General features: G+C 35.7%; 5 protein-coding genes and 1 non-coding gene across 7 annotated transcripts in view; 2 read left to right on the forward strand and 4 right to left on the reverse strand.

The window, feature by feature from the left end:
- Positions 1-17,024: 17,024 nt before the first annotated feature.
- Positions 17,025-20,322, reverse strand: LOC107878517. 2 transcript variants are annotated; one of them, XM_016725537.2, is made up of 2 exons: positions 20,040-20,322; positions 17,025-17,693 (listed from the first exon to the last, which is right to left on the reverse strand). In XM_016725537.2, exons 1-2 carry the CDS (start codon positions 20,199-20,201, stop codon positions 17,328-17,330), a joined length of 528 nt encoding a protein of 175 aa, XP_016581023.2. In that variant the 5' UTR covers positions 20,202-20,322; the 3' UTR covers positions 17,025-17,327. The 2 variants fall into 2 exon arrangements, with proteins under 2 accessions (XP_016581023.2, XP_016581024.2); XM_016725538.2 differs by having other exon boundaries at positions 20,061-20,208.
- Positions 20,323-29,505: 9,183 nt separating this feature from the next.
- LOC107878518 lies at positions 29,506-41,134 on the reverse strand. Its single transcript, XM_047415499.1, has 22 exons — positions 40,892-41,134; positions 39,234-39,761; positions 38,245-38,555; positions 38,051-38,140; positions 37,277-37,408; positions 37,045-37,163; positions 36,568-36,732; positions 35,706-35,811; positions 35,227-35,332; positions 35,013-35,123; positions 33,932-34,095; positions 33,706-33,823; positions 32,464-32,688; positions 31,807-31,997; positions 31,475-31,642; positions 31,270-31,375; positions 31,054-31,191; positions 30,760-30,918; positions 30,440-30,652; positions 30,073-30,267; positions 29,918-29,989; positions 29,506-29,841 (listed from the first exon to the last, which is right to left on the reverse strand). Exons 1-22 carry the CDS (start codon positions 40,937-40,939, stop codon positions 29,683-29,685), a joined length of 3,624 nt encoding a protein of 1,207 aa, XP_047271455.1. The 5' UTR covers positions 40,940-41,134; the 3' UTR covers positions 29,506-29,682.
- LOC124886294 lies at positions 34,223-34,304 on the forward strand. Its single transcript, XR_007043380.1, has one exon. It is a non-coding gene; the product is annotated as a small nucleolar RNA Z195/SNORD33/SNORD32 family (small nucleolar RNA).
- Positions 41,135-55,749: 14,615 nt separating the features above from the next.
- LOC107878519 (transmembrane 9 superfamily member 12) lies at positions 55,750-60,491 on the reverse strand. Its single transcript, XM_016725540.2, has 2 exons — positions 60,224-60,491; positions 55,750-58,148 (listed from the first exon to the last, which is right to left on the reverse strand). Exon 2 carries the CDS (start codon positions 58,065-58,067, stop codon positions 56,088-56,090), a length of 1,980 nt encoding a protein of 659 aa, XP_016581026.2. The 5' UTR covers positions 58,068-58,148; positions 60,224-60,491; the 3' UTR covers positions 55,750-56,087.
- Positions 60,492-64,568: 4,077 nt separating this feature from the next.
- Positions 64,569-67,370, forward strand: LOC107878520 (CASP-like protein 2A1). The gene is made up of 3 exons (XM_016725541.2): positions 64,569-65,325; positions 66,267-66,384; positions 66,906-67,370. Exons 1-3 carry the CDS (start codon positions 65,114-65,116, stop codon positions 67,176-67,178), a joined length of 603 nt encoding a protein of 200 aa, XP_016581027.1. The 5' UTR covers positions 64,569-65,113; the 3' UTR covers positions 67,179-67,370.
- Positions 67,371-68,952: 1,582 nt separating this feature from the next.
- LOC107878522 overlaps positions 68,953-72,089 on the reverse strand; it is a 9,278-nt gene continuing 6,141 nt past the window's right edge. Inside the window, exons 5-8 of the mRNA XM_016725542.2 lie at positions 71,249-72,089; positions 70,327-70,583; positions 69,845-69,947; positions 68,953-69,365 (exon numbers count right to left, since the gene is read on the reverse strand). The exon at positions 71,249-72,089 is cut by the window's right edge and continues 924 nt beyond it. Of these exons, the coding sequence (XP_016581028.2) occupies positions 69,876-69,947; positions 70,327-70,583; positions 71,249-72,089 (1,170 nt within the window). The 3' untranslated portion in view covers positions 68,953-69,365; positions 69,845-69,875. The remainder of the gene's footprint in view (positions 69,366-69,844; positions 69,948-70,326; positions 70,584-71,248) is intronic.

Consider the following 72,089-nt stretch of genomic DNA (forward strand, 5'->3'; position numbering starts at 1 on the left):
GGCAATGTGCTCTTGAAAAGCTTATGACATAACACTTCATGAAACCTTATGAGAGGTTCAGGTACCTGAAAATAATGAAGTGCTGAGATCTCAAAATGTTATATCAAAATGTGAACCGATATGAAATGATATATCATCATTATCTTGGATAAAATATTATGAAAGATTACGAGGATCCGAATTCTACATTTATTTAAGCATGCTGACGTAGAAACATTTATCAAGTGACCTGAAAGGATGCATTTTGGTAAGCGTAAAACTTATTTGATTTGCAGTCCAGACACTTGGAGATGTCACACTTGACATGTTGGATATTGTTACTTGACAATTCATATGAAAATCCCTACAGGATTCAAAATGCTTGAAGCATATAAAGTTTCTGGAAAACTTGTTTATTATCCTTATAAGGGATAAATTGATGGTTTGAAAATTATTAAAATTCTTGGAGAGTTTTAAAAAACAATAAGATTATTTGTTGAAATGAGAAACATACCGAATTGGATTGGTCCTGAAGTACCATATCTTAGTCCAATTGGTGTACTAATGTATCTTGCAAATACTACAAGGCATGATATAGCCTTTTGGTTATTTTGTTAGCAAAGTATATTTCTGCTCCTAATAAGAGACATCAAAATGGGATAAAAGACATGAGATTACTTTATTCTAAAGCTTGCAGTCCCGATCTTGTTGGCTATGCTGATATTGTGTGCTTATCTGACCCACATAAAGCTCGGTCTCAAACATACTATGTGTTCATATGTGGGGGTACTACCATATCTTAGAGATATACAAAGCAGTTTATCTAGTCACTTCATTGAACCATGATGAGATAATAGCTATTCATCAAGCTAGCCGAGAATGTGTATGGTTGAGGTCCATGATACATGTCATTCAAGAAAAATATGGTTTGAAATGTGACAATGTACTCACATTTTATACAGACATAATGTAGCATGCATAGCACATCTTAATATGGAGGATTCATAAAAGGAGATAGAACGAAACACACTTCATTAAGGCTTTTCTAGATACATGAGCTTAAAAAAATGGTGATATTAACGTTCAACAGATTCGTTCAAGTGACAATGTGGCTGATTTATTTACGAAGTCTCCTCCAATGACAACTTTTAAGAAGATGGTGCACAAGATCGGGATGCAAAGACTCAAGGATGTTCTCATTAAGGGGAGTTAATACGCGTGTCACACCCTTCTTTAACCAAAAAGAATTGATTTTAAGGTTCGAAGGATTTTTTATGATTAAAGTGACAAAATGATTGAAAAATTTATTTCGAAAAAGGATTATTTATATTCAAAACTTAGAGTCGCCACTTGGCATAATCGGGTGTGTCAAGTCACCTTTGGAAAATCCTTTTCAAAATGATTTGACTCTTTAAACTGGTTTGCGAGCAGAGATTCCGTCTAAGGAATTCTGTTGACCGAGGGGAAGGTGCTAGGCACCCCTCGATCCCGTGGTTCGACCACGGTCGCTTGATGGAGTGTATCGACTAATTTTGACACCTAAAAATGTATGAACCACATAAACACACAACACCAGCAAACAAATAAATCAAACAAAATTCAAAATCGAAATAATGTCCAGTCCGAATTATACAGTCCCAAAGATAAGAAAATACGAAAATATAAATCCTATTCTAGACTGATCCTAAACTATGATCCAATGCTTACCCGATGCCTCGGGACTTCCTCACGAACATCTTCCGCCAACATAGTACGTCGGGGCATTCTCCGGTGAATAAATACAATGTGTCTCGGGGCATTCCCCGACTAAATGAATATATTTTTAAAATTTTGTGTGTTAAAATAGAAAGAACCATTCAACAAATATTCACACGTTCAACACAATCACGATCTTCCATTTTTCTACAATTTGCCTACCCAAACTTAGTATTTGCCTACCCTTTTAACGATCTAACACATGATACTATCAATGTCAGTAATATCCAACAATGAATAAAAACTAATGAACGTTCATCTTATTCGATTCTCAACTCCATCCCCCAAATTTCATTCTCAAAATGATTAAACCAATTCAATACGCAATCCACCAATCAAGTTTTCATATCCAAATCCAAAATTAACCAACACACAACGAAAATTCAAGCATGTCAAACACACAAATCACCCGAAATTACGTAAAAATTAAAAGGGAGATTGAAATGGACCTCAATTAGGATTTTATTCCAAATATCAATCAATCGAAGGACGAATCCACGTGCTGAAGAACCTCGAATTAGCCTTGACAACCCGACTAACTTGATATCGCAAATTACGATCCGAATAGATTTGAATCGAAGAACACAAACTCAATATATACTGCCTAATCAACAACTTAACATAAACCATAAACCCTCGAAGATGAAATTCCGATCTCGAAGTCCAAGAGCAAAATAAACCCACATTGAAACAAATTGATGACGGACGACAAACCAACACTAGATGAACTACAAGAAAACCTCAAAATGATAGACACCAGTTTAGTACCGTATCCCAATGACTCGAACAAAATTTGAACATACCAAAATCGTAACGAAGAAAGATGGACTAGTTGAGTTTAGATCAGATTTGCGGTTCTCTCGATGGACATGATGTCTTGGTGGTTTAGAGGTAGAGGGGTAGTGTATGGCGGTTGGTGGGTGTATCTGGCTTACTGGTGACCCCGAATTCTGGCGAAGTTTCGCTGGAAAAATAGAGTGGCGCGATCGGTTTCTCATCCCGTTCTTCTCTCAATCGTCGGGCTCTCTCTTACTCGAACCCTTTGAGCCCTAGATCTGTCCTCTTTCAGGCCAACTCACTCGATCTCTATTTTCTTTTTTTGATTTTCGTGTGTATGTGTGTGCAATCTGTGCGTGAGAGTGTAATCTTCAATGGAATTTTTCTCTCAGCTCATTGTGTGTATAGTGTATGTATATGGGTCTTCTCAAAAAATGAAAAAAATGGTGAGGGCTCTCTCTGTTCTTTCTATAAAGATTATGATGAAAAAACAAAAGGGAAAAATCAGTGAATTGTCTCCTCCCCTCTAATCCCTATGTGCGTGTATATATATTTTTGTGAGTGAGGTGTGGGACACGCGAGTGAGGTGAGGGGGTAGGGGTAGGGTAGGAAATATTGAAATTTCCTGGGAGATTTCTCGTGGGACCCCCTGGTATATGTGATGTTGTGTATATTCTTTCTTTTTGGACAAGAAAAAGGAGGAGGGTCACATGAGTGGGGGTAGGGTAGTGGGTGAGGTGTCTTTATTTTATTGGAGAGGTTGTTAGGATGTTTAAAATTAGACAAAATTTGTTAAGGAGTTTGTTATTTTTGTTTTTTTTATGAGAAATTATTGAATTGAGTTGGGATGCGTGGTAAGATTAGCTAAAATGAATAAAATTAGACTTCGGAAGAGACAAAATTAGGTGTCTACAACATGCCCCTTTTGAATGTAAACACAGAGTGTTTTCATACAAAGAAGTAGATAATGAGATAGAATTTTATCTAGATCATTATTCGAACGAAGAAATAGAAGGAAGAAGGACAACCACATCTTGACTTAGGACACTTCTACCTACCCAAGTTATGAGGGAATCAAGTGACGGGTATCTCAAAGGATTGGAAAGAGAAGGACTATACCGAGTTGGAGAGTCAAGTGAGGTTCCATCGAGGTTCCGGTCTACGGCTCTGTCATTACATCAAAACGAAAATTACAAGTCAAAACATAAATGAAATTACAAAATCCTATCTATGCAGCCCTTTTTTGGACTCTTGGCTTTGAGTTTAATCACCCTATTCTTCAAGCGGGATCCTGACTTACAATTTCTTCAACTTGTTGCTCGACTTTCAATTTCCTCACCCTGTTCTTCAGGTGGGCTCCTGACTTGCTATTTTTCAATTTGTTGACTTTCAATTTCTTCACTTTGTTGCTTGACTTTTAACTTCTTCACCTTGTTCCTTGACTTTTCATTTATTCGCCCTGTGCTTCGGGCGGGCTCTTGACTTGCTATTTTTCGACTTTCAATTTCTTCAACTTGTTGCTTGGCTTTCAACTTTCTCACCCTATTCTTCAAGCAAGCTTCTAACTTTTAATATTCAGCACCCTGTTCTTCAGTTGGGCTCCTGACTTGTAATCTCATCACCCTGTTCTTCAGGCGGGCTCCTGAAATTAAAATCAAAATAGAACAAAAATATCTCAAACAAAGATTATAATAAAGAAAGATTTCATTTTTCTGAAAGTAATGTCCCATTTTCCAAGAGGGTCCTGAACAGAAAGTAAAATCCCATTTTTCAGGAGGGTCCTGAACATAAAGTAAAATTCTATTTTTTAGGAGGGTCCTGAGCAGAAAGTAAAATCTCATTTTTTAGGAGGGTCCTGAGCAGAAATTAAATTCCCATTTCCCAGGAGGGTCCTGAACATAAAGTAAATTTCCATTTTTTAGGAGGGTCCTGAACAGAAAGTAAAATCCCATTTTCCAGGAGGGTCCTGAATAGAAAGTAAAATCTCATTTTTCAGGAGGGTCCTGAACAGAAAGTAAAATCCTAGTTTCCAAGAGGGTCCTGAACAAAAAGTAAAATTCAATTTTTCAGGAGGGTCCTGAACAGAAAGTAAATTCCCATTTTTCAGAAGGGTCTTGAACAGAAAGTAAAATCCCATTTTCCAGGAGGGTCCTGAACAGAAAGTAAAATCTCATTTTTCAGGAGGGTACTGGACAGAAAGTAAAATCCCATTTTTCAGGAGGGTCCTGAACAGAAAGTAAAATTCCATTTTTCAGGAGGGTCCTGGACAGAAAGTAAAATCCTATTTTTCAGGAGGGTCCTCGACAGAAAGTAAAGTCCCATTTTTCAGGAGGGCCCTGAACAGAAAGTAAAGTCCCATGATGTGCATTTCCAATAGTAGCTGAGTTAAGTAAAGTGAATTTGCCCCTGTTTTAACAAAGAAAATTTGTCAGTTAAAAACTTAGTGGTGGCTTGCGATACTTGGCTGTCCCGACACCTGCTCCAGTGTTCATTCCCTTCATTTTGTTTTAGATTGTTGGTACTTGTCTCTGCTTTGTTATGTCATTGACCCAAACTCAGATTATTAAGAGTGACTTTGAAATAAACACAATATCTCTGCTTTGTCATGCTTCTCAGATATACCCTTTAAACCTTGGTATTTTCATGAGTTCTCCAGCTTGTCTGTTGACAAAACTTTCTGCATGCCTTATTCAGTTCACAATCATGTCTCTTTCATATGCTGACTTTGTCTTGCTTTGTGCAATTGAAGAAGCTGGTATCCAGTTTTGAAATCTTTTCTCACTTGTTTTGATATGGACTTGACTCAAAGACAAGAGAAAAATGATAATGACTTTTATTTGGACCACTGACTTAAGAAAATAAAATAAAAATAAAGAGAAGAAAGAAAATATAATGAATGTCCCCGTTTGAAACAAAGAAATGAAAAATTTATCTATAAATGACAGTCAACTCTAATGATTATGCCATGCATATCGGATTAAACTGCCTGATCTTTCCATCCAAAACTTTCTACTAATTGTTGTTCAATTAATGACCTTGAAATTGAGTTGCTTCCTTAGGTCAATTGCATTTGAGACCTCATTCGGCTAGTGGATCCTTGAAGGGTTTTTGCCAACAAGCCTCCCTCATTTTCTTTTTGCCAACTCAGTATTGTCCTATGGTGTCCGTGAGGGTTTTTCACCAATGAAACTCTCTTATTTTTATTTGTCTCAACTCACTGTCGTCTTACAGTGCCCGTGAGGATTTTCACCGATAAGACTCTCTCATTGTTATCTCTCTCAGCTTACCATCATCTTATGGTGCCCGTGAGGGTTTTCACCGATAAGACTTTCTCATTTTTATTTCTCTCCCGATTTTTATTGCTGAGGTAGACAAGTAGTTTTCAAAATGCGTCATCACATTCATTGCATGCTTAGTCTTAACATTCTTAAAGATTGATCTGAAGTTCTTTCTTTGGTTGTAGCTTGACTTTTGGATAAGGTTAGAAGAAAAGGATAACATGAGGCCTAAACGACACTTGAAGTGGGGTAGGGCTTACAACTTTTGGAATCAACTCAAACAATGAGGATTAAATCATCCTCAGTTTCTTTTGACTGGGCAATTCTAAATTGTTTATTTGGTTGGACCGAGTCCTTAGTAGGGCAACCTATGTATCTCACCCCCTAGAGAGGAGAATCGGGTCATGCGTAGTTTTGACAACTTGTTTTGCATGATTTAGACTTTTGATTCTTTTTCTTTTATTGACACTCTTTTCTCTTTGGATTTTTCTGACTCTATTTGTCTTGACACTTTTTTTTTCTTTTTGGACATATTTTTTTTCTTCTCTATTTTTGAAGTTTTTCTAGACTCTATTATTTTGCTTGACACTTTTCTTTTGAGCTTTGCTGACTCTATCTTGATTCCAAAAGAGGGGTATGAAAGAAAATAGGACTAAATCTCAAATGGGGTAAACAAAGGATGATATGATGTTTGGATAGCAGAATGAAATGCCTTCGTAATATCAATCCTTGAAAAATGCAAGTACATATCATGCAATAGGAAAGTGAGAGATGGAGATCATTTGTGACATTTTTTAAGCATTAACTTTAATTGAGTCTGTGCGTCACTACTCTTGCACTTTGTTCAACATATCACTCCACTTTTGTTGTACATTCCTCAAATCGAATGACTCATGCTTTCATAGAGTTGATTTTTCTGTCCCTCAGGATCACATATCCGCTATTTGACCTAATTGAGCAATGTTTTTCAATTGATGACCAAGTTATTCTTGTGATTCTCAAAATAATTGCCTTAATTTTTAAAGAAGGCTTGAACTTGTCACCAGATGTCTCAGCACTCTACCGATTTTCCCAGATACTTTCATTTTCTAACTTTAACCCTTTGATTCAATGTTCATGCTTAAATTAGATTTTAAGATCTGGCTGAAAATTTCGCTAGCATGTCATAACACTAGAATTAATCTAAAATATATTGTATAAAGAAAATAAACAAACAACATATTTTAAAACACAAAGGAAAAAGGGACACTTCATTCAATTAAAATAAAAGATAGAAAGGTTTGAACATAACGACAAATGGACAAAACAAGATAGATCCCGAACTACAACCCTGAAATAATTCGGATAACAGATAGTAAAACAAAACAAACTACCAGACCTCTTCCTAGTAGGGAAAGGGGTGACTTCTCAATTGCTCAGCCTGACATCTTAGCCACTGGTTTGCATATCAGCATGACTAGAGTATTCCTCACTGTCAATGTTCTGCACCATAATCAATTTGTCTTGAATAATCTTTTTAATTTCTCTTTTCAAAGCACGACAATCTTCAATACTGTGACCCTAAATATCAGAATGATATGCACATCGTAAATTAGGATCAAAACTTCTTGAATGCGGGTCAGGAGTATACCCAAGGAGAGGAGTGATCATGCCTCGCTGTGCCAATCTCTAAAATAAACTGGCATACGACTCTCCAATTGGTGTGAAATTATCCCTCAATTTCTGCCTCCTTTCATTGTTTAGCTTGGATTGAACATCGGTCCTAGAAGGGCTTTGGTATGTTTGTGGAATTGGAGGATGACTTTGAGGAGTTGGTGCGGGCCATTATGGGAAAGAAGGGAGTTGAACATATGGCTGCGCACAATATACTAGATATGGAGGTGGGAAAATGGAATATAATGAATTTTGAAAGGAATTATAGAGATCTTGGGTATGAACTTAGGATTGAGACTGATGACAACGACGTCGTCGTTTTCTTGAATGTGCCCGTTCTCCAACTACAATAGCAGTTGCATCTTTCTCATTTTTTTCCCTCCAATTTCCCTTAATTGATTACAATATTGTCCTAAATGTTTCACGGATTCCTCATGCCCATCTTTCTTCTCAAATTTCAACATCTCAAAGATTGGAGGAAGGTTAGCACTTGAAGGCGTGCCCCAGTCTTTATGTGAAACATCTTCTTTACCCGCAGGTCCTCGAGAATTTTTCATAGCATTTTTTGCACTCTTCATTTTTCCAACCATTTTCTCTGACTCTTCTGGCACACTGGACTTCTTGTAAAGAAGTTTTGGTGGTCCAGTTAACTTAAAAGTAGGCTCAGGAGTATAACAATAATCACCAAGAGTATTGAATATAGGTTCACTAGCAACATGGGGAGGCACAACCGTTGGGCGAGCCAGTGTGGAATTCCCATAGAGGATTGGGCAACAAGATCACAGACGACATGTGGTGTTGTGAATGTAGCAGGCTTATGCAGAGGAGCTAGAGGAAAAGTGGTGGAAGTATTGAGATGCTTTTGGCTTGGAATGAATTTTGAGTCATGTTGCGGTACATCAACAACAGTAGAAAACTGACTTTGAGATTTTGGTGAAAAACTCGAGGTATTTGTAGGATCAATAAAGGGAAATGGAGGAAGAGGCAACCCACTGGCCCAAGCTCGATGCATTTCTATCATTTGTTGTCTTAGCCTCCTAATCTCTTGCTTCAAACTTTCATTTTGCTGATTCTTTGTTTGATCCATGATGTCACTCTCTATATCTTTGTTGGACACAACTAACCCTTTGGATTTGGTGTGATGTGAAGGACCAGCCAGAATGCCACAAACTAACCACTTTAAACTGACTCAACAAAAAAACAACAAATGTGTTAGAGTTCAACAGTTTTTGCAAAACCTCTTTTTCCTTTTTTTTTTTTGAAAATATCACCGAACCCAAGAAGGGCGCCTACGTATCTCACTCCAGAGAGAGAAGAATCAGGTGTGCGTAATTCGTGAAATCTTGCCAAAATGGCCAATTAAACTCTTTTTTCTTTCTTTTTTTTTTCTTGAAACTTTACAAAAGAAAAGAATATAACAAATTGTCAAAAGAATTGACTAAAATCTTTTTGAATTTTTCATGTTAACATCCCTATACAAAATGACATCTATGATCACCAAAGAAAATCTTTTTGGGTTTTCAATTTTGCATTTCAAACGAAAATAAAACTTGCACCTATAAAAGGAAAATCTTTTTGTAGTTTTCTTTTAAAGATGTAAATGAAACACTTACTCTAAATAAAGAGTGAAGAAATTTTTTTTGGATTTTTCAAATAAGATCTCCAAACCAATAATAGGCTGCCTACGTATCTCACTCCCGAGAGAGGAGAATCAGGGGTGCGTAGTTCGTCCAAATAGGAAAATTAATGATTAAATAACCGACTGTACCCTGACTTGAGAGACGCGACCACAAACAGAAGATGAAAAACAACAATAAAATCTTTTTGAGTTTTCAATTTGATACTTAACCCTAAAAAAATGACACCAACAGATATGAAAGAAAAATCTTTTTAGTATTTTCATTATATGAAATGTACAAAACTTCTATCATCTTTTTTGCATTTTCCTTTTATAAAAAGCTCCTAAAATATATATATATCTTTTTTGAATTATGAATGCATGCTAAATGAGATAAAAGGAAAATCTTTTTGAGGTTTTTTGTTTTTGAGTAAACGCATGAAAAAGATAAGAAAATCTTCTTGAATTTTTGGATTGTAAAAAATAAAAGCCATAAAGAAATCTAAAAAACTACGAAACTCTTTTTCTCCCATCATTCTTTTTTTTTTTCCATGCCTACACACCTTTCTTTAATTCCAGCACATTCTTTTCCCAAAATCAATGTGTCACATAACCACGTTACCCTCAAAGATGCAACATTTAGCACGTAGGGCTGCTTTAGAGGCGAATCTCCTACAAAGGGCCAAGTAGGACCCTCTAGGTCTTCAATATGATGCACATAAGCATGACCTAAAGGCTGACCTATGTTGAGATCCACTAACAAGGCTGTTCGGGGGAGCGTATGATCGATAGTGGCTGCTTTGCATTCCACCTACTCCATAGTACTGATGGATCCCCCCTAAAATAAGGGAGACTCAACTAAAGGCCGTGTACAACACGTGTACTATAGACTTGTTGCAGAAAGAATGACTCAGGTTATGCACATGGTGCCAGATATAAAGCGGTAACACATAAGATAAAAACTGTAAACAAAGAGCATGTAGACACTCAACAGTGATAATACAATAGCACAAAACAACACAAACAAAATGTCCATACACCTATAGTGCCAAACTAAGCCGATACAACTTCAAAATAAGCTCGAATTCTGAAATAGTCCCCAACGGAGTCGCCAGAGTTGTCACACTCTTCTTTAACCAAAAAGAATTGATTTTAAGGTTCGAAGGGTTTTTCATGATTAAAGTGACAAAATGATTGAAAGATTTATTTCGAAAAAGGATTATTTATATTCAAAACTTAGAGTCGCCACTTGGCATAATCGGGTGTGCTAAGTCACCTTTGGAAAATTCTTTTCAAAATAATTTGACTCTTTAAACTAGTTTGCAAATAGAGATTCCGGCTAAGGAATTCTGTTGACCGAGGGGAAGGTATTAGGCATCCCTAGATCCCGTGGTTCGACCACGATCGCTTGATGGAGTGTATCAACTAATTTTGACACTAAAAATGTATGAACCACATAAACACATAACACAAGCAAACAAACAAATCAAATAAAATTCAAAATCGAAATAATGTCCAGTCCGAATTATACAGTCCCAAAGATAAGAAAATACGAAAATATAAATCCTATTCTAGACTGATCCTAAACTATGCTCCAATGCTTACCCGATGCTTCGGGCCTTCCTCACGAACGTCTTCTGCAAATAAAGTACGTCGGGACATTTTCCGGTGAATAAATACAATGTGTCTCGAGGCATTCCCCGACTAAATGAATATATTTTCTCAATTTTGTGCGTTAAAATAGAAAGAACCATTCAACAAATATTCACACGTTTAACAAAATCACGATCTTCCAATTTTCTACAATTTGCCTACCCAAACTTAGTATTTGCCTACCCCTTAAACGATCTAACACATGATACTATCAATGTCAGCAATATCCAACAATGAATAAAAACTAATTAACGTTTATCTTATTCGATTCTCAACTCCTTCCCCCAAATTTCATTCTTAACATGATTAAACCAATTCAATATGCAATCCACCAATCAAGTTTTCATATCCAAATCCAAAATCAACCAACACAAAACGAAAATTCAAGCATGTCAAACACACAAATCATCCAAAATTACATAAAAATTAAAAGGGAGATAAAATTGGACCTCAATTAGAATTTTATTCCAAATATCAGTCAATCGAAAGGACGAATCCGCGTGCCGAAGAACCTCGAATCAGCCTCGACAACCCGACTAACTCAATATTGTGAATTACGATCCGAATAGATTTGAATCCAAGAACACAAACTCAATATATACTGCCTAATCAACAACTTCAAACAGAAACCATAAACCCTCGAAGATGAAATTCTGATCTCGAGATCCAAGAGCAAAATAAACCCACATTGAAACAAATTGATGACGGATGGCAAACCAACACTAGACGAACTATAAGAAAATCTCAAAATGATCGACACCAGTTCAGTATCGTATCCCAACGACTCAAATAGAAATCGAACATACCAAAATCGTGATGAAGAAAGACGAACTAGTTGAGTTTGGATCAGATTTAGGGTACTCTAGATGGACACGATGTCTTGGTGGTTCAAAGGCGGTGGGGTAGTAAATGGCGGCTGGTGGGTGTATATGGCTCACTGGTGGCGCCGAATTCCGGAGAAGTTTCGCTGGAAAAATAGAGTGGCCGACTGGTTTCTCTCCCCGTTCTTCTCTCAATCGACGAGCTCTCTCTCACTCAAACCCTTTGAGCCCTCGATCTGTCCTCTTTTAGGACAACTCACTCGATCTCTTTTTTTTTTCGTGCGTATATGTGTGCAAGCTGTGCGTGAGAGTGTAATCTTCAATGAAATTTTCTCCTAGCTCACTGTGTGTATAGTGTATGTATATGGGTCTTCTAAAAAAAATAAAAGAAATGATGAGGGATCTCTCTGTTCTCTCTATGAAGATGATAATGAAGAAGCAAAAGGGAAAAATCAAAGAATGGCCTCCTCCCCTCTAATCCCTATGTGCATGTATATATATTTCTATGAGTGGGGTGTGGGACACGCGAGTGGGGTGAGGGGGTAGGGGTAGGGGTAGGGGTAGGGTAAGATATATTGAAATTTCCTGGGAGATTCCTTGTGGGACCCCCTGGTATGTGTGATGTTGTGTATATTCTTTCTTTGTGGACAAGAAAAAAGAGGGAGGTCACGTGGGTGGGGTGGGGTAGTGGGTGAGGTGTTTTCATTTTATTAGAGAGGTTGTTAGGATGTTTAAAATAAGACAAAATTTGTTAGGGAGTTTGTTATTTTTGTTCTTTTATGGGAAACTATGGAATTGATTTGGGATGCGTGGTAAGATTAGCTAAAATAAATCAAATTGGACTTTGGAAGGGACAAAATTAGGTGTCTACAACGCGATGTACTCTTTTTTCCTTACAAGGTTTTGTCCCACTGGGTTTTCTTTGTAAGGTTTTTAATGAGGTAGCCTATATGCGTATTGTTAGAGATGTGTGCTCTTTTTCCTTCAATAGATTTTTTTCCACTGAATTTTTTCTAATGAGGCTTTAACGAGACACATTATCTATCTAGACATTCAAGGGGGAGTGTTATAAATGTATTTATATTATAGTAAATGTCTATCAAGATCTAATAAGATCTATAATAAGATCTAGTTGATATCTATCAGGATTTGAAGTATCTGTCTTTTAGTTAGAAAAATAAGATCTAGTTGATATCTATCAGATCTATAATAAGATCTAGTTGATATCTATCAGGATTTGAAGTATCTGTTTTTAGTTAGAAAAATAAAATTTAGTTGATATCAGGATTTGAAGTATCTGTCTTTCAGTCAGAAACTAGAAGTATTTATATTCTCAATCAAGATGATCTCTCATTCCCTCAAAAGAAATAAAAAGTCTCTCTCTATTTATTCTTGTTGTTCTTTATTTATATTTTATAACAAAAATTAAATTTTTCAAATTGTCCACCGAAAATCTGAAAAAACTTGGTCACTAGTTTTGGATTTGAGCTTTAATTCTTTATTGGTCTAGCAATGCTAGATGTAATATAGATAATTTTTTCAAAAAATCAATTAATAAACTTTCATAGTTCTTCGGTGCATTGAAGAACCGTGATCCTAAAATCGAACATCAAATCAAAGAATTGAAAATAAAAAATTTGAAAGCAAATTGAAGAACCGAATATTCGAAATCGAAGAGTCAAATTAATTCGATTTGATTCGATTTTTCGAGTTCGATGTTTATGTTCACCCCTAAAAGGAACAGAGGGAGCATTTACGTTAATTTACTTAAAATCAATTATTTGTAAATATACAAAGTATAAAGCTTTGTTTGCACTAAATGTTCGATCTTTATTTTGATCATTGAGATCTTAATTAATTAGATTTGTTTTTTAATTTGAATATTAATTATTCTGATCTTAATCATTAGATGTGCTTATCTTTATAAATTTATAGCCAGTTAATTAATGAGTCTGTATAGATTTGAAAGATTAAGATATATAATTATACTTTTTCTGTATCAAAATAGTAGGGTTTTGTTGACTTGAAACTCTCCTATTTTTTTTTTTATATTAAGTTAGTCTTATTAATCTTGCTTTAAAAATATAAATTTAAGTATATACACTTTATGTAGTTATTTAATAATAAAGATAGTATTGTAAAGACATAATAAAATTTTCTTAATTTAATAAATGAAATAACTAAATTTAAATAAATATATTTAGTGAAAAGATAAACTAAAATGAAACTTAGGGGGTATATCATTAAAACATTTATTCAAATATTTCTAGAGATAAACTGAAAGGCCAAAATGGGAGTATTTTTAAGTATAAATAACATAAATACCACCCCTTTTGGAAGTAATTATATTCTCTCTCAATTTTTTAATTACTTTACTCTCTCTCCCTATTAATATACATAACATAACCGACATATACATAACATTCTATGTATATATTGGAATTTTTATAATATGTTTAGGGAGTTGAAATTTTTTGTAATATTGAAAACATAAGTTGTGTATTCATATAATTTTTAATATTTTTAACTGCAAACATCTGATCCATCCTTTGCGGTCGTCGATGGAGCTATTTTTAATTGAAGTCTAACTCAACCAATTAATTAAACATTAATTTCCTAATCAAAATTGCCACTTAATTGGGATTTGGATCCCCTCTGGTGAAGATAAGAAGCAGTAAATGATACGAGTGGTTCACCATATATACAATTGGGATATACAATCGCCACTTAATTGGGATAGATTTAATGTTTTAAAAAATATATTATACAATAAATAGTATTTAATGTTATGGGTAAAATGAATAGAAATATATAAGTTATTCATTGATTTTATAAATTGAACATGTATTGTTGGACATTCCAAAATTAAAAAATGAACAAATAAAGATGAGCGGAGAAAATAAAAGGCATGGCAAAGTCACTTATCAATTATTATTTTCTTAATAAATTTATCAAATCAAAATGTAATAAATAAATTTGAAGCAAAGGAAGTACAAATCAAAAATAAACTGAAAGGCCAACACACATTTAACTAAAAATATCTAATCCATTGTTCCGATCATCAATTGTAATCAACAGCATGACATATGTTTGAATTTAGAGTTCATATTACTTAATTATGATTAGCTAACATATTTTTTACCTGTGTTTTACTTCCTTAGTTACTTAACTATAATAAATTATATTAGTTTAATACATACACTGAATTCACATAAGAATTTACCCTTAATTAAAGCCTAACTCAAGCAATTAATTAAATATTAATGCTAAAAAATATAGCACTCATGATCAATGCATTCTTTTATTAATGCCACGTGTTCATCCAAAAAATTAAAATGTAGAATTGATATCGCATTCTATATGCTCTGTCATCCAAAAATTTGAATATATTAGTAGTCAAAGGTCACTGGTCAACTGCCCCATACTTTTTTGTATGGTTTACTTTTAGTTTTTTTTTTTTTTTTAATGATGTATTTAAGATTACAAACTTAAAAAACATTTTAACATTTCTTTAGTTAGTATTCACTTCGTTTGAATTTACTTGTCATTGTTTTTTTAATTTAATTTCTATTGTTATTTATTTTTTGAAAAAAATCAAGAAAAGATAAAAGGAGTTACTATTATTAATTACTTATTTTTCAATACTTATTAAGTATTAAATATCAATTAATATGGACAATATGTAATCATTATTTTCTTAATAGTTGTATCAAATCAAAATATGATAAATAAATCTGATCAAATAGAGTATCATAAGATTCAAAAGTCATTTATTTGTCACATTTCTATTTCTAAGAGTACAAACTACATAAATTTTGATTAATATTTTAACATATATTTTTTCATCATCGTACATGAAAAAATTTGATAGCATTTTTCATATAGTTTTTAAATACCTAATTTCAAATCTAAAAATATTGTATTATTTCAATTCAATTTACTCTAAGAATTATTCAAGTTGACTCTCGTAAAAACAAACTGTGACAAAGTAAAAAAGAAACAATTTGCTTATCCTTTGTTGCATGAATCTCATTTTGGGTTACCAACATGGGTTGTGGTGCAGTGGATGGGGCTGCTCCACTATTAACCAAAGGTCGAGGGTTCAACTTTGGGTATGGAGAAAACTTTGTTGGGAGCATTGTCGTCCTAATAGGCCCTGCAATGCGCGATCCAGATTAATCGGAGCTCCAATGCAGACATCGAATGAAAAAAAAAAAAAAAATCTCATCTTGGGTTGATATCTTCCAAAAGAAACATAAAAGAACTGTTTATATTAACGTAAAGAAGTACAATTGAAAAGAAATATATATTCAGAATAAGAAGAGGCTATTATGTATTCCATAATGTCATAAAGATCATTGAGCTATTCTTATCCTATACTTTTGGTTATTGAGAGTCCCAAAGTCTAGTCATTGTATTGTTCTGATCTTGTCACCTTTTACTTAAATTTTTCCCAATTTAGATTCACTCTGATGAGGATGGTGCCTAAAATGAATTGTTTATAATTTCACTTGAGTACTATCGACCTCATATTCTTCTGATAAAATAGTAAGTAAAAATGAATAAAAGGGAGTGTTTACTTTCTAAAATTTCGTATTATGTTGAAATAAACAAATAAATTAAAACTTTTGTTGGGTTTGAAATCGAGAGGGCGTCATGCGGAAGCTATTAGTTGCAAACCTTGAGACGATAAATTAGACGATAAAGAAAACAATACCAAAAAATATTAAATTATTATATGTTTTGGCCAATCTACCTACATATTATAAAACCTAATATAAAAAATATTAAACCTATTAGGAAATCTCCCCCTAAATAAACAAAGACTTTTTAAAGAATACATTGTGATGTTATTGTGTTATGATATGAGAAGAGGAGTCATTTATTTATAGAGTTCCAAAAAAAAATTATATTTTTTCATTCAGAAAAGTAAAAGTAATTATGGTAACTTTTATTTTCCTTCTACGAAAAAGTAAAACTTAAATATACTAAGAAAATCAGGACAAAAACCCTAACAACTTTGGAGTAATAAATTATAAATCTGGACGGCTGGACCAGAGTTTAAGAGAAAAGTTTTAGCAAATTTTTAAATCAAACAAATTCCCAAGTATGTAGTTTACAAGATTACAAATTTGGTGTAGCTTTTTGAGATGTTTTTGGATGAAGTTGGTGTTGGATTCAACGAAGAAGGTGAAGTCAGTTTTGTATAACAATGTAAAATATTGTATATGGTATATATAAACGCCTCGTATGCACTACTATATAGGATTGATACGTTATTTATAGGTGTATTTGGTAAATTTCTCAGGTCTTCTCTCCTTCCCCTCCTCGTTCTTTCTTCTCTTTCTATTGCGAGGTATAAATACATATAGTCTATGTTTTATACACACTTATACAGTTTAGTACCTTATTTAAACACTACATATACAAGCGTGTATATATACAAATAAGCATAAAGAGTAAAAAATAATTAAACGAAAGAGGTCCATGTATGAAATAGTGCACTAGAGTATATTTTCATGATTAATCATGAATAATTTAGACCAAGTAAAAAGGTCAGATTCAACTAGAGAAACTGTGTTTCATCTCGTTCCCTACTATCACACAAGCTTTATGCTGCTTACAAATGTGCATCAGTACTATTACAAGTCAGAAACAAGAACGAAAACAAAAACTACATTGAAAATAGATGCTCGAGTTGCAGAAAGAAATCCTATGAGATCAGAAACAAGGCCATCAGTAACTCATAGAAACTGCGCAGATATCATTTGCAAGCCGGTGAAAGTACCATCTCTATTTGTTGCGCTTTTTAGCCTGCTTGCCTTGACCCTTCTTAGGAGGTCCCTTTCCACGACGTTTCAGCATTTCAAGCTTGCTCAGGCGCTCTTGCTCTTGACGTGCCATCACAAGAGGATCATCTTTCATGATATCATGTGGGTACCATTGTGAAACCTTCTCACCGATGAGCTTCTTGCGTAAAACCTTATGGGGTGATCTCTGTCCAGTTGGATTAAGCACATGACCGAATATCCTGGCCCTTGCCTCAGTCACCCCTTCAATGGCTGCAGCAGCTACCAAATTCTTCAGTCTCCCAAAGTTCATTTCTTTGTTCCGAAAGCAGCTCAGTACACGCGGATTCTCTTCACAAAGAAGCACAGCCTAAAGACACATCAAAACAAGTCGCTATCAACATATTTTAACTTGATTATAGTGTAAGTTGCTTTATTTCCCATATTACAATCTCACTGTCTATGCATCTTTTGGCGACAAAAGTGTAAAAAATTTCTTACACTACCAGCATAAAGAAAGCATTCATTTCGAATAAGTAAAGCCTTAGATTTGCACAGCTTAAAGAAGTAAAGGCTTATCCGGAACTACAGACACCAAATATGCGAACAAGTTGAATTGTGAGAATTAAAAATCTGTGAAAGCCACTATCAATAAGGGTTCAGTAAGAAGTTTAATACAATTGTAAATATATCCTACTGACTGGCAGAAAGCAACAAGATATCAGGAGTCAGAACACGAATTCATTGCTATCACTCTAAGGAAAAGTTCATTCGTTCAACATTCTTCATAAGAACTTCTACCTTATCCAGAACACTCTAATCAACAAAGGTGAACTTTTCTCTCCCTCTTTTTCTTTTGGCACAGCCGTACAGCTTTATGAAATAATTAGCACCAATTGTAATGATTAACAATAATGATTCAGACTCAAGAAGGGTGATGATACATAACAAGTATGAAGACCACAGTGGCCTTCCCCCATCTCCAACCTATTGCGACTTAATGATTGCATGTTTCACCTGTGAATCCATTCACTAAATGTATGCCCAATGAAACAAAGAATCTAAAAACGAATTAGCTAATACTACTTCGCAGCTAACAATGATATTATGACATGATCATAGTGTTATCTTAGGTAGACGTAGAGAATAACTTACAATGACAGAACTTGCAGCGAAATATTGGTATCTACTATTAAGTATACTACATGGAATACAAATGAATCTCAGCGAGCCTGGTATGGTGAAGGCGCATCTTCTGTGCTGTTCTATAAATTCTAGGATAGAAATGGAGCCATCAGGCCAGCACCGTGCTACTAATGCAAGTTTTGACAAGAAGAAAATAAGATGTCATAGAGTAGCACAAGAGATTTCATTGTCATAATCATGGGCGGACCATAACTGTATTACGTATGTGAATGTGGTATAAACTTTACTTATTCTGAATAGTTCAGATTTTCGATAGTATTTGGTTATAATTGATACACCAGGGGATGATTCTCCCTTGCAAATCACAAACATAAACTAAAAGACCGATCTTTGGACAAAAAGAGAAAAGAATGAAAGAGGGGGCTGAAGAAAAACATGGTTCCCACCCCTATATTGAAACTATGCACAACCCGCTGTTGCACTAATAAAAAAGAAGAGGGCGACCAAGAGGGCTTAAAATATAAGGTTTTGACCCTTATGTTCAGAGTAAGGTGGATTCAAACAACACATCAGGCGCTTTCTATTGATTAGATCACAATGACAAGTCTTGAAACTTATATAAATCAGATTATTTTACTTGTAAGATGACAAATAATAGCAGAACTATACTACAAATACTACTATGACCAAGCTACATGAAACAACAGATGGTAACCGATATCGAAGAACAAGAAACAAGAATAATATGACTACTAGAATGGACAGCAATCCTACCAACTACCTTTCTACCCGAATGTGTATCCTCCACACCATCCTATCTAAGGTCGTGTCCTCGGTACTGCGCCATGTCCTTCCACCCCATACATTAAACCTGGTCTAACCACCACTTTGTAGAACTTGCCTGTAAGTTTTGATGGCACCTTCTTATCACACAAAACTCCGAACGCGAGCTTCCATTACATCCACCCTCCATTTTTATCATTGTTGCTTAAAACCAGGTGCTTATAAATATATTTTTTATTTTACCCAAATACTACAAAAGTGCTTAAAAGCTATTTTAGCTTAAAAACACTTAAAATAAGCCAATCCAAACAAGCTCCGAGTTACTCGAAAATGAGAAAAATGACTTCTCCCATAGAAATAAGAAAAACAAGTTCACAAGTGGGGCATTCCACATCAATGTGTCCTTACCACCCTACACTACACCCCATCTTCACCCACTCACCCCTCCTTATCCCTCATCCTCATCACCTCACTCTCACCTCACATAGTATTTGTCAGGATAATATTTTTTGCTTGCATAACAAACACGAAAAAAGAAGCAGCAAGAAATCCACTTATTTTGCTCGAAAACATTTTCCTTAGTACCAAACACACCCTCAATACTAACAAAACAAAAATAATTTGCTGATTGTTTTCCTATTTCAAAGAAAATACTACACACATAAGTTCTTCAAAACCAAAATCACCTTAAAATTTCATCATGCATTCATAATTAAACCAAGCAAAACAGCGAAACATAAAAAATAAATATAAAAAATTGAGTACAGAACAAGAGCTACGTATATACCGGAATCGGAATAGTATATACCGGTGGCGTCGGCGATCGGAGGTCGGCGGGCGGCGGTATTAGTTTTAACTTTCCATAGTGCTTGTGTAATGTAAAACCCCGAGAGAGAAAAATACAAAAGAGTCCTTTTGGTGTAGGGTTAAGTGTATTTTGGTTCTTCATGTATTACTTTTGGTATAATAGGTCCTTTAAGTTTGAAATAAATGAACACTTTTGGTCCAGGTAAAGAAGACCTTTGAGCCAAAAATCAAGCGGAGAGGTATTTTTTAGCCAAAAAATAAATGAAGGGTGTAAAATGCAACAACTTGATTTGTAAAATTAGAGTTTGGTAAATTTATGTTTAGATTTTGTTTAGGGATTAAAAGACACGAAGTAGTGAGTCAATTGCTCATCAAAACAATCAACTTCTTCTAGATCTAGCGACACCGAATTATAACACTTGATTCTTATTAACGAGTTGGCAATACTTAAAGTACGTGTTTGATCTTGAAAAAGAACTAATTGATGTGCAAAATCAAACCGTTTAACACAATCGGAACTTATTATCTTTTAGTAACTTACAATGTTTTAAGTACTATTTTATAGTTCAAACATATTTATGTCGCTTAAAAAAAATGAACTGATACAATGATTAAAATTTTGCCAAGTTCAAAATAGAGCTCTATAAGATAAATCTAATATCCATCTTTAAAATGTAAAGTCTGTTAAAATTTCTTGAAGGCTATACTCATTGATTAATGTTAATAATCTTATAAAATGTAACAAAATAGGAGTAATTAGGAGTATGGTTGAGTAACCATATACCTATATGCAAGGGCTCATTGGACTCCGCGGAGGCTCAATATTTATATTTACTTCTGTGCTAACACTCAATCAACAAAATTATTTTCATCAAGAAAATATAGTCTATGTTGTTTACTCCGTGACATTATTACTATTCATGTCAACAAACAAGATAAATAAACTGGCATATGCTATTGATTGAAAAACTCAAAAAATTCGAAGTATATGTCAAGTATCTCTTAATCTTACATTAAATGAATTTTATTTTAAATAAAAAAAATATTTGAATAATCTATAATAGTTAAAGTTCCTAATCAAAATATTGATCAAATTTTATTTAATTTATTTTAAGAAAATTATATACTCTATCATGAATACATGCTTTGTGAATACCCTAAACTAGTTATGTAATAATTCTTATAAAATATTCACTTCTCGCTAATACAAAATCTTGTCACGCTCAATCCACTATATATCAAACAATGAAATTGCTCAAACTTTATCGATTGGTCTTTTCCTCATTCAGATAGTTTTATGTCTTCATGAACAACATGATTCGAAGATGTTGCATGAGATGGCGAAGGAAAGTGGCTAAACAAATTTTATGGGTGATTGAGTATGAAAGCAACCAGGGGCGGCTCAGTAAATATGGTGGCCTAAAGTAAAATTTCATTGAGGGACACTTGAATTTTATTACAAAATAAAAATAATATGTTATATATAATATCACTTGCAGTCTATTTTTTTAGTTTCTCCCTCTATTTTTAATTTATATGATATTTTTCTCTTTTTTGAAATTCAAACTTGTTGACTTAACAAATGTGCTTAAACATAAATTCTTTTAACTTTTTGAAAATTCGAAACGACACGTAAATAGTGTTTTAGCCTCTTCATTTTATTCTAAATAGGTGTGTTTAAGGAAAAAAATTTTGTAGTCTTTCAAAATTAATCGTGTTTTAATCCTTCCTTCGTTTCATTTTACTTGGCCTCTTTTGACTTGGCACACCCATTAAAAAATATTTATTTGTAGTTTATTTTACAAAATTAACCCTATTAATGATATCGTGAAACTCGAAATCTAACAATTACTATTTTCTTTAATTATTTAATACTGAAGTGAAAAAAGAAGTAACAAAACACTCTTGATTTGTGAAAATGAACAACTAATGTGAAACAAACATATTCAAAAAGAAGATCAAGTAAAATGATACAGAGGGTACATGAAATTCTATACCATTAAAGAATTACTTTTTTCTTCGACACATTTAACTAGTTGAATATAAGTTAGTAAAAACACTTTTTATTTGCAAAAATAATTTATTTTTAAAGGATTTTCTCAAATTGGAAACCCCATTTATTTATAAACAAGCTATATACACATATTAAAAAAGTTAGCGGCCTTGAAAGTGCTTGAGCCGGCCTTGAAAGCAACGTCAATCCATACACCAGAATTGTGGGTTATACAAAGCGCTGTGATTATTGATATTGATTTGGATGTCACTGTGATAAAAGACTACAATGTTGAAGGTTTTTTTTTATGTCTCAATAAAATTAGTGGCCTAAAGTCAAATTTTAATAAGCAAACTTAAATATATACACATACCCATAGTAATAATAATAATTTAGAATTGCTTTTTGTTTTTTTGGTTCTTATCAGTATATTAATTTTAAAAAATATAGCCTATAACTTCACATAGTAATATTACTATTTATAAGCGTAATGATTAATTCTAGTTAATAAGATGCGACGTTTGTTTGCAATATATTACGTTGAATGTTGCTTTAAAAATTTCATTTATTAATATGAAGTTTTTGTTGTGTAATTTAAAGTTTTAAAATATTTCTTTTAAAAAGTAGATAATTTTTCTTTCTTTCTCTTTTTATATAGATTTTTTATGTTTTTTATTTATCATCTTTAGTATTATTTTAAGTCAAATTAAAATTATAAATTTACTATTATATTTTTAGGAATTACGTCAATCCTATTTCATATGCTGGGATAAGGCAAACAATTTTGCTTTATCACTTAGCAAAGTTTGGAAGAAAGCAAGACCCAAATTTGGTGATGTTACAACTGTTGGAAAAAGTATTATAATATTGATATGGAACTGAAATTAATAATTATAATAAAATAGTCACAAATGTTGTGTCGTGGCAAGTCACTGTCTTGAAAGCGATTTCGGCCCGATTCCGGTGCAAATCCTTCTAGCCGGTCACTCCCCAAGGTTCCACAACTATTTTCAAACACGTGCACCCGTGGCTGAAAGTTTAGAGGTTGCTCAAAACTATTGCCCAAAAGTAGAGAACTTAGGAGGAATATATTTTTCTTTTACTTTGTTAGTAGGTGTATCTTTTGTTCTCAAATAGAGTGGTTTATATAGGTGAAGAACAAAGGAAGTTACAAGAGTGAGTTAATGGTGAATTGAATGAATTAACTCCTCGCCAAATGAATTCATCCGTTCAAGGAATGAGTTAACTTATCAAGAACTAACTCATTAAATGAATTCTTACGTTCAAGGAGAATTGAAAACACACAGTTACAAAAGAATTAATAAGTTACATTTTCTCACAATGTATCTTGTAAATGTATTTGGACTTCTCTTTTTGGATAAGGTTAAAGAAGCTTTAGATTTTGACTTTGCATTCTAACCATTTATTAAAAATGTTTTCAATCCCCCACAAATGCAAAGACAAAAGAATAGAAACATTTTTGTGCAAATAAAAGGAACATGTACTTATGTGTCAATATCTTTCGATTTGAATTGACTCGTAGTGATATGAGGCAACAACAAATATCCAAAAAGTGAAGTACTCTTGAACTAGATAGACATAAGTTGAGACCCCCACAACACATACCATATCCTTGATTTTAAGCAACCTCCGCGATACTACAAAGTGCTTTTATGGTCATGCACACAAACCTTGGGTCTCATGATTGCTCTAGAATGATAACCTAAGTCTTTCATAAAAAGGTGACCAACCTTTTACACTCACGTCGGTGATCCATCAAGTCTATCTCATAGACCACCTTAAGGCTATGGATCATTAAGAGCAAAAATAAGTTCAATCTTATAATACACTACCTCACACCATATGGATAAGATATGTAGTGTTTATTGACGGCCTATATGGCTTCGTTTGACCACAAATGGGTATCCACCATATTATCTCAATCCATGAGCTTTAGCCCCATCCCCCTCGACGATTCAAGGACCATTTTTCTTGTCAAACCCTTGGTCATAGGATCCACCAAATTTCTTTCGGATTTTACATATTCCAAGAAAATAACACCATATTTCAACAATTGTTTAACTGCACCATGTCTGATGCGAATATGTCTCTTTTTACCTTTATATTCACTATTTTTAGCAATCTCAATTTCCGTCTGTGAGTCACAATGTAAAGAGACTGTTGACATTTGTCTTCCCCATAAAGGCACATATGTCAAAAGATTTCTAAGCCACTTAGCTTTTTGCCCTACCAACTCGAGAGCAATGAATTCAGATTCCATGGTAAAACGTGCTATACAAGTCTGCTTTGAAGACTTCCACGAAATAGCACCTGCATCCAAAGTAAACACATAGCCACTGGTTGAGTTAACTTCATCATTGTTAGTAATTCAGTTTGCATCACAAAAACCTTCTAAAACATTAGAAAATTTATTAAAATGCAAACACCAATTCATAGTACCTCTCAGATACCTTAACAAGCAATGAAGAGCATTCCAGTGTTCACTACTGAAATTATGAGTATATCTACTCAATCTACTAACAGCATAAGCTATATCAGGCCGAGTATAGTTCATGAGAAATATTACACTCCCAATTATTTTAGCATACTCAGTTTGAGAAAGATTAGAATCTCTATTCTTTTTTAAGTGTATGCTAGGATCATAAGGAATTCTCACTGAAACTACATCAAAACAATAAAACCTTTTCAATATTTTTTCAATATAATGAGACTGACACAAAGAGAAACCATTAACAGTTCTTTTAATTTTATTCCTAAAATCACATCAGCTTCTCCAAGGTCTTTTATTTCAAATTTAGAAAATAAAAATTTCTTAGTCTCATTTACAACATTTATATTTGAGCCAGAGATTAACATGTCATCCACATATAAACATATAATTACACAGTCTGATCCTATCATTTTAGAATAAACACATGTATCAGATGAATTAACAACAAAGTCATTATCTATTAATGTGAAGTTAAATTTTTCATACCACTGCTTAGGTGCCTGCTTAAGTTCATATAAAGACTTTCTCAATTTGCATACTTTATCCTCCTGACCTGGGACCACAAAACCCTTAGGTTGAGTCATATAGATCTCTTCCTCTAAATCACCATTTAAAATTGCAGTTTTGACATCCATTTGATGTATCACTAAACTGTGAATAACAACTAGAGCAATAAAAGTTCTAATGGTCTCTATTTTAGTCACAGGAGAATAAATATCAAAATAATCAACACCTTTCTTTTGGTTAAAACCCCTAATCACAAGTCTAACCTTATATTTATCAATTGTACCATCATGCCTCAATTTCTTCTTAAATATCCACTTGCTACTTATGAGTTTACAACCTTTAGGTAAATCATACAAGTCTCATGTGTGATTAAAAACTATAAAGTCTAATTCACTTTTAATAGTCTCTTTCCAAAATATCGCATCTATTGAACTCATTGCTTCATCATATGTATTAGGGTCTTCTTCTATTAAGTAGATAGACATTAATTCATCATTTAAAGTATCGATATCAAAATCTTCAATTAAGAAGGTGGTGATAAAATCAGGACCAAATCTAGTCTCAGGTCTACGTCTTTTACTCCTTCTCAGTTCATTTTCATGCTCATTAGCAATAATATCAGATACAGGCACAACATGAGAGTTAACAGATATAGATATATAAGTATTATTTTTCACATCACTAGGCACATCATTTTTCAAAGAAAAAACATGCTCAAAAAATTTTGCATCTCTAGATTCACAAATAGAATAATCATTTAATGACATAAATCTATATGCAACACTATAGAACCTACATTTACTCGTTTAAATCAGGTAGACCAATCTTAGCTAAACACCCCCACACTTTCAGAAATTTCAAGTTAGGGGCATATCCTTTCCATAACTCATATGAGGTCTTGTCTAACTTTTTATGAGGGACTCTATTAAGAATATAACATGCAGATAAGACAGCTTCCCCTCACATATAGTCAGGTAGACCCGAGCTTAAAAGTATAGAATTCATCATTTTCTTAAGTGTTCTATTCTTTCGTTCGGCTACACCATTTTGTTAGGGAGTATAGGGAGCACTAAATTCATGGATAATACCATTTTTCTCACAAAAATCTTCTAGAGTTTTAGTACTATGTTCACCGCTACTATCAGATCTAAATCTCTTGATTTTTCTGTCTAATTGATTTTCTACTTCTGTTTTTAATTTTAAAAACATGCTTTCAGCCTCATCTTTAGACTTAAGGAGGTATACCTTAGTGTACCTAGAAAAATCATCTACAAAAGTAATGTAATACTTCTTTCCACCTTTGCTAATAGTGTTCTTAAAATTTGCTAAGTCTGAATATACTAGTTCAAGCAACCTGATCTTTCTGCTAGTAACATATTTAAAAGGTTTCTTGGCATGCTTTGCTTCTACACACACGACATTTAGAAATATCATCAATATTTACTGCAGGAATTAATTCTATTTTTCTAAGTCTTTTAATAGAAGCAATATTAACATAACCTAGTCTACTATGCCATAAATTAATAGACTCAGCAATATAAGCAGAATTAGAAATATTTCCATTGACAATCTCTTGATCAATGTTCAAGTACAAATAAACCCTCATTAAGGTATCTCTCCCCAATAAAGTCTCCTCTACGAAAAATAATTATTTTATCAGCTTAAAAAATAAGTTTAAGGCCTACTTTGTTGAGAAGTGCTCCAGAAACTAAGTTTCTATGGAGCGAGGGAACATACAGAACATTGTTCAAGGCTAAATTTTTTCCAGAAGTTAATTTAAATAAAAATTTTCCTTTACCCATAACTCCAGAAATAGTGGAGTTACCCACGTAGACTCACTCGCCATCGGTGGATTCCTCAAAGTCATGAAATAATTCTTTGTTAGCGCAGAAATATCTTGAAGCGCCTGTGTCCAACACCCAATCAGTCTTGTTAGCTGCCAGATTTGCCTCGACGATTACTACAACAATTACTTCATCACCCTCTGTAAGATGAGCTTGGGCATCACCTTTTCCTCCCTGTTTTGGCTTTTGTCCTTTTCTTAGATAACACTGGACATCCCTGTGACCAAGTTTTCCGCAGACAAAACAAGGCCCCTTTGATTTTTTAATTTGACTCTTTGACTTGTTGAAATTATTTTTCTTTTTCACTTGTTCCTTATTCTGAACATTCTTTTATTTGCTTTCGTTCCTGTCTTTTGCAATAGTACTAGAAAATTCCATAAGGTTAGCTTTAGAAGAATTAAGAGAAAGAGCTTTCATCTTATCTTTAAGATAGTTTGCCTCCTCTGTTCTCATGTAACTGATAAGTTCTTGGAGAGTTAAATTCTTTTTCTTATGTTTCAATTGATTTCTGTAATCACTCCAAGATGGTGGAAATTTTTCAAGCAGAACATTCTCCTGAAGAATCTCACACATCTTCATACCCTCACTGAGAACATCAACAGTTAAATTTTCATATTCGTGGACTTGTTCCATGATTGATTAATTGTCAACCATTTGAAATTTAATCCATTGCCCGACAACATATTTTTTATTTCTTGCATCATCGGCACCATATTTCTTCTCTAAACTGTCCCATATTTCCTTAGCAGCTTTGTAACTAATAAATAAATCAAACAAATGATTAGTCATATGATTCAACAAATGTCCTCTAACTGTTTTGTTATCTTTTTCAAATTTCCTTTTAGCAACATCATCAATCACAACATTGTTAGAGTTATCAGTAGGAGATTCATTAAACAAAACATAATCAACTTCTAATTGTTCGAAGAAAATCAGAAGTTTTTGTGACCAACGTTTAAAATTATTTTCGTCCAATGGCTCAAGTTTTGACAAATCAGAAAAAAATTTGTTCAAAGAAAGAGCCATTTATCAATATTGTATGTAACGAAATCACTTTCAAATTGTTGAAAAAAATACTACAATATTGATATGGAACTGAAATTAATAATTATAATAAAATAGTCACAAATGCTGTGTCGTGGCAAGCCAATGCTTTGAAAGCGATTTCGGCCCTACTCCGGTGCAAATCCTTCTAGCCGGTCGCTCCCCAAGGTTCCACAGCTACTTCCAAACACGTGCACTCGTGGCTGAAAGTTTGGAGGTTGCTCAAAACTATTGCCTCAAAGTAGAGAACTTAGGAGGAAGATATTTTTCTTTTACTTTGTTGGTGGGTGTATCTTTTGTTCTCAAATAGAGTGGTTTACATAGGTGAAGAACAAAGGATGTTACAAGAGTGAGTTAATGGTGAATTGAATGAATTAACTCCTTACCAAATGAATTCATCCGTTCAAAGAGTGAATTAACTTATCAAGAACTAACTCATCAAATGAATTCTTATGTTCAAGGAGAATTGAAAACACACAGTTACAAAAGAATTAATAAGTTACATTTTTTCACAATATATCTTGTAAATATATTTGGACTTCTCTTTTTGGATAAGGTTAAAGAAGCTTTAGATTTTGACTTTACATTATAACCATTTATTAAAAATGCTTTCAACCACACCCACCACACTTCTATACATCAATTGCTTCTTGTGGACATTGGCTCATGAAGTTTATGCACCCGAAGCATGTAGCATAGTGTAGAATAAGAACAAAAATATTAGTATTAAATTGTAACATGTGTAGCAAATGAAAAGAATATAATAGTATTAACGAGATATCATTTTGTTAATGTGTAATGATGATGCTATCAATATGTATACTTTTTGTTCTTCTTTTATTGACATTTTATTTACCAGCACACTATTTAATTTTAAGGCTTTAGCTGAAACTTCATAATTTGCAGATTAACCAATTTTTTGAAGAACTAGTTAGTTTATTTAGTATAAACTGATTAAGGCGGTGTTTGGAAAAGTTGAAAAGTGCTTTTAAGCACTCATTTTAGATTTAAAAGGTGTTAAAATAAATCAAAATACAAAAGTAGGTTGGTACCAACTTATGACTTTAAACTTTTAGCTTGTAAGCTACTTTTTAAAAGTCATTCCAAACACCCCTTAAATGTCTTTTTTTTAATTTTATTTTACAAACAAAACATCAGGTATGAATTAAGACTTCTTCTAAAAGGATTTTGTATTAGTCTATAATATCTTCTTGTTTCGGCTATTTTGGATATTTTATTGTGATTAAATGAAATCTTAAGCACTTCTTACAAGAGTTCCATTCTCCTTACAGAATATACTGTTGATGAATCATTTTTGCATTTTATCTCTAAAATGAAATTGGCCTATATCGTGATTCCTTAATTTGATCAATAGTCAACAATTATATATACAATCGGCCATCGAAGATTCTCTCTCATTTCAAAGAAAGAACCAACACATGACAGAGTCTTAGTAGCTCAGTTGGTTGGCTGTGTGAGTTTCCATCTTATTGGTAAGTTTTCGATTCCCCACCTTGTAAAAATAAAAAAAAAATAGGACACAACCTGGAAATAACATTGGAACTTTGAGACGAGAGTCTTTTATTCAGCAATAGCTTTACATACAAGAATATTTTGAGACAAAAAGAATGGGAATTTTACATACAAAAGAATATATGAACATGAAGAAATGCATAGTATATAGTATACCAAGAGGATATGGAAGGAATGTCTGTATATTCCCCTAAAAGTACAAGTAGTTGGAGGAATCTGGACAGTTGCTAGTGTCTCTACAGAGTATAGCTCGAGCTTCCACAATTGAACGAGGAGGCTCAATATCCTTGTCTTGCAACGCGTTCCCTTGCAATCTTTGCATTTGCGAGGCAAATATATCGTCCAGAACCTGTAAAGTAAATCATGCAAAATACGTTTTCAAGAACCATTTGAATGATATTATAATGAATTTTGATTGTACTTACCCCAAGAGCATGATAGGAACCGCTGTACCATACTCGATTCTCTTTTCTTCCTTCTAAGAATTTCAGTATGATCTAGCAGTATGAGAAAAAGAACAAAATATCATTAGATGGTCGTTGAATAGCTCAAATTTGAGATGTTCACTATGTTAACCAACCTGTCCCATTTTGTCCCAATATCCACGGCAGATTGCAACAAATATTGCACTCGTAAAGACTTCTTGCAAGTTGCTTATGGTATCTGAGAGTTGTGAATTCAGCATTTGTAGTCTTTCGCGGATTTCAGCCTCCCCATCTGTTTCTTTTGTTTCCTCTAACATCCTCTGCAAACGTGTGCAACGATTCGATTGTGTCTGCAGCAGTCAAAAATTAGAAGAAGGTGAACGAACCTCATTTTCACACATTTTATTTATGTACCACAAGTTGTGATATGATATAGACGGGTAAAATATACGTTAGCTATCACATGGTTTTGACTCTGATCGATAAATATAACTAGAATGTGAGATAGTAGTTGCTGCTTACATTATTAGCAAGCTTGACTATTATTGCCTGCATGTAGTTTTTGTATTTAGTCCTCAGCAATACTGTAACTCCATTCAGTTGCTCGCCGAAATTGGACTTCTTCTCTCCATTCGCTGTCGCTGGTAGATAAGACGCCCATGACTTCAAAATGTCTTCTAGTTTACAGTGTAGGACGTCAAGAATTCTTTTGATTGTGTTCAAGAAAGTCCCCAACTGTCAAAACAAGGCGAGGCAATTTAGAGCTCGCGTCTCTCATTTTTGATATTCACCTTCCACACACACTGATTCCTAATACCTATCCATCTATTACTAGCAGTTACCTGATTAGGAATGCTATAAAGAGTAGTTGATTGCCTTCTTGCTAATTTCTGAACTTGCATGCCCAGCTTCTTTGGAATGCTATCCTTCAGGGGCGTCAAGATCTCATTGTACTGTTTCTCCATGGCTTTTATGATTGCTCTTTCTACATTAGCAACAGCCTATATATGACATCAACGGAAAGCACTATCAGCAAATAGAAGGGTTGTCTTACAGTTATTTGGTACATTTGCACAGCCATAAAAGCACATCAAGCATGGTCTGCATGTTTCCATAGATAGCAAAATAGAGCTTACATTCTCGAGAATGATGGTGTACTGAGGCCAACGGTTGATCACTACTTCATACTCGGTTAACATTTGTTTGGTTTTTTCGAACATTTCTTCAGCAAAAGGAGAAGTAGAATAGTTTGTAACTACTCCAGACCATAGCACCTGAAAGAGATGATAGTGTAAGTTATATGCTGCTTCATCAAACCAATTGCATCTTGGAAAGTATAGAGCAAGGTGTACCTTTTCTGCCTTGCAAAGCTCAAGTAAGTGAAGTTGCATATCTTCTATCCATACCATTATATAACTATGAAAGAGACCCCTTGAGTCTACACCACCTTGTACTGAGCTGAAGAGTGAAAGGAAAGAACAATGTGAGAAAAACTCGTCGAAGCAAGCCTCAAAATAGTATTTGTTTTGATACAAGTATACTTTTATTCAAAATTACCTGAGGTTCCATGAGTCTAGGTTCCTCTCAAAATCAGCTGCTGCAATCAAAAGTTCATTCACATGTGGAGAAGGACTCGATGGAGGCCATGCAGCAAGAAAGTTCTTGAGCCTCTTACACAATTCTGTGCTATAAACTGAAGCCGTGATGCTAGAGAGATCAATTGAACTGGAAAAGGAATGTACCATGTAAGTTAATCAATGACAATTTATGAAAAAAGAACCTGGAGCAGTATTTGTAGGCAAAATTAACCTATCTGAACATGAATTTTGTTGAAATACATGCAACATCTGATTGATGCCAAATGCATCTTTCGATTAGTTCCAACGCACCTAGGAAGTATATCTTGGTTATGAATCTTAATATCCGCCTGGATTTCATTTGATATGTTGGAGCAGAGGTTCTTCATCTTCGAATAGGCAGTGGATATTGTTACTGAATCCATGACAAAGCCATCTAGGTTTACTGTCAAGAAGTCATCAGTTTCCATCATGTGTTTTCGACACCTCTTTGCTGCTGCTGTCTGTTAAATCATAATATTGTTAGACTAATAAGACAAAAGGTGCAATCAAAACCAGACAACCAGCTGTTGCATAAAGACTTCTGCATTTATTTAAAATGACCTACTTGCATTGTTATTTAGCTTGGTTTGTCTAACTTAAAAGCCATCAAGTGCAAAACACAGAATATTGTATCTTTTACCAAGCAAGAAAGTCCATGTTTCATTCATTTCTTCTTTTTTTTCCCGTCTTTTTACCATGACCATTATCTAGAGAAACCAACTCCACTAGCTTCCACCAGAGTACATTTTGTAATTAAGAATAATAAGTTTTTACAGCAAATTCTAGAGTCGGTAATTGGGATGGATGTCAAGGTTGGCATCAATATGTGAAGGGTGAGTAGATCAATGTAAACACTCAGTTTAAAAAATACTGGAGAACATTAAAATGTCTAATCTGAAATTTTAGGACATGTAAAGGAAGATAAACCTGTATATAGTTCCTAAGTGTCATTTGTGCATCTTGAGCAAGTATATCATGGAGAAGAATGTAAATTTGCACGGCAGGAGCAAGTGCTGGTGCTGCAGTTTCTGGTATAGGAGCTGACATGTCTGCTAAACCTGTAGGACAGCTTTCATCCAGTGACTTATAGTTTTCGAACACAGTGGCCAAGAGACCTTCAATCTCAGTTTCACAATCCAGAAGCAAACTTTTCTGAAACAAGAAAAAACAGTAAGTTTGCACCAGCTTCAGCTCAGGTACCTGGTTTCGGCCAGCTTTCAAAGATAAGCCGGTGTAAAAATAGTGAAAGGTAACGGATTAGATGAGCCACTTTCATCAAAATAGTTCCATATACATTTCTCTTCAGTTTCTGAAATTGCATTGACCTCTAGAGTTTCTGAAAACAGTTGAGAAGAGTAAGGTTGCTCTGGTGTGTACTAACTAAGATACCATCTATCTAATGATAATTCACAACTCAAGGAGGGATCCTGAAGAAATCATATTTAAGGATCCATGAGTGCTTCTATCTCGAGGAACCAAGTTTCAATCTTTAATGAGATTTTCTGTACATAAATGGTCACATGCGATATGAAAAAAGATAATTATGCTGACATGCTTCATTTGGAGCAACAGAACAAGAAAAGTTGAACTTGCTCTCTATGTTTGAATAGAGTGATTAAAAGTGAGGCTGGTGTTGCAACACTACACCACAAGTCTAATTGGATGAACTGATTTATCCTCATTAAATATAGTTGTTTTGGTTGTCTATAAGGTTTAAAAAAGTACATTCTCCTTTTAACACATTTTGTTTGACCAAGTGACCCGTCCATAAGAAAGAAGAAGTTCAACTACGTTACTACTTGAATTGATTAAACATGCGCTTGAAGAAGGACGTGGACGTTAAAATATCATGCTAAGATTGAAAATGCAGAAAGTATTATGTTACTTTGGACCTTCTCTAAAATGGTTAAATTTCCCATAAGAAGGAAGAGTTCAATCTTTTCTGGACAGAGTAAAATGGAAAGAAGGTCAAAATAGAATGGCAGAAGGGAGTAACATGTTTGAAATAAAAAGGATGCTACAACGAATTTCAGAAATTGTTAGAAATCTGGCAATTATCGGAGACTAAATTAGAATTTCTGTGGAATTTGATTTTGTGAAACAACTTTCAATAGCTAAATCTCCAGCATCATATCAAGCTTGAAGGTCTGTGAGTTCGGAATTTGATACCTCTTGTCTTGTCATACTTCTGTCACTCCTTGCCTTCATAACTGGCACAAGTAACTCATGAATGAGCTCCAAACAATCTTTTGTTGGAGTTGCGACGTCCATGACATATGAAAGGTACCTGTTGAACTCTCGTTATCAGTTTTTGTTGGAGTTGCAACATCCATGACATTCAAGAAAATATAATAATCGATATCTGGTATTGTATCACATGCTTAAAGTACCTAACCTCAATCTAGTATATGTATCTGTTACCCCATAGTACTCAGAAAATTCTGTGAGTAACCAGTTCCAAGGTTCCTCAGACCTTAAACGTCGTGCACAGAATTGTTGAGCACGCATAGAAGCCTCCAGTAGTAGATCATATGCAAGAGTCTCTGCAATCGGTCCACTCTGTCATAAATGGGAACCAAATGCATATTCACAAGTTATTACTAATTTGAAACCAAATGCATATCACAAAACACCACACACAAACACAGTTTGAGCACTAAATTTTAACAATAACAGGTATTTAATACTGAAGTGTGATGATGCTTATCCACATTATCTGTAGAGTTTCAATGATGAATTCAAATACATGCACTACCATCTGATCTTATAGCTTTTGTTGTCCTCTTTAAGTTTTTTGGTTTCTATTGTTTTGTGGTGTATGCGATTTGGTTTAGCTGCATAAACTAATCTTGAAATCTCATGATGGAAGATTGTTTGTGAGCTGTTAAAGCATCTAACTCTTTCCTTGTCTAGATTGTTTTATTTTGAGCCGGGGGTCTATCTGAAACAGCCTCTCTATCTCACTTCTGAGGTAGTGGTATGTACTGCGTACACTTACCCTCCCCAGACCCCACTTGGTGGGAATATATTGGGTATGTTGTTGTTGTTGTTGTAGGCATTTAATACTACTGAACTGCAAGAGGACCTAAGGTGTAGACACCTCAAGTAAATGGACTCAAGTCAAAAGGGCATATGGTTAAGTGTCTCCAGTGAAATGTCATTTTAGCATCTCAAATGTAAATTGCTAGAACAATATGACTAAATCTCGAGAACAGAAACAGGCACTGATGCTGATTGAATGTTATGCTTAGGAAGTTAGTAGGTGAACCAAATAAATTAATAACCACTTCTTAAGGAAAAGATATTGATTTAACTTAGAAATTATACTTCAACAGATTCAAATTTAAAATTTTTCTCTTCTGGCTTGAGTGGAAGAACAATTGGCATTATCTCTCTTTTGTACTCATATTCGACCCAAAAAAAAAGCATATGACATCGAACTGAAGTGAAACTTAGTGGAGTGTCCAAGGTTAAACCTTGACTTGTGCCGTCTCATCGCTTGTGATTGTACAATTGATTGATAGCTGGACCTTCCCAACACATTCATTATCATCATGATAAATGGGCCACCAGCGAATCTTATCGCTCTGTAGCAATTACAAAACTGATGTAAGAAGGCGATAATGATAAAACTTTAAAAACTGAATAAATTAGTTAAAACATAATGACATATTGGAGGATTAGACATACATTATTGTCAGCCACAGCTGAAACTGGTATTGAAGTTCGACCCAAAGTACTTTTCTTCATATCTTGTACTTCAAGTAAAAGAGCATCACCTTGGTTCTCTGGAAAACTGAATTCAGAAACATGTGTTATCTTGTCTGGAGAAATTAACATCTCAACATCACGGGTTCGATCCACGAGCTAGATCATCATACACATGTTTCAAATAGAAATCTGGAAGTACAGAACTATGCATAGGATGCAAAGCATTGGGACATGGAATCACAAAAAATTATAACCATCTTACTTTTAACTGAAAAGGTGACCTTATAAATAAATCAAAGAAAAGAAGTTCCTTTAACCTCCCATATAAAGCTTATTCTAATCTTGAGCAAACAACTTGATGTCTCCACTTCTTAATTGGAGCAAGTGCAAGCCAAGATTATTCAACTGGATTCTGTAGAGCCACTTTGGACAGCGAAAGAGTTAAATTAAAAACTTACAAGTCATGGTGATCACCACTTCCTGGTACCAGCGTAACAGCAGAATTTGGTTCGAATTTACTATCTTCAGTTGAACTCTTCAGGAGAACTAAGCATCTCAGGGATTCTGCAGAGAACGTAGTGGAAAAACAATCATCTCACTGATGTATGAGGATCCAAAAAAAAACTCTACATGTTTTTGTTTGATTTTGATACGTTCAAGGATCTACTTATTTTCAGGGAGCTCACATGAAATCTGAACACACATAATAACCTACATAGACCATCAGTGTTTTATTAGGTAACGAATCAACTAGGCCTTGATCTCGAACTAGCTGGGGTCGATTGTATGAATCTATGGGAACCATTACTCTTGATTCAGGTCATTTCATTCAAATACTTAATATTTTGTGTTCTAGGATAAATTAGGAATTCTTTGAAACTAGAGTGTCTCTAAGTCTCACACTTAAATTGACATACAATCCACGAACATACTAAATGCCTCCTTATACACACATTCTATTGCAGATAATTACTGCTAGTTGGTACTTTCTGCTTCCACTGTATTCTAGAGGTAGTAGTTCTTCTGACACACTTCTCTCCATGTGATTTAACGTCTAAGATATCCCCCCTTTAGCACTCTTCAATCATCATATTTTCACACCTAGAGACCATCATACTTTACCAGGAGAGAGAAAAGAATAAAATCAACCAATCAGTTTGCTATTTCATCCTCTAGAATGACCATTCTAACGAATCAAGTATAGCTTCCGTCAAAATTCAATAAATCTTTTAGAAGAGTCTTTTTCTACTCAAGCATTTCAGACAAATAGTTTCCTCAATCCAACGGAAGAGAATGAATCTTTCAATAAGAAGTACTAACCTTCACATGTCAACAGAGATGAATGAATTTTAAGAGAATGGATTCCATGTTTCACCAGTGACGAAACATGTCGGACATAATCTGCTCCTGCCTGCATGCTAATTGCCCCTCGCATTGAGTCTGTGCTCTTAAGCTTCCTCTTTGGTATAATTCTTAACTTCCTTACTGCAATTGGTTTTGATACAGTATCAAGCATCATATACCGTATTTAAGTTAAAGATACACATTACACTACAGTAACAGATCTACTAGTAGTTTGACAGCTTTTATTTCATTATCTTCGTCTGGCAGATATACAGGCTGCATTCTATCTTCATCTTGAACATTTAAAAGACCACATTCCAAAACATCTTAGTCAAAAAATAAGTTGACTTATCAATGTTAACTGGAACATTCCAAAACATCTTAGTAAAAAGATAAGTGGGCTTATCAATGTTTAACTGGTATATAATGTGTCTAAGAGAAAACAAGATATACCTTCCACACGAACCTTCCCGACTAACTTTCTCACTTTCAAGGGCAATGTCTGTCCATTGGTCTTATGAATCCTTTCTGTTGTCTGCATGCTTCGAGGTTGCAACAACAGTGTCTGCAAGCTGAGAATTTGGATAAGATGGAGGGACTGGTATTAGTCATGGAGATGATCTCGTACCCATAAAAAGGTGTTTTGTAAGTGATTCAATGGGAGAAAAGAAAAGTTTTAGCATACCAGAAAGCACTTCGAAGAATCTGGCATTCATCACGTAAAAATTCAGGTGCCTCAACACATCCTCTTGCCCAAGCATTTAGGCATAAACGAATACAGGCATCATAAGCTAGGAGAACTTGCCATCCGTTTTGACTGTTGTAAAAAAAAAAAAAGAAAAAAAGAGAAAAGCTCAGTAATTGCAATCTAAAAGAAAATTAGATTCAGCAAAAGTCCACCTCTTTTTTGCACCCTAAGGTGGACTGAGACTAAGCGAAAATGTTTAAATGCATAGCTATTTATAGTAGTAAATAATGTGAAGAGGGAAGCAAGAGTCTTTGGCTTAATCAACATAAGGGATATGCTAATTAAGTTATTGGTAGGTTCTTCTACTACTTTAATAAGAACCCACTAAGAATTCCTGCAGCTTAGCTTTTTTGCTCATGATTCCAGTCACCTTAATCTCTTAAATCTTGCCAAAATATTTTCTTTCCTTTTTCTTTATAGAAAAAGGGAGGGGCGCTTTTTCAAGGGACCGTCTTCCTTTTGCAAAATATCATAACATTAACAATGTTCGTCATGAAACACAACCCCCTTATACTCTTTAATAATTCCTTATGAGATACCTTCTTAGAATACAGTTTTATGTGGAGTTATGCTGAGTCAAGGCACATGTTAACAGCACAGGAAATGACACAGTTCCACACACTTATATAAAAGAGAGTAGTTTAGCATTTTAATAGTAAAACGGAGAAACAAAAAAGAGAGCAGTAAGCAATCAAATGAAGTGAAGTAAACCTGGTATCATAACGGCTTGGAAATCCCACCGAGTTCCCTTGCTGGAATTGGGGCAGTGCATTTGTTTCTACAACAGTTGCCTTATCTCCCCTGCACCAAAATGAATCTGTCATTGGTTTCTTGAACTTCATGCTGAAATGAAGGACATTTATGAATTGTTTCATATTCCAAAGATTAGTTCAACTTTTTCACACCCTTTGTTATCAGTCTCCGGAAGAACTTGGTTATTTATATAACAGGCCTCTTCTGCAACTTTTGGATTATTTATCTTGTCGCTGTCCTGTGTTCTAGACAACCCTTCGGATATACCCAATCCATTTCCATACCAGGTCTCTTCTGGTGTTTCTGAAAAACCTTGCTTGCTATTATGCTCAGTTCCAGTCAACCCTCCAGAAGTGCTCAATCCACTTGCTGGTTCAAAGTTATCTTCATCTGCTCCAATATCCACTACTATTGGTGGTGCACTCGGGGTTCCTAAATCAGTAAGCTTACCAACTGGTGTTGCCTGTATTTACAAATAGTTAACTTCTCAATAAATAATCAAGGGAAGATCCAGCATTATAGTTATGGGTTCGACAGAAACCAATCATTTAGGCTAGAATCGTGCATTTGTGTTAAAAGATTCACTTAAAAGGCAGCCCGGTGCACTAAGTTGTTGCTATGCGCAGGTCGGGGAAGGGCCGAACCACAAGGGTCTATTGTATGCAGCCTTACAAGGTTGTTTCCATGGTTCAATATGTATAAATAAACTATTTAGAACCTAAAAGGCAAAGACAATTGTGATTCAAAACCCATAAACTAAAAATCCTGATTCCGCCCCTACTCCTCATCAAGAAAAACTCAAATTAGAAACATTACTATATACAATCAATCGACTGACCAATATGAATTAATTGTATTGTGCTGTACTAGATTATATTTGGGCAGGGACAACAACAACAACATACCCAGTGAAATCCCACAATTGGTTCTAGGGAGGGTAGAGTGTACGCCAATTTCCTAAAGACCCTCGGCTCAAGTGCATCAAAATCATAGTAGCTATGAAAAAGGAAATACGGCAGTGGAGAAAACATGTCAATTCAATTAACGCAGTAAGTGAAATACAACAATAGATGGTCAAGGATATCAAAAGCAAGAAACTACATGTATAAAGCTAATATTGCGATTGACAAGGAATTCTTACATAGGCGCTATGTGGTTGCACTTTTTCTCGCAGATAGATAGGAATACCCAAATTTTTAGCTTTCTGTCCACTTCCCTCAGTAAATCTCCTAGTATTTCCTGGTACTTCAATTCGAAGATTCTCTTGTAAAATTCCTCTATTCAGTGTGGAACCATGTCGATTGCTCAATCCAGCTCCTTTAATCTGACATAAATTTGTACCTTGGTCAAAAACTTTTGTCCCCAATGCTTCTTCTTCTTCTTCTTCTTCAGAGTAATGGCCAGTAAGTTCATCTGAGGCGGAAGCAACACTCTCACTCTCAATTTCTTCATCATCATATTCGAAATCGCAATCATCTTCATTGCTGTCTATGCTAAGTGCCACTGTGTGAAGTGGTTTCAAAAGACCAGAATGAAACTTCAAGGGTGGCAATACATGTGAATTCGGAGTGTAATTAGCCAAAGGCGATCTCGGAAGTGAGTATCTATCATCAATCTTTTCAGATAAAGGCGACCTTGTATTACATGATTGTTGTTTTCCTTCAGATCCCTGCACCCGAAATTTTACCAACACAAAGTTTCAAGATTCAGTATACCAACAACAACATACCCTGTGTAATCCCACAAGTTGTAGAGTGTGTGCAGACCTTACCCCTACCTCATGGAGTTAGAGAGGTTGTTTCCGATAGACCCTCGTCTCAAGGAAAAGCAAGTTTCAAGATTCATTTAGGAAACTAAAATATAACAAACCCCACATGTAAAAATAGTTGATTTATATAAAAGTTAAGAATTTCTACATTTTTTTGTAAATGAAGGTGGTATTTGGGCCTGCTTGGGCATAACTCTATTAATTCCACGGGATACTTGACCCCTCCCAGCAATAGGTACCAGGTAACTCTACCCGCCAAGGGTGGGATAGATGAGAAGAAATCACACCTAGTGTTTTGTCTCCGGTGAGATTTGAGCCTGAGACATCATGGTTCTCACGTACTTCATTGATCACTAGGCTACACACTTAAGTGCCAAAATTTCAGACAAAATTCATTCAAGAAGCACAATTAACAAAACCCACTGAAAAATAGTAAATTTACACAAATGCTGCATAAATTTCAACGATTTTACGAGACGAAAACAAGACGTATACAAGAAAAATGGCAACTTTGTTGTTACCTGTATGATCTAGTTAATTGCGGAAAACAAAATTAACAAAACCCTACGTGTAAAAACAGTTTATTTACACTAAATTTGCAGAATTTCGAAAATTTAGCAAGTGGAGTCGGAGAGGAAGGTAGAGTGTACGCGGACATTACCCCTACCTTGGAAGGTAGAGAGACTGTTCTCATAGACCTCCACTCAAGTAAAAGAAAGTTTCAAGATTCATTCAGGAACAAAACCCCACATGTAAAAACAGTGGATTTACACTAAAGTTGCAGAATTTCAAAAATTTAACAAGTGGAGTCGGGGGGGAGGTAGAGCGTACGTAGACATTACCCCTACCTTGGGAGGTAGAGAGACTGTTTTCGAAAGATCTCCACTCAAGTAAAATCAAGTTTCAAGATTCATTCATAAAACAAAAAATAATCAAAACCCAACATGTAAAAATACTAGTAAATTTACACAAATGCTGCATAAACGAAAACAAGAAGTAGTGTAGAAGAAAGATGGGAGCTTTGATGTTACCTGTTTGATCCAGTTAATAGCAGACTCATCCAAACCTTCAGTAAACATTTCTTGATTGTTGATTAAGAAATTAATTTGATTATTTGAAGGATTATGGAGAGTAATGATAGAGGAATTTGGCAAGGAAAACAAGAAAGCAAAGAGTATAATGGAGGAAAGAAGAGAAGAGAGACAAGAAGAGCGCTATTCAACTGAGTTGTAACGGCTAGTTTGAAAAAGGAAGTTTAATCCCTTTAATATTATGATATAATATATGGTGTCCCCATTATTTATTTGATGTTCTTTCTACACTAAAGTCTCTTTTTCCGTTAAATTAAAGAGAAAAATTATTAGTGAACTGTCCCAAAAGGTCTTACAAAACCGACAAATAAATACTCCCTCCGTTCCATTTTATCCGTTCTAATTTTCTAATTTAATGCCCCATTTTACTTGTATTTTTTTACTTATCAAGATAACACAAAAAAAATTTTCCCATTATACCCTTAATGTAATTGATTACTCTTTGCTATTAGTCATCCATCAATATTGAAACTAATAACAAAACACAATTAAGAGGGATAAAATGGTAAAGTTACATTATCAATCATTGTTTTCTTAATAGCTGTGTCATCCCAATTTGAAACGGGTAAAATGAGACGGAGGAAATACATGAAATAACTTCAAGAAAAGTCTTGACATAACTGGTAAAGTTGTCATATGATCAAAAAATTATGAGTTCAAGTCTTAAACATAACTTCTAATCGAGTCCTTTTTCGGACCTTGTGCATTGTGAGAGCTTTATGTTCAAACTGTCCTTTTTTTAAATACACGAAAAAACTTCTTCATCAATTTGGTGAGTCAGGGTTAAGGTATGAATTATGTTGTTGTATTGCTTATCACTTTTCTATGGCAAGTTAAATGGTATTTTCTCCATTTATTTTTGTTTGGCATGTTTTGATTCAAAAGTCAATTAGATTAATCTTCAAAGATGAAATGACTTGGATTAATTTAATAGTTAAAATTTAAAATTTAAAATTTAAATATTTAAAATTATACGAAAAATACTTTAAGTTGCAATTGATCCTCATCTTAATGACTAAAAAGGACACCTTAATATGTTGGTCAAAGTCCATACCTTTTTTTTAGCTTGTTTTTAAAATGAAATGTGTCTTTACACTTTTGGCAACTCTCTAATCATAACTTTTCACGTAACATATTTAAGACCGTAAGATTTGAAGGCATTTTGGTACATCTTCCTAGCTTATTTGGTCAAGTTTTTTTTTTTTTTCAAAAGTGCTTATTTTAAGAAAATTGAGGTGTTTGATCAAGCTTTTGGGAGAAAATAAGTGCTTCTCGAAATAACAGAAGCAAATTTTCATAAGCTAAAAAAAGTAGCTTGCCCCCGAAGCACTTTTTTTTTTAAAAAAAAAGCACTTTCAAGAAAAATATACTTAAAAGCACTTTTAAGAGTTAAACACTAACTGTTGCTCAAAAGTACTTTAAAGATATTGGCCAACACAAATTGTTTCTCTTTTTTTTTTTTTTGGTGCAAAAGATAAACTATTTATTAGAGATTAGGGAGGAAATAGAGTTACACCCCTTCCAGCTCGGGGCCATATCCCGGCCCCGTAGGTTAATAGAATTGTTTTTTATTCTACGGTGAACAAGCCTTCTGTTAGAATATGAATACACAAAAGTTGATACAAAAGGAGGCATTTGCCAAAACAGATGGGGTGACTCCATGACTTGACCTCTAGCTCTCTCATTCGCTAGTATGTCGGCCACTGCATTCTGCTCTCGAAAGATCTTGATTGGCATTGTGGACTGAGTTTCTTCCATTAGAGACGTCCACTCAACAATCAAGTTATGATAGGAAAGGTGTTCATTAGAAATCAATGACAATATAGTGCTAGAGTCAGTTTCAATAGTGAAGTGATTGAAGTTATGGGTTTTAGCAATGGTAAGACAATGACGTAATGCTAAAAGCTCAGCAATGGTGGGGGTGGTGTGAGGAAGGTGCATGTTGAACCCTAAGACCCAATGCCTATTATGATCTCTGAAGATGCCCCTATCCCCCCTTACCAGGATTGGTCAGGGCTGACCTATCAATGTTCAACTTTAGTTGTCCATTGATAGGAAGGTTCCATTTGGTGCTAATAGTGGTGAAAGTAGACTGATTAGGAGAAGCCTTGGTGACAAGCATGGCAAACTCAATGGCTAGGGATATGGCCATATATGTGGAGATATGGTTGCATTTGTGGTTAAAAGTGTTGTCATTTCTGCACAACCAAATGACCCATAGGCAGCGAGGGAAAAGGGTGTCCCATGGAAGCCAATTATTGAAGGGTTTCCCTTTGAGTTTTTGCCAGATAATATCCCAGTTAGAAATAGAGATGTTCATCCAGAGTTGGGAAGGCTTGAACTGGGCTTTCTGGAGAAGGTTCTGCCAAAAGGTGACTGCATTATTGCATTGGAAGAAGATATGATTTATGTTTTCTTCCTGGTAATGACATATTTGGCATTGGGAATCTCTGGAGATGCCAATGTAATTAAGGTAGGCATTGGTGGAGAGCCTGTTATGGAGGAGAAGCCAGAGGAAAGTTTTAATTTTATTAGGGATGTGGGCTTTCCAAACCATCTTAAAGTTCTTTTGAATAGGATTGCTATCCACATAGTTTCTGAGGAGAGAGCACATGCTCCCAGTATTGAAGGTAGCAGTACTGGTTAATCCCCAAATTGGCTTATACTCATCTATGGAATTCTGGGGAAGCAGAGTACTTCTGATGATATCTTTTAGGTAAGGGGGTAACTCAAGGGATAAACCACTAAAGTCCCAGGTCCCATTTTGATAGATATTTTGGATGGTAACATTGGTATCAGCAATTGTGAAAGGGCCATGGATAAGGCTTCTAATGGTACCAGATAGGGCACCCAACTATCCGAAGAACCCTAACTTTATTGCCATTATTAACTCTCCAACTTATACCACTAGAGCAAGCATTTCAGCCCCTAATAATAATCTTTCAAGTTCTAGAACCAGGGGTGTTGTTGTTCCTACTGTATTTTAATAGTATAATTCTGCCCCAAAGGTTGGTAGGCTGGGAGTAAAGCCTCTAATCTAGACCAGCATGCATGGCTTTATTCCTGATGTCACTCTTGTGAAACCCCAACCCTCTACTGTCTTTTGGGCTAGTAAGAGTATCCCAGTTGATAAGGTAAAGTTTTCTCAGTTGATAAGGTGAAGTTTTCTCTTTTTAGCACTGCTGCCTCAGACAAAATCCCTGTAGGTTTTATCAATGAACTCATGAATTTTGTTAGGAATCTTAATGTACTGTATAATGTGGGTAGGAACACTACTGAGGGTGGACTTGGTGAGTACAGTTCTACCAGTCATGTTGAGGAATTTGGTCTTCTACCCAGTCAATCTTTGTTTCATGTTATCCAGGATGAATTGAAAGTCACTGTTCCTGAATTTACCATGGAAAATGGGGTATCCAAGATATTTGCCAAAGTTTTGGCTAGCTTGGATATTGAGGGTGTGGGTACACAGCTCAGCATTTTGAGGGGTGCAATTCTTGGAGAATAGGACTTTAAACTTGGCATTATTGATGGTTTGGCTAGAAAGCATGCTAAAGGTCCTCAAAATGTTAACTATGGTTAGGAAGTTGTTATATCTCTTGCCAGGAGGGTGAGGTCATCAGCAAAGAAGAGATGGGAGAGTTTGGGGCCACCATTAGTGATACTGATGGGGTCCCAGTTTTTTGCACTAACCTCAGAGTCAATGCCTCTTGAAAGTCTCTCCATGCAAAGGATAAATAGGTATGGGGACATGGGGTCCCCCTATCTAATACCCCTTGAAGGCTTGAAGAAATTAGTCTTGGTACCATTGACTAAGACAAAGATAGAGGATTAAGTGACACAAGACATAATGAGTTTGGTGAGATTTTCAGGGAAGCCAAATAATAGCAGGGTATCCTTGATAAAGGACCATTCAATTTTATCAAAAGCCTTGTCCAGATCAATTTTCAAAATCATATTGGAGTGTTTCCCTTTCATTTTACTGGAGTGGGTAATGTACTCTTGTATGATGATGGCATGATCAGAAGCCCTCCTATTGGCTAGGAAGCTAGCTTGACTGAGCCAATAATGGTAGGAAGGTAAGGCTTGATCCCATTAACAATGATTTTGATGAGAAGCTTGTAAGTGGTGTTGCAGAGTCCAATGGGCCTGAAATTCCTAAGATTTGTAGCATTATTGCATTTAGAAATGAGGCAGATAAGGGTAATATTAGCATCCTCAGGCATGAAGAGAGTGGAGAATGCTTGCCTACAGAAGTTCAAGGTTTTTTCTCCCATAATGTTCCAGAACTTTTGGAAGAAGAAGGGATGAAGCCATCAGGTCCTGGGGTTTTCAGAGGCTTGAATGATTTGAGGGCCAACAAGACCTAAGAATCCCTAAGAGGGGAACCTAGGAAATATTTAGCTTCCTCCGAGAGAATATTAGGCTGGGAGGTGTTGGTAGGGACAAAATAACTATTAGAGTTGCTTAAGTGGCTAGAGGTGAATAGTGTGTTAAAGTGGTTAAAGATGAGAGTATGAATGTCAGCTTCCTCAGTCATAAGGTTACCCATGTTATCTCTAAGTTCAGAAATTTTATTTCTTCTTCTTCTATTGATAGTAGAGGTATGAAAGAAAGAAGTGTTGGCATCTCCCTCAGCCAACCAGGATATTCTAGATTTGGTTTTCCAGAAATCCTTCTCACATTTGAGCATGGCATCATAGTCACAGAGTAGCTCATTCTCCAAGTTGTGGAGGTAAGAGCTAGTGTGGTAGCGGGAGGACTTTGAATGCCATCCAATCTAGCTAGAACTGATCTAATCCTTTGGAATAAATTGCCAAAGACAGAAATATTTCATTCAATAGCCTCAGAGTAGAATTGAGATATTGAGTGCTGGAGGTTAGAGGGGCCAGCAAAGCAACTCTCAACCAGGCCATGGAATAATTGGTTATTACACCACATGGGTTCAAATCTGAATGGCTTGTTGGGCAGCCTCTCAGTCTTTTTGAAGAGAGATAAGAGGAGGGGACAGTGGTTAGATTTAGTCCTAGGAAGGTGAGTAACAAGGGAGTCAGGGTAGTAGTTTACCCATTGAGTATTGACAATAAATCTATCTGATCTTTCCTGGATAAGACCCCCTCTATTTTGATACCTTTTATTGGTCCAGGTGTATTTACAGCCCTTATACCCCAGGTCTACCATGTTGCAATGGTTTAGACAATCTCAATAGTTATTGGCTCTTGTATTGTTGATAGGGTATCCTTTGAATTTTTCATTGGCCCTCAAGATTTCATTAAAGTCCCCCCACCCATAAGTTAGTTCTCATTCAGAGTATTGACAATGTTGCGTAACTCATCCCAAAGTATTAGACGCGTGTTGGGGTCAGGACTGGCATAAATTGCAGAGAAAAAAAATGGATGAGGGTCTTTACTAACCTTAATGGTAGCATGTACACCTTGCGGTGAGAAGGAGAAGTGTTGGAGGTGGAGTAGGTCTTCTTTCCACATTACTACAATACCTTCTTTTCTGCCTACAGCGCTTGACTCCAAGTAAGCATCAAAGTGCAGTGATTCAATGAGATGCTTGTGGTTAACCATTTTAGTTTCCAGCAAGGCAATCATGGCCGGGTTGTGAGTTCTGATTAGGGCATCACATTGACGAATGAAGGCAGCACTGTTGGCTCCACTAGTATTCCAAATTAGAAACTTCATAAGGTTAGTTGTGAATGGGGGTGGGTGAGTCATTGGTTTCTTCCCCTTGTCAATGTGGACAACCACAGGCAAAGTGTGATTTATAAAGGAGAAGGGATATTATGCACGAATTATAGGCGACTTGGACACACTCATCAGCATTGCCCCACTCATTCCTCCAAAGCTGCTGATGAACAGGATAAAACGATTCCATCTAGCAGCGAGACACACTCTACAGTAGAGGAATGGCAAACAGTCTCATTCCCCAAGAAGAAAACCATCGCAAAGCCTTCCACCAATGTAGTTAAGGAACCAGCGAAGGGGGACCAGACCCAGGTAAAATTCTATGATGTAACCTCTGATAAGTTTCTACGCTCTAATTCATTCACAGCCACCGCTAATAATTCTGACTTGGGTACAACGGAGATGAACCATGCAAAGCTTCACCAAAATTCCAAAAAAGATTTTAAAAATAAACAAAAAAAAAAGAAAAAAAAAGTTATTGTGGGACAACAGGGCCCACCTCCCCCTGGTACATCTGGCAACTCTGACTTGTCTAAAGTCAGCCATGGCATTGGCTTAGCTGGAGCATTAAACTCTAACTACTCTCCCCTCATTAACTCTATCTCTGCCCCTTTAATGCTTGAAAATCCCAACGGGGTCCGCTACCCCATCCCCTTGGGGGGAAACCCCATGAACGCCTCCGCCTCTGCATATTCTGGGAGGAGTAATACCATCGCTACTAGGGATAATCATCATCCTAGGACGGTTGATATGACCAACACAGTCATGTCAATTAACTTCTCCTCCAATTCCACTGGCCTTTTGAACCCCCAAATCCCCATCAAAGGACACATTTTTGCTCCTCTAACCAACAATAGAAACTCTTCCTCCAAACAACAACCCACCGTTTCTGAAGGAGACTCTCTTCTTTACAACTGTACCACATCCAGCCAACCAGCTACCAACGTCATGGGCAGAACTAGCCTTAGCGGATAAGACCATAACTTACTATGTTATTGTAAGGGACCAACCAATAGTACTCTTCATTCAAGACCCAGCTTGGATGACACAAATAGTGAGAGAAGCAGTAGATCAAATAACGGAGGGAATGGGGTACCAAGTATGGTGCCAGACCTTATTGCAAGCTCAAAGGTTGGGGACCCTCAATATGATGAACTCACTCATGCACCATATGTTCAAGAACCTTCTTTTTTACCCAACAATCTCCTATCTCTCTGAAACAGAAACGCTGACATTCATACCCTGGAACTTAGTGGGGGAGTCCAACCCAACACCCCTAATCCAAACGTCGCCACAGGGCACAGACCCAGGCGAAATGATTACCTCAGTGCTAGATGATCTTAGGCAAACCAATGGTGAGATGGAGCATCTCTTGGAGGAGCTTGGGGAACTAGGGGTAGAAATTCTCACTCCAGATAAATCAATTCGCAGAGAATTCAAAGAGCCCTCAAACAGCTATTATCGCATCTTTCTCTCTGGCAAAGAAGACTCTTGGCTTGACCCTGAGGAATGCTTCGGAGAAAATTCCATCTACGTTGGCACTGATCCCTTGGGTGGATTTAAGGAAGCAACCCTCGAAGGACAACACAAATTGTTTCGCACCAAAAGTGATTTTTTTAAAAGCACTTCTCAAAATAAATTGATTTTAAAACCACGATATTCAAAAAAATTCTTTACTTTCTTAAACTTCGTATAAAGTCAAACTAGAAAAACAAATTGAAACTTCAAAATTCACCCCTATCACAACAAAGGTGAAAGAAAAGAATTTACACCGACCTTATTTACTAATTAAGCTTGGGACTAGAGGACTAAAAAGAAAAAGGAATAATTTCATTTTTGAACTTCCTATTTACCATAATTTATCATCACACGTATATTTATAGCTTGTCTTTGGACAATAAATTTTCTAAAATAGTGTTCCCAAACAAGCACATTACATAAACTGAAACGAAAGGAAAACTTGATAATTGAGAGTGTCTTAAAAAGCATATGGTCTTGTACAAAGTGAATTTCCCTCACAAAGCTATTGGTACTTCTTTATTTTAAAAGGAAACATAATATTCATCACTAATCAACATTGATCAATATTCCTCAGACATTACGCTTAGCAGAAGATTTAGTGCACCTGCTGCCTTTTTTTAGTCAATATTGATCAAAGTGTTTTAAAGAAAAATGTACAGATAGCTTCATTATCCATCTGTTAATTAAACTGCGTCATTCCCTAAACTGTGTTGCTTTTCTTCAAGGTTTAGACTGGCAGTGACAAGTCTCTTTACGACGATGAAAATATTGACAACGGGCATTGAGGGAGACATTTCTTGTAGCCAATCCAGGAAGTTATTAAATGTCTTGGCAAGCCAACTATAACACAGGGAAATCAATATGATCATAGGATAAACATACCAAAATGTATATTTTGGTACTGCCAAACAGACTAATAATGACATAGTAAGAGTTTTGGAGAAATCTCTAAGTCGTATACATATTTGCCACTGCCTGCTTCTAGTGTCACTGAATGGGAGAATCGAACGAATATTAATGGAGATGAAAGAGAAAATGAAGAACGTCAAGAGAAGAATGCTAGCTTCCATAAAAGTAAACTGGTGAATGTTGAATGGATCTAATTGTTATGGCATTTGGCTCCCGAATTTGAGAATGTTTATAAACACAAAGATAACATACCTATAATAAAAAATGATCCATGGTTACTAACTTACTATATTTGTTTCTTTTGGAATTTCTGTGGATATAGTAAAAGATGTTCTAGTCTTTCCTAGTTTATATAGATCATTATGCTAATAACTAACTTGGTGGTGATAGGAATAATAATAGTACATATGAGTCTATACTTACTAATCCTATATAATGCTTATGGACATGCATATATTGACTACTGACTGTATTACTTGCAAAGCAATAAGTTGATCAAGAGCAGTGGATTGAAAGAAATTGCAATATTATATTGACCTAGGCAGTATATTGTAATGTACTAATTCAGAAGAAAGGGCATTTTAGTCATATCATAAGTCGGTTAGGTAGTTAATATCTGTTAAGAAGTGGTTAGGATTCAGTTAGAAGCTACAACTGGCAGCTCATTGGGGATTAGCCTATAACTACAAGAATTACAATGTAAATGAGCATTCATTTTCAGATATTCAAGATACTTCTCTATTAATTGATTCTATCTCTTAATCTCTCTGTTTTACTATTCAACGACCATTTTCTCATTGGTTGCTTAGGTGACAGAATTGTGCTTGTCAAGTAGCATGTTACATTGGTATCAGAGCAGCAAGCTCCTCGGACAGAAATCAGGCCAAAAATGACGACGGCGAACACCAGAAATGGTGAACTCCGACGAGAAGTGGATGAGTTTTGAGAGCAAATTCGCGTACAAGGAGAAACACTCGAAAAAATTCAATAATTATTGATTACAATGGCCGTAAATCAGGTACCACAAAGGGCGGATGGACCAGTGGAGAACTCACCGGCGGGTAATGGATTCAATTCGGACCAAGGCAATCAAGGAATTCCAAGAAACCCTAATTGGCAAGGGGATCGATTTCAAATAGTGGAATTCCCTAAATTTTATGGTGATAACATCAAGGGGTGGGTGTACAAAGCGAAGCAGTGTTTCGAGTACATGACGACCCCAGAAGGGAAGAAAGTGTAGACAACTATGATTTACATAGAAGGAAAGGCTCTACAATGGCACCAAGCATACATGAAGGCCAGGTTAGGGACAATACCTAGTTGGAGTGATTACATAAGGGCAATTTACTTGAGATTTGGGGATATCGAACATGCCGATCCATTAGGAGAATTGATAACTCTTAAACAGATAGGTAGTGTTCAGGATTTCTTGGATAAATTTGCTGAGCTCTTAAATCAGGTGGAGCTGACGAAAAAACAATCCATTAGCATCTTTTTGGCTAATCTGAGCCTAGAAGTGGAGGTGCAGGTAAGGATGTTCGGCCCTCAAACACTGATGAAAGCATACAATCAAGCGAAATTAGTCGAGCAATCTTTGAAACTGCAGCATGGTCATACACAAGCACTGGTGAGTAGTTCATAGGCTATATTACCAAATTCTAATAATTCTTGGAGTAATCAGTCAAGAGTGGTGAATCTTAAGAATACCAAGGTTAGAACTAAGCCAACCATTACTGGGTCAAAAAGGCTATCCCCAGCCGAAATGGATGAAAAAGAGATCTTAGGGAATTTGTTATTGGTGTGATGAGAAGTATATGTCGACCCACAAATGCAACAGAAGAAAGCAGTTGTTTATATTGGAGGTTGACGAAGAGGATGAAGAAGCGGTGTGGGAAGATGCACGAAGAGGGAAGAACAAAATGAAGAGGATTTATCATTTAAGGCTCAAGTTCTTGTACATGCCTTGAATGGTACTTGTGACTATAGAACCATATGAGTAAAGGGTTCTATTAAAGGAAAAATGGTCCATGTCCTTGTGGATTTGGGATCTACATATAACTTCATGGACTTGGAAATAACTAAAAGGTTGGGGTGTAAGTTGGACACCGTCACACCATTTTCAGTACCAGTTGCGCATGGCAGCAAGGTCCACAGTTCTCTTTTAAGCAAGGAAGTACATTGAAAAATGCAAGGAGTTGATTTTCAAGCAGATATGCTGGTAATTCCATTGGGGGGAGCTGATGTGGTGTTGGGCATACAATGGCTCACAACTTTGGGAGATTTAAAATGGAATTTTAGCTAGTTGAATATGTAGTTTCAGATGGGGAACAAGAAGGTTTCACTTAGAGAGAGTCAGCCTGGTAGTTTCAAAATGGTGGCAGATGTCAAGATGCAAAAAAATTTGGGGGAAACACACCAACTCGATATGATGTCAGTAGCTTTTATTCAAACTCCAATAGAAGAAAAGTTGGGAAATCAAAAGACTGAAATCCCTGTTGACATGCAGGTCATATTGGATCAGTTTAGTTCCCTGTTTGACATACCAAAAACACTGCCTCCCCATAGGCAACACGACCACAAGATGGTGTTAAAAGAAGGGGGTTTCTCTTATAAATGTTAGACCTTATCGATATGCAGCTGTTCAAAAAGATGAAATTGAGAAGATGGTTGCAGAAATACCGAAACGGGAGTGATCAGGCCAAGTGTAACTCCATTTTCTTCTCCAATGTTATGGTTAGGAAGAAGGATCGGGCATAGAGACTCTGTATTGATTACAGGAAGCTTAATAACTGACTGTAAAACATAAATTCCCTATACCTGTCATAGAAGAGTTGTTAGATGAATTTGGGGGTCCAAATATTACTCTAAGTTGGATTTAAGGTCGGGATACCACCAAATTAGAATGAATGAGAACGATATTGAAAAGACTGCTTTGAGATCACACAATGACCATCATGAATTTGTAGTCATGCCATTTGGGTTGACTAATGCACCCTCCACCTTTCAAAGTCTCATGAATTCTATATTTTGACCCTACCTGAGAAAAATTATTTTGGTATTTTTCGATGATATTTTGATATATAGTTCTTCTTGGGATGACCACTTGACACACTTAACCTTGACTTTTGATATTTTGAAAACACACTATTTGTTTGTCAAGTTGAGTAAGTGCTCTTTTGGAAAAACTGAAGTGGATTAGCTAGGTCATGTCATCACCCAACAAGGAGTTCATGTTGATTTTGATAAAATTAAAGTGATGTTGGAGAGGCCTGTTCACAAAACTATTAAAGAGCATAGAGGTTTTTTGGGACTGACCGGTTATTATAGAAGATCCGTGAAGGGTTATGGGGTGACCGCTAAGCCTCTTACTGACTTATTGAAGAAATACAAAATTGAGTGGACCACCATGGCAACCAAGGCTTTTGAACAACTTAAAATAGCTATGGGAACCACCGCTATACTAGCCTTGCCCGACTTTTCTCAAGAGTTTATGTTGGAAACTGATGCATGTAGCCATGGAATAGGGGCCATATTGATGCAGGTTGGCCATCCCTTAACTTACATAAGTAAAGCTCTCAGCTCCAGACATTTAGTAATTTCAGTTTATGAGAAAGAAATGTTTGCAATTGTGAAAGTCGTAGACAAATGGAGATCTTACTTGATTGGCAGACACTTCTTCATCAAAACTTATCATCAACCATTAAAATACTTGTTGGAGCAAAGGATTTCTACTCTCATCCAATAAAAATGGCTTGCTAAACTCATAGGGTATGATTATACAATAGTTTACAAGAAGAGAAAAGACAACCTAGCAGCTGATGCACTGTCTAGATGTCCTGCACAACAAGAGGTACAACTACAAACCTTGACCACTATCACCTTTGATTTTTTAGAGAAGATTCGAGTCTCTTACACGGCAGATGTCCACTGGCAATGATTAATCACTCAGCTAGCCTCTGACCCTTTATCTAATTTGATATTCATGTTGCATGAGGGTGTCTTATACAGGAAGGGCAAGATTTTAGTAGAGAATGATAGAAACTTGAAGCAAGTTATTCTACAGCACTTGCATAATAGTGCCATAAAAGGACACACGGGTATATCTACTATACTCTATAGAGTGAGTCAGTGGTATTACTGGAAAGTTTTGAAGAACGATGTTTATGAATTTGTGAGGAAGTGTAGGATGTGGCAAAGGTGTAAAGGAGAAAATGTCAAAGTTCCTGGCTTGCTACAACCCCTGCCAGTCCCCAAAAAAAGTTTGGCAAGACATCAGTTAGGACTTCATTGAGGGACTGCCAAAGGCTTACAATAAATCAGTGATCTTGATTGTTGTGGATCGACTAAGCAAATATGCTCACTTTATGAGCTTGACCCATATTTATACAGTTACCTTTGTTGCTCAGTTATTTTTGGATAACATTTACAGGTTACATGGATTACCACAAACTATAGTCAGCGACTGAGATATGGTTTTTTTAAGCAAATTTTGGAAATCCTTATTTGCAGCTCAGGGTGTGCAACTTCTTCACTCCACAACCAATCACCCACAATCAGATAGCCAGACTGAAGTAGCGAACAAGTGTGTGGAGGGATATCTTAGGTGTATGTGTTACGACAGACCTAAAGAATGGGTCAAGTGGCTACCCTTGGTTGAATGGTGGTATAATACCTCATTCTATTCTGCCATCAAAATGATTCCCTTTGAGGTAGTTTATGGTCAGAAACCCCCCACTCATTTACCATATCTAGCTCATGATTCTATGGTTGACATGGTTGATAGAAACCTTCAAGTTAGGGAATGTACTATTCGGCTCTTGAAGCACCATTTATTGTTGGTCCGATCTCGGATAAAAGCTCATGCTGATAAATTTCCTCGAGTATTTGAAGTTGGAGATGAAGTGTTTGTTAAACTACAACCGTATAGGCAGATGTCATTGTGGGGTCATGTGTATCACAAGCTAAATCCCAAGTTCTTTGGACCTTTTGTTATCCTAAAAAATGTGGGCACCATAGCCTACCAACTATAGCTTCCTCCTCAGACCAAGATCCATAACACTTTTAATGTGTCTCAACTGAAGAAATTCATCCGGGACAAACCTATTCACCCTGCTCTGCCTGTTACTCTCTCCTTCTATAGCTATGTTATTCTGGTTCCTGAGGCTGTGCTAGACACAAGATCTATTTCCAAAGGTGGTCGGCTAGTGACTCAAGACTTGGTCAAATGGTTCAACTGTTCTTCTGAAGATAGCACATAGATGGATGCCAATTCTTTACTTCAGTAGTTTCCTCAATTCAGTCCTTGAGGTCAAGGACTTCTGCGGGGGAAGGGAGTATTGTTATATACTAATTCAGAAGGGAGGGCATTTTAGTCATTTCATAAGTCGGTTAGGTAGTTAATATCTGTTAAGAGGTGGTTAGGATTCAGTTAGGAGCTACAGTTGGCAGCTCATTGGGGATTAGCCTATAACTACAAGAATTACAATATAAATGAGCATTCATTTTCATATATTCAAGATACTTCTCTCTCAAATTCTCTCTTAATCTCTATGTTTTACTATTCAGCTACCATTCTCTCATTGGTTGCTTAGGTGACAGAATTGTGCTTGTCAAGTAGCACGTTACACATATTTTGAGCCCCTTTGGGTAGTATAATTTGCAGAAGTGCAGTTCCTCACAGATTGACTCCCAAAACAAATGTCGATACTACTTTTTTCAGTAACCTTCATGGTAAACTTCAGTTATGTGGTTCTAACTAAACCGAGTGAGTCCTTGAGCTTACAGACGCTCGGAATTTGAAGTTTACTCGTTTGAAATGAGCTTGAAGACGTTCGGAATTTTATGTTTATGGATTTGAAATTTTATCCCTTTTGAGTTATTATTGGGTTCTAAATTACTTCAAAATATGTGCATATTGTTGGGTTCAAAATTGGTAGGGCGCTGTGCAAAAACAAATAATTTGCAAACCCTAAAGACTAGAGATGATAACTTAGATGTAAAGAAAAGCATACTAAAAGAGCATATTATTTGTATGATTTGATAAACGACCTACATATTAAAAATCAATATTGAAAAAATATAAAACATATGGAGAGATCTTCACTAAACAAGACTTAAGAACTATATTGTGGATGCTATTGTTTTATGATTTGAGAAAAAAAATGACCTTCAATTTAGAGATGCACAAAACTTTTCCTCCAAGCAAGAATACACCTAATATGAAAGAGATCTTTACCAACAAGAAATTTCCACAAAGAAATGTAATTCTAATTATGATAGAAAATCAGATAAATTAGAAAATTCAGGACAAATCCTAACACATATTAAGTAAATTTTTTAAGACATACTGAAATACAGGCTATTGGAATCTACGGAACTCATACCATCAACTCTACATCTGCCCCTGCTTGAACCAACAACAAAAGAAATTATTCATTATTCTTTTAGGTTAAAAGAAGATGCATTCCAGGATGTGGTGAGCTGAATGAACTACAGTATAAGATCAAGGTTCAGATTTCAACGGCAGAAGAAATCTTTGGTGATGCTTCCCATCTATCCAAGTTTATATCTAGGGAAGACGCAGCAAGTATTAGGTGATTAGTCAAAATGAGCATTCCAAAGGTAAAAAGTTCAGCGCGCTGTTTATGTAGTTGCAAAGACGAGTAAAAACACAGCAGATGCAGATGCCTTGCATCCTGAAAACCACCATAAACCTATCTTGCTTTCCAATTTCAAAGCTACAATGATTTCTCTCTGGTAATTTTCCCATCGAAGGTAGAGGTTGTCAAGATACAAGAAACAGGGGGAAATGTAAACAAAACACAACGAAAGATGAAAATGCTAAACAATAGCTTTGGACTAACAAGATATCTAACCTCAGAACATTACAGTTAAATAAAAAGTAAAAAAGCCCCTCACTGCAATTTTAGATACTCTTTCTGGCAGGACTAGGTAAAGTTCCACAATGCACAACGGGTCTTAGCCATCAAACTATAGTAATCACCCTGCATACCTGCTCAGTCAATCTTCACTGATGCAAAAAGATAATGCACAAAGTAAAATGATGTGATGAAGCCAATAGTGCCAGTTGACAGCATGATTGCAATTGCCATTATCAAGGAGTAGCCAAGGTAAAGCACAGCTGATACTGGGCCACTCAAGCTCTGTAGGTCAAAAATCAAGTAGTTGATGGAGTAAAGGAACACATACACAGCAACAGAACCTGATGCATAGAATGATTTCCACCACCACATCCAATCTTCCACGCAAAGATGCATATAAGTGAGCACAACTGAAACTTCAGCACAAACAGTAACCAACAGGAGGAGGACAATAAGCAGGAAACCAAAAACATAGTAGAATCTTCCAAGCCAAATACTAGAGAGGATGAAGAAGAGTTCAATAAAGAGGGTTCCAAATGGCAGAGTTCCAGCACCAAGAACAAGAAGCCAAGAGGGATACTTGCGTGCAGGGATCTCCCTAGGAATCTGGTTAGTCCGCACAGGATATTGAATAGGCTCAGCTCGAGTGCCAAGGTATCCTCCCATGAGGGTAAGAGGCACTGAGATGCAGAACCAAAGCAATATGAGAATGAAATATAGTGAGATGGGCAGTGCGCCAGTGCTGTTGCTTTCCCAAAGAATGAAATTCAGCAGAGTGAGTATGACAAAGACTATTCCAGGAAAGAAGCACGCAGTTGACCATGAAACTGATCTCCAACCTTCAGAAGTACCCTTTATTGTTCTCCAGGCACGAACACTAACGTAACCAGCAGCAATTCCCAGAAAAAGATAAAGCAATATCATGCCTGTCAGCAGCATGCCTCGTGAAGCTGGTGACATGAAACCAAATGCAGCAAAAACAATAGTGACAACTGCCATTCCAGTAATTTGAACCCCATCTCCAATCATCACACATAGTAACTTGGAGTGATTTGGCTCTCTAAAAACATCACCCACCACAAGCTTCCAACCAGAAAGCTCCTCATTCATCTGTGCCTGAGCCTCTTTATCCAGTTCCTCATACTTGGTCAAATCCCTTCTAACAGTTCTCAAAAAGATAACGAAAACAATACCAGCCAAGAAAAAAATTACCATCAAAGAGTTGAGAATTGAGAACCAATGGACTCGAGCACCATCCATCTTCAGATAAGCATCCCATCTAGATGGCCATCTAATATCACTTTTAACAAATTCAACCTCATAAGTGAAAGACACTCTTTCTTGCTCTCTTATTATTTGGGACTTTTCCAGATCCAGTGGGCAATTTATTGACGAAGTGTTGTCATACATATGGAGTTTTGTCATCTTTTCTGGCTCATACTTGACACTGCATGGAACCACCTCAAAACCAACAATTTCAAAACCAGATGTTTTACTCTTATCAGTCTCTGTAATGACACCCATACCTTCTTCACCAGTACCAATTATCTGAACTCCAGCACCCTCGTACTCGTGAATTAAAACCCTGAATTTAAGATGGTTGATTATGTAATCATCATTACTGTTTTGTGGTGAGTAGCCAACTGGAAACCCCGTCCACTGAATTTTGAGCCCATTTTGGTTGGCATATCTCAAAGCAGGCAAATTATCCAAAATCATGTTAACCTGATACAGATCACGTGTTCTCTGCTTCAACAGCTTCACCTCATGCTCATTTAGGGGCGGAGTAGTACACAGGTAAATAGACTCATTGACATTCATCTTAAATCTGTACGGGGAGTTGTCAATCTGATCTCCCATTAGCAACTCTCCTAGATTCTCAGCACTATTCTTGACTCCACCAGGAGGCTTGCAGTAAGGAAGACTATAGTAGCTAAATGGAAGTTCAGTTTCAATCGATGTCAATGAATTCACTTTGACGAAGATTTCTTCACCTGTTGAATATGTATGCATGTAGCTTCCAGGAAGATAAAACCCATTACTGACATGAGAAACGAGAACGACATAGATGAAAAAAGCCCAGTATCTCCTTGTTGAGATCAATGGGGAAGCCATTGCCCAACCAAAACACCAATCTCCTGAAAACTAGTTCGATCTAACCAAAATACAAGATCTCCGTAGATTATTCCAGGAACTCTGAAATAAGGATTCGTGTTAGTGAACTTTGTAGAACTTGATAAATGAGAAATGAAGAATCAGAAAATATTATGCTCCCTCTCATAGATAAGGGACATTTACACCTCATAATTATATCCCTTATCGTATTTTTCCTTTATTTATTTGGAAGCATGATTGCAGAGTGAAACAAGCAATTATGGAAAAAAGAAAGTTTTACCAACTATGAGAATAGATATAATATCTACTAGCATTCATGCCAGTGTAATATCACATTACTTCATCCGTAGACTAAATGCAGATATGAATACCAATTGAGACACTTATGAGCAAGAAACAAATTCATATCACACTGATCGTATTAGTGAACATCTTAACTGAAACTCGCATATAACGTACATGTTTAATTTGCCTGCACGGTAACTACTCATTATGGAACTGCCACACACAAGTTCTAGAAGCAAGAGAGACAGAAAAAAAAACGAAATCCAGAAGTAAGACAAATCCCTCTAACCCAAATCCAACTAATACGTAGTACCATGGCACCCAAATGATTATACTAGGTGGTCAAGGATCCATCTACAGCAAGTAAAAGTGCACCAGTGCCAAGCAACAATTACACTGGATAAACTTTTCTGACAGTTAAACGAGGAAGAAACAACTACATATCACACAGATCGCATTACCAAACAACCTAGCAGCACTCAAACAAATAATTCCTCCACATATCGAATCTCATGAGTCAAAAAGAAAAAAAGCAACCATTCATTCAAATCTAACTAACACATAAGATTTAGACATTAGAGAAGAATCAAAAGTTAATGAAATCCAGAAATTACTCGACAAACAAGAACACAAATCTAATGCTAGCATGAACAGATCTACCTCGTTGCAGTGAATGCACATACACCGCGATCTTCACTCAAATTACACATCCATAATCTTCATTAAGTTATACTCCATTTTCTACGTTGTGCCCTCACTCGTCGTATAAAAAGTAGCGAGTCTAATAGCCTCCACAGCTATTAAATTAAAATTCTAGATCCATATCTGAATTACTAAATAAAGTTTCCCAACTATTAATAGAAACGACAAAAAAATAAATACTCTTAACATTACCTGAACTATTCATTCAAATCATTCCACGCATTAATTCTACTATTAACATCAATTTACGATTCAAAAAGGAAAAAAACAATTAACATCAATTTATGATTCAAAAAGACAAAAAACAAACATTCATTCAAATCAGTCTGCAGATAAGATCTAGACACCAACAGCATAATCAAAAGAAACAAAATCAAAACTAACTTGACAAACAAGATATCAAATCTAATGCTAGCATGAGCAGATCCACCTCATCACTCATGCACACATGGCCGTCTTCACTCAAATTACATATCCGCAATCTTCATTAACTAATACTAATTATTAAAAAAATGAAAATAATAGTGAGTCCAGTAGCCTTTGCAGCTACTCAATTAAAATCCTAGATCCGTTAACTGTACTACTCCCTCTATCCCATATTACTAGTCCACATTTCCACTTTACACGCTCCTCAAAAAATCATAATAGTGAGTCCAGTAGCCTCCGCAGCTACTAAATCAAACTCCTAGATCCATTTCTATATTACTCGCTCCATTCAAAATTACTTGTCCACGCTTCCACTTTACACGCCAATTAAGAAATCATAAAAAGAAAGTCCAGTAGCCTCCACAGCTACTAAATTAAAATCCTAGATCCATTTCTATATAACTCCTTCCATCCCTTATCAGTTGTCCACAATTTCCACTTTACACTTCCCTTACAAAATCATAATAATTGTACAAATCCTAAATTCGTTACTGTATTGCTCCCTCTGTTTCATATTAGTTGTCCACCTTTCTACTTTACACGCTCATAATAGTTCTCCAGTAGCCTCCGCAGCTAATAAATCAAAATCCTAGATCCGTCTCTGTAATACTAAATAAAGTTTCCATGCATTTAATAAAATACATCAAAAAAAAAAAGGAAATTAATTACTCTTTAACATTAATTGAACTAGATCTATAAATAGCAATAATAAAGCAACAAAAAATAATGAATAAATTAGTTACCGGCGATCGGAAAAGTGAGAAATGACGGTGAAATCGACGGGAGATTTTGCAATTTTGCAGGCAAAAGCAAAAAATGTGTGGGGATTTTTTGGGAATAATAAAAACGGTTTGCGCGTGAGAAGTGTGTGGACCTATTATCGCGTGAGATGTGATTCAGGTTTTTTAGATCTTTGTTTGTTGTACTTGAATACTCATAAGAGTGATGATGATGCCTTTGGAAAATTCGGTAGATCTACGATAAAGAGGACAAAATGGGAATTTTGTTTTTTAATTCTTTTATTGTAGTTTGTGAAATGTCATGGGCTTTTTGTAGTAAAAGCCCATGGGCTTTATTTTTCTCATGTATGGGCTCTATATCTTTAGATTTTTCAGGACGTTACGCCTAGTGTCCCACAAAGCGGCCCGGTCTTGATTTTCAGCCCAACCCTTGAAACATATTACAACCCTAGGTGGCTTAGAGCCGATATCGAGGTGCTAAATCTTTCCATCGATGTGAGCTTTTGGGGTAGATCAACCTGCTATCCGTAGGAGTAACTTTTATCAGTTGAGCGACGGGCCTTATACTCGGCGCCGTTGAATCACTAAGGCAGACTTTTGTCCTTGCTCAATGGGTGGGTCTTGCATTCAAGCTCCCTTCTGCTTTTGAACTCGAGGGACAAACTTTGTTCGGCCCGAGGAAATCTTTGCATGCCTCCATTACCTTTTAGTAGGCCTACGCCCCATAAAAATTGTCTATCTGAGACTATCTCTTGGTCCTCAGGTCCTAACATAATGTTAGAATTCTAGCCCTTTTAGAGTGGTCAATTGTACAGGTTCATTGTCTTAAAATGTCATAAACGTCTACCTTATGGGTAAAGAGTTAGATCGCCTGCCTTATGTACAAGATTATTAAGTGGGGCACAAAAATCAAGATCAGCTCTTATGGAGGCTATTTTTATAAGATTATGGAAGACAAAATATGAACACCAATCCATTTTTGGGCCATTTATGAACTTAACCACATGGCCTCCATACCTTCAGTTTTGGTTTCTTAAATGTGATGGGCCTTTTCTAGTTAAAGCCCGTGGGCCTTTTATTTTTCCTTTGTATGGGCTCTATATATACCTCTTCAGTTTTATTGCAGTCCAAACTCCAAGACTTGAGTTTGAACTATTGCAATTCAAATTCTAGAATTTTTCATGGAGTTTGAACTTTCAGAATAATGTCATGAAATTTCACTTGTATAAATTTGAGGTACATGATATGTTCATTGATTCTTGAGCATTGCTTTTGTAACGTTGAATATCAAGATATTGTATTAGAGTGAAACATTTTGATATGCAAAGAAAGTATAAACCGATAACCATCTTTCGACTAATCTAGCTTCCTCCATCCCTCGGGAACAAGGGGTAATACATGAATATTTATATGTGGTTCAATGTCCATCGACTTTGTCTTTCGACCGTGATTTGGTAATATGTCAATTTGACCAATATTAGTAGATAAAAAGATTGTTTCCACTTCTGAATCTCAAACGATTTGATTAGGGGTCATTACATTAACATTTAAGATCATTTCTGGAAATTGCTCTTCATTTCTAAGTTCATAGCCTCCGTGATAGCTTCATTAAATATTTTTGGCTTGGCGAGATACGAATGGTTTCATTGTTGCATATGACTCTAATTTAATTTGCTATATGCTTCACTTTGGTTCTTCTTCAACATATATTGCTACATGGTGCTTTGCGAGAGTTAAACTATAATAATTATTATGTACCCTCTCTATCTTAATTTATGTGGTATCGCTGAAATTTCGAGATTTAAACTCTTAAATTTTTATTGTGAATTGGGACATAGAAGCTTTAAGTTTTTTGAAATAAAATTTATACATTTGAAAACCATATATTAACACCTTAAATATTTAAAACGCGTGCAATTTTAAAAAAATTCTATCAAAGAAATACTTTATTAAATCTTGAAAATTCCAATCGTGTCACGTAAATTAAGCCGGAGGTGTGATATTTCGGAGTCTCTTTTTTTTGAAGGAGTTTTCTACCCAGTGTTCGATAACCACATTGAAACTTGAATAATTTTGAATTCGCACCCAAAAATCCCACATTAGGGATTAAAGATCGGTCCCCTATGGTATGTCGGGTCACCCTGGTGGATCAACCAGGATACGTTGCTCATTGAAAGGGGTTCTTTTGTAATTGTAAATAAATAAACCGTTAATTTATACTACTTTTGAATAAAGAAACACGTTGTATTTCATAATGCATCTATAAATTATCATAAGAGTACTATTTAATTCAAGGTGGCACAATGGCTTTGTACTATTGGGCATTATATTAAAAAATGGGACCTTAAAACATTATATTCATTAAAGCAACTTGATGCATTTACGTTGATGTGCTATACTACAACTGTTTCCTAAACAAAACCTTTTCAAATGAATGATTAAAGCAATAGGGTGCATTTCTGTTTTCCTAGATAAGAAATTTCTGAACGATAAGTTATTTCTTTATTTATTGTTTGATACTTCTATTTGATTTGCAAAAAATATTATTTCATGAATATTATCTAAGCAAATACTAATCGGATTTATATGAAAATTTAAATATAAAAAAGTATATGAATGAGTCAAGAAATTTATATGAGAGGATGGTGTACCAGTTATCATGTCCGTGATAAATGTTGGGTAAGTGCAGAGTGGATAACTACTGAAAAACATCTAAATAGTAAGCCCACCCAAAATGAGTGCTCTCCTATTCCGACTTACTCTCTCTATATATGCTGCAATTTCTCGTTTGGTGGCATCAATTGATACACCTACAACAAGGGCGGTGCCGCATTAAGGTAGGGATTGTTAGGTGACTCGCTGGACGGGTCCAATTCTTTATGAGTTTATATGGGTTTGCCTCACACTCACCCTGCCCCGCCTCATTGCAATCCCTACAGGTGAGGGGTGGGGGGTGGAGGGGATCTGAAGAAAGGAATTGAGACACAATCTTCGTGAAATATTATTTATAAAACTTGTTTTTCTTTGAACGAAAGTTATATTTTTTTAAATTGTTTTTCTAGAAAATGTTTCAAAATATTTTGATAATCAAATATGAAAAAATTGAATGTTTTTTTCCACCAACACACCCTAAGATTTTTTGCCTCCTTTTGCAATTTGCTACAAATTCTTGTAAGTTAGTTTTAGCACAAATTTGAGTTTGTCAAGAGTCTCTTACTCTTGTCTCTCTGGTCACATTCCCTCCACGTCTACCTCAATAACTTTCCTCCGCACCCACATGCATGGGAATTGGGATGTTTTAATTCTATTGTTTTTTTCGATTTTTGGCATTTTCATTTTTATGGTGCAGTTTGGTAGGCGTTATAAGATGTGATAAGTTTAATATTAAATTTATATCATGTTGGTTCATGATATAAATTTGTTTTGAGACTAATTTATAGCATCAATCAATCATTGTATAACTTTAAGATCAAATTAATCTTGAAATATTTCATCCAACTTGGAATTATTTTATATCACCTTCAATTATAATCACGGAATAATTTAATCTACCTATCAAACGAATAATGTATAGGTATAGATATATTAGGTTTCATTCGATTTGTTGTGGATTGGATGATGGAAAAATCAGCAAGATACGGCTTCAAAGCTTACGCCTTATACTCTTAGAGTGATGCAAGCCGCGCTAGCCTAACAACGTTTTTTCAGCAGTAAGCTACGAGCTAACGACCCTAATCTAGATAGAGGCAAAAACTCTAAAATTCGAAACGTTAAGTAGAGTTCCTCAATTATATCACATAGCTTAAAGGAGGCAACGAAAATAGATCACCAAGTTTAGTCAAGTTTCTTTAATTTTGTATAATTAACATTCATCAAATGTTCTATGAATATTTCACTACAATATCAAAAGTTACCTAGACAAATGATGATATCATAAGTTGCAAATATTTTACCTATCATTTTGGCATAAGTAAATTGAAAGTTAAGAATTTTTATTGGTAAAATTGTTACTCCTTTCGTTTAAAAAAGAATGATCTACTTTGACTTGGTACAAAGTTTAAGAAAATAAAGAAGAGCTTTGAATCTTGTGGCCTTAAATTAAAGTTATGTCAAATGTACCAAAATACCCTTTAATCTTGTAGTCCTAAACATGACATGTGAAAAGTTGAAATTAAAGTGTTGCCAAAAAAAAAAAAGAGGTCATCTTTGTTTAAACGGATTAAAAAGGAAAGTAAGTCACTCAAAATATCCACAGCTATTATCAAGCTTGGGCATACTAAACAATGACCCAATTGAGACCGTGGCCACACCTTGATAAAACAGTGATGATGTGATCAACCCTGGATACGTGGCTCTTCGAAGGATGTACTAGCTTAGGAGTTATGTTATGACTTCCCCCGCCGTGCGGTAATAGTGTAATTCCTATGACATTACAATCTTCATTTTGGGGACCTTTTTTTATTTCATAGTTTTTTCTTGGAAGGCTCACATTTGTACATGTGGCAAACACTATGGTTCTTGAATCTACTCCCAAAGTGGTCAGTGTAGGGACAGACACAACTAATGAAGAAAGAGAAATATAGTTGAGAGCAATTAGGGAAGGAGAGGATGGTTACGAGTTATCCATCACTTTGATATATGTCTTTCTTTTTTTTGCATGGAAAAGTGTGGCAATCTTGAATGCATCATATTCAATGCTCTCAACTACCCCAACTCTCTTAATTAGCTAAGTCCATTATTCATAAGTAGTAGTGGTGGCTCCTTAGCTAGCTAGCTACCTATATCATTCACATATTCTCTTCTCTTTCTTCACTCACCACAATACCATTTGTATAAATAAAAAAAGCAATATATATATATACGCACACACTCATTCATAATATATATTTCAAAATGAAAAGTAGTAATATGGGTGGAGGAAGCACTCCACTTCAAAAAAGAGAGATGGATGATGATAATGAAGGAAGTAGTAGCATGAGAACAGCTGAGACTATGTTGCGTTTGCTGCCAATGGGACTTTGTGTTGTGGCTCTTGTTATCATGCTCAAAAACTCACAAACTAATGAGTATGGTTCCCTTTCCTACTCTGACCTTGGAACCTTCAGGTAACTAGTAGTATTTTATACATGATTAAAATTATCTTTTATATATATATTGTAGACGTGGAACTCCCTTCGGCTAGTTTGTATATTTACTTCTGAATCTCCTTAATAAAAATTCTGGCTTCACCACTGACTACTACCCTTACTTTGGTTTCCATTTGATTGTCATACTTTCTTTTTTGGTCTAATTTCCTTTTTTGTCAACTCCGTTGTTCGAACTTTTCATATGATATATTTAAGACCACAAAATTAAACAATATTTTGATACATTCCGTAGAATTTTAGTTTTAGACTACAAGATACAAAAAGTAGTTTCTTTATTTTCTTAAACTTTATGTCAAGTTAAAATCAGACAAACAAATTAAAATAAAGATTTTCTCTTTTTTCGTTTTGTATGAATATAAGTTGTATGAATTGATCGATCTCTGGTTTGGTATCGTTTATGGTTGAGAATTGAAATGACAATGATATTTAATCAATTTTGAGCTACCTTCTCCTTGACATGTCACTATGCATTGACCTTGCAATTGACAATCCTAGACGTTAACCTTCTAATTGTGACATTAATGTTGCATGTGGCCCAGTGGCATTGTGCATTTGCCTTGCCCTTGGTATGTCATTTAGGCACTCATACTGCGGTCCCAAATTAGGAGGGACTACCCCTTAAGTTTAAGCATATTAATAAGCAAAGGAAAAGAATCTTACAATGATTTTACTAATAACAAGTTGCCATTTTTAACAAGATTTATTTGAAATTAATCACTTTGCAAGTGATTTGATTATGTAACTAATTTTAACTTCTTGGTGCATAGTGCTCAAATTCTTTTGTTATATATTGAAAATTGTGGAAATCAAATTAGTTGCCAAAGAATTGTTGGGTTCATATTATTGAAAAGAATCTATAGTCATGGCTGACGAGGTTCAAAATCTTGAATCTACTGTAGGTACTTAGTGCATGCAAATGGAATTTGTGCAGGCTATTCTCTTTTATCAGCAATAGTAGCAGCTGTACCTCGTTCAATAACCATGTCTAGAGCCTGGACTTTCTTCCTCCTTGATCAGGTTCATTAGTTATCGCGGTGTTGTGATCTTAATACACGTATACATTTTAAATTATTTTTGTATATATAGGTCGGAGGTATGGAGAACGCGAATTAGGTTAGAGGTTAGTGTGTGTGGGTGAGTCGTAGCCAGTATATGGGTGCTTTGGGGTAGCCTTGCTAGTAGTCGTAGGACTTTGCACATAGGGTGGAGTCTCTGGTTAGGAGGGTTGGTGGGGTGGGTGCTTGTGGGTTGTTAGTGTATGGTAGTATTTTGTGGGTGCTTTATTTCTGTTATTTCATCTTGTCTCATGTTTTGTTTTATCACGACTGTCTTTTTGTCTTGAGCCGGGTCTATCAAAAACAGCCTCTCTACTTCTTCGGAGGTGGTGGTATGGACTACATACATTTTACCCTTCCCCAGACCCCACTAGGTGGGAATACACTGGGTATGTCGTTGTTGTATGTATATATGGTTTGAGGCAAAAGTAATAGGTTCAGTTGAACTTACAGAACGCGTTCTGCTTCCACTTCTGTTTGTAGATACTGACATATGTAATACTGGCTGCTGGAGCTGTATCGACGGAGGTGGTGTATCTAGCATACAAAGGGGACACAGCAGTAACATGGAGTGAATCATGTGGTTCATTCAGAGGTTTTTGCCACAAAGCCACAGCATCAGTGTCCATTACTTTCATAGTAAGCCTTTGCTATGCAGGGCTTTCGCTCCTCTCGTCTTATCGGCTTTTCAGCAAGTATGATGCACCAGTTGGATCCTATAACAACAAGGGGGGGATTGAGATTTCTAACTATTGAGATTTTGAGACTGATCCATGATCAAGACATCTGCATATCCCTCTTTAGTTTAGCTCAGTGATGTTGCACTAGTTTTTGGTTTTTACCTGTTTCATGTACACGCTTGATAGTAATAAAATAGGTGATTAGGTACAATGAAGGATGTTGCTTTGCTTTGTTTTTCTCCATGAAAAGGGTGTTGTTTCTCTTGAATATCATGTCTGGTAAAATTAGCAAAGCTCGATAGGTGTCAAATGCAAGGTGGATAATGGTGGTACTCGAGTCAGCTTATGCAAACCTCCATCATATCATCAGATACCTATTACGTTCGGTCAGCACGGATACTTGGTAATTTTACTCAGAAATCGCTTATTGTCATGTTTTTGACCTATCTCACAAAGTTTGCATCCAATTCATTGACATTAAGCCACACCCTTGGGTCCTAGAACATTGCAAGTATGATTGGTTCATTTCCTGCTTTAGGAGTGTACAGATTTAGGAATATCTTTGACATTAAACCAAGTGATCTTCATATCTCTCCACACTTTGATGGACATGGTTATCTGAGAATTGTGTTGAAGAACTGAAGGTGCATGCAAATTGATCGGACCACCACAATTTTTTTAAAACAATTACCCATTACTTTCATTCTTTAATAAATTTCAAATCGCTACCGTAAATTTAGGATCAATTTTTCACCTTCTAAAGCAGATATAAAGAAAATGTCACACCTCAAGATATATCGAAATTGAACACAATCAAGTCGAACGGATACTAACACATGAAAGTGATCTTGAAGATTTAAAGAGTGGACATTAGCACATGAAATTAATTTAGTTTGACCTAACTTTAAGAGCTCGTTTGGATAGGATTAAAATCTGGTCAAATTAGCTTTTAATTTATTTATTTTTAGCTTTTTAAGGTGTTTGGTAAAATTAAAAAATGCTTAAAAAGAGCTAAAAACTAATTAAAATAATCAAAAGTGTGAAGCTGGGTACCCTAGTTTTTTGTTTTTTAGATTAAAATTCTTTTAGATTTGACCAAAATATTTACCTTTTTATCTCTTATATTTTCCTCCAATTCCAACATTATCCTAAACTAAACTTGTAGCCCTTAAATATATATATATATATTTTTTCTTTTTCTCTTTGCCGCTTCGCTTTATCTCTTCCCTCCAATTTCCTCTTCATCTTTCTTCTTTGTTTTCATCAAATCCATTATTACATCGAACGTTTGTTCAAAAATTTTATTTTAGAATTAAAAATTATAAATAATTCACCTTATTTATGGTGTTAGCAACTTTAAGGACATTTAAATCATTTTAAATGCAAAAAAATACTTAACATCACTTGTTTATCAAACACATCAACTTCTTTTTTCCAGTTTCAGCACTTCTATCCAAACACTTATCTGCTTAATTTATAAATACTTATTTTAAGCTTCTAATCACTTAAATTAAAAAGGTATTTTTTTTAATCCTATCCAAATCAGCTCTAAGAATATGTTAAATTTGCCAATTTTAATTTTGTAAAGGTCAAATTGAAATGATCTGATACGTCGGAAAATTTCACCCAAGAGAAGGAAAGTCGAGCAAGACTAACAACACATACATTTACGACTCAAGACATACAAAATGTTCTTCGACGAAATTTAGAACATTACAAATGAAAAATATTGACCATAAGCAATATTTTTCTCCAAGGAAAATCATAATAAGAAAACACCACTAACAGCATCAGGATGGCAACATCTAAATACGATAAATGTAGAAACAAATCAAGTTTTAAGAAGGGAGTTTAAGTTGGCCAAATGCTTTTACATAAATAGGGCTCAAAGCATCTATAATAAGTTTACATAATTACTCACTCAACTTCATCGTCTCAAATTTCAGGATGTCTGGAAAAGCCAAACCTGTTAAATCATTAAAAAGAAAAGTATCCTCAGCTAAATCAGCCTCTTTCGTTTAAGGCGTTATTAATGGTTTGAACTAAGAAAAGCAACGAGATAGGGAATCCGCGAAAACCCAGAATATCTTGAATATCATTCACATCTCCACATATATAACCAACTATAACAGAATTTCAACATCAGGGAGAGAACAATCAGCAACCATGAAAGAAAAGTTCTGTTCTTCCACAGTTTTGATGTATATTGACCAAACACTGCAAAGCTGACCACTGGGGTACATCAACATTGCCGGACCAAGCCCTGATCAAAGAAGGATAAAACAGTCAAATATAGTACAAGAAAGATGAAGCAACAACCTTTCAAAGCACTGTCTAATTGCTATAAGATTGACGTGTCAGTCATAAAATCACCTAAGTTCTTATAAAAACAAAAATTTGATAGTCTTGACTCAGGTAAATTCACCTAAGTTCTTATAAAAACAAAAATTTGATAGTCTTGACACAGGTACGCTAAATCAATTGATTCTCTCATCGAGGGAAAACTTTTTCTTTAGACCACTGAGTTCTAGAGGATTCTATGGACTAAGAGAGACAGGCTCCATGTTAGAATCTATGACCAGGCTACAAATTTGAACTCAGTTTATAGCAGCATGGTGTGCCTTCGACCCATTCATTATTGGTGGTAGTGATTTATGTAGTAAGTTATATCCATCAAATGATGTGGTAAACAGTAAACGATCGTGAATATGTCATAAGAAGAATGTAAGCAACATAACATACCAGATTGTACGTCTCACACTTAGTTTCACATTCAGTTATGTCCATGATGTTTGCTAAAAGAGTGGCGTGCCAAGAGCTTCCTATTTGGTGCACGATGATCATCCTGCAGAATTTTGTATTAGATACTTGGCCTCAAAAATCAAGAATTGATTGAAAACAACGGGCCAAGAAGAAAGGAACTCCCATCGGAGCTACAAAATTGAAAGGGGTGGTTATTCAAACAGACAACAAACGCAATGGTCCGAGAGGACCATGGGAACTCAGACCATGGGAAAAGATTTTTCCACATCCTTTCTAAACCTGTTATATCCTTTTTTCATCTGTTAAAAACCAAGCCCATATTATCAAGTTAAGACATCTAGCTCATTAACACTGGAATTTTAAACCCACTTCATATTAGAAACAGCACAAGGAAATTCCTTCTCCAAAAAGCCTACAAAAAGATTGTCATAACTGGGAATACCATGTGCAAAATTAACTACCTTGTACAGAGATGCGGCTGATTCAGATTCAACAGTTTGGACTGGAACATGTCCGAGTGACTGGAAAGAATCCAAAGCATCTAATGTCAGCTGCCAACCACAGAGAGCAATAGCACCAGTGTTGGAAGAGGAACTGCCACTACTACTGCAGCCAGCAGCAGCAACATTTCCATTTACCCAAGGACAGAAAAAATTATGATGCTTAATTGGATCAAACTCTACAACTTCTTCATAGTTGCTTTCTCCAATAGGAGGCCCTGAATAACATTTATTTTCATCATTTCAGCAAGTAAGCTGTGAATAACCAAATCAGTAAAATCCGAATTTCAAAAAAAAAAAAAAGCCAGCCTGGTGCACCAAAGCTCCCGCTACGCGCAGGGTCCGGGGAAGGACCTGACCACAAGGGTCTATTGTATGCAGCCTTACCTTGCATTTCTGCAAGAGGCTGTTTTCAAGGCTTGAACCAGTGACCTCTTGGTCACATGGCAGTACTCCAAGAAGAAAACCTGAATAAAATCAGAAAAAATGGAAATGAATAGAAGCAATGATGCCTAAAATGGAAAAAGGTTAGGTCTCAATATATCAAGAAACATAAACGATGCCTTATTCAATGTAAAGTTCCATCAGAGATGTTCTTCTGAATCCAATCAAGTTAGCATCAGTATGAAACATTACCAGCAGTCCACCTGAATATGAGTTGATCTATTCCAAGCTTGAATGAAGTCTATTTTGTGATGTTAGCATCTAATGAGAGATGAGATGCTATTTACCAGAATATAGAAACTCCCCAATGTAGCTGCATTTTTTTTAAATCAATACAAGGTGCTTTTGCACACACATTCAAACAAGTTTCTGAGACAAAGAAGGGAGGTAGTAACAAACAGTAGACATTGATACCCTGCAACTCAAGCATGAATGTTACCTGTCCCATTTGCAAGCATATAGTCTGACTCAATGAATCCACAATCATCAGTAGCTGGGGCATTATTTTGGGTAACTTCTTCTTTGGATGCTTCATGGGCGGAACATACGACAGCATTGCAAGAAAGAGAAGGATGTGGACTATTCGGGAGCATAGGTTGCACGTCACAATTCTTTTCACCGCTTTCAATGGATTCTGCTTTGGCTGAGCCAACAACTTTTGAGCCACTATCAGCCCTTCCCACTGAACGAGATGTCAGATCTTGACTATCACCATTGGGATCTCCACGGTCCACTTCTTCAGGGACGTAGTCACCCATTAGCCCGGGATCTGGAGCAAACTCACCTGTTTGCCCCTGATTTTCAGTAATTTCAGCAACTGCTTCTACCTCACCAGCAACGCTATCTGCTCTGTGCACAGAAGCATCTGTCCCATGGATTTCAGCTTCATGACTAGCACCCATTCCAATACTTCCTCCACTGATCCCGAAGCTAGGGCCATCCCTCACATTGGCAGTGGCAGTATCAGCATTCACGACTTCTTCATCATTTGTGCTACTAACACCCATTTCACCAGCACTTCTGACCACAGCTGGACAGGTACTCTGTTGTGCTTGATTACTGTAGTTCAACTCTGAAGTTTCCACTGGGTCTGCACTTCTTAACATAGATGTAGAAGGGAAATGAACATCATCAAAGTCTCCGGGAAGATTCTCAACACTTTCCATTGAATCATCTGTACTGTGAACAGTGTCCATTGCAATAACAGATGAAACATGTGTTGAGTCTCGAGTAGAGGGCATACCAATTAGCTGTTCATGTCTTCGGCCAAAGGTATCATC

The sequence above is a fragment of the Capsicum annuum genome, chromosome 7, assembly GCF_002878395.1.
Source record: "Capsicum annuum cultivar UCD-10X-F1 chromosome 7, UCD10Xv1.1, whole genome shotgun sequence".
Classification (NCBI taxonomy): Eukaryota; Viridiplantae; Streptophyta; class Magnoliopsida; order Solanales; family Solanaceae; genus Capsicum; species Capsicum annuum.

What these genes read in the sequence shown, in the direction of transcription:
- LOC107878520 (XM_016725541.2), top strand. Translation starts at nt 65,114, where the DNA reads ATGAAAAGTAGTAATATGGGTGGAGGAAGCACTCCACTTCAAAAAAGA. An exon ending in TCTGACCTTGGAACCTTCAG is followed by an intron (nt 65,326 to 66,266) that starts GTAACTAGTAGT and finishes AATCTACTGTAG; the next exon opens with GTACTTAGTGCATGCAAATG. An exon ending in CTTTCTTCCTCCTTGATCAG is followed by an intron (nt 66,385 to 66,905) that starts GTTCATTAGTTA and finishes TTCTGTTTGTAG; the next exon opens with ATACTGACATATGTAATACT.
- LOC107878518 (XM_047415499.1), bottom strand. Translation starts at nt 40,939, where the DNA reads ATGTTTACTGAAGGTTTGGATGAGTCTGCTATTAACTGGATCAAACAG. An exon ending in CTATTAACTGGATCAAACAG is followed by an intron (nt 39,762 to 40,891) that starts GTAACATCAAAG and finishes TTTCGGGTGCAG; the next exon opens with GGATCTGAAGGAAAACAACA. An exon ending in ATCTCTGTTGACATGTGAAG is followed by an intron (nt 35,812 to 36,567) that starts GTTAGTACTTCT and finishes CGTTCTCTGCAG; the next exon opens with AATCCCTGAGATGCTTAGTT.
- LOC107878519 (XM_016725540.2), bottom strand. Translation starts at nt 58,067, where the DNA reads ATGGCTTCCCCATTGATCTCAACAAGGAGATACTGGGCTTTTTTCATC.
- LOC107878517 (XM_016725537.2), bottom strand. Translation starts at nt 20,201, where the DNA reads ATGAAGAACCAAAATACACTTAACCCTACACCAAAAGGACTCTTTTGT. An exon ending in TATATACTATTCCGATTCCG is followed by an intron (nt 17,694 to 20,039) that starts GTATATACGTAG and finishes ATGTGTCTTTAG; the next exon opens with GCTGTGCTTCTTTGTGAAGA.